At 39.0% G+C, this 72,089-nt stretch overlaps 1 protein-coding gene and 1 pseudogene across 4 annotated transcripts; both read right to left on the bottom strand.

The window, feature by feature from the left end:
• Positions 1-19,294: 19,294 nt before the first annotated feature.
• On the bottom strand, positions 19,295-19,851 carry LOC136311680 (developmental pluripotency-associated protein 3-like; annotated as a pseudogene).
• Positions 19,852-45,316: 25,465 nt separating this feature from the next.
• Positions 45,317-71,846, bottom strand: CD200 (CD200 molecule). Of its 4 annotated transcripts, none has more exons than XM_066241260.1 (6): positions 71,693-71,845; positions 60,360-60,441; positions 56,408-56,743; positions 53,399-53,671; positions 51,803-51,910; positions 45,317-45,441 (listed from the first exon to the last, which is right to left on the bottom strand). In XM_066241260.1, exons 1-6 carry the CDS (start codon positions 71,702-71,704, stop codon positions 45,434-45,436), a joined length of 819 nt encoding a protein of 272 aa, XP_066097357.1. In that variant the 5' UTR covers positions 71,705-71,845; the 3' UTR covers positions 45,317-45,433. The 4 variants fall into 4 exon arrangements, with proteins under 4 accessions (XP_066097357.1, XP_066097356.1, XP_066097358.1 ...); XM_066241259.1 differs by lacking the exon at positions 45,317-45,441 and adding an exon at positions 47,411-47,504; XM_066241261.1 differs by lacking the exons at positions 45,317-45,441; positions 60,360-60,441 and adding an exon at positions 47,411-47,504 and having other exon boundaries at positions 71,693-71,846.
• Positions 71,847-72,089: the final 243 nt, after the last annotated feature.

The raw sequence follows: 72,089 nt of genomic DNA, 5'->3' as shown, positions 1-72,089 counted from the left end.
CCCCTATTCCAATGACTGAGAACTCCCTATCCTGGGGCTGACCAGTAAGCGAAGACCACAACCCTGAAAGGCCACGCCTGGAAAAGCTGATGAATATTCTATTGAAATTCTCCCCTAAACTCGAGGTCTGTAAAAAAACTCAAAACAAAGGGCCTCCTAGGAGCACACCTGTGCCTTTCTTTGCTCCCTCCTCCTCTTCTTTCCCTACAGACATGCATTTCCTAAACTTCAAGGAACCCCACAAGACTTGGAACCCGGGGAGCAATGGGCAGTAACAGCTCAATTTGGGGCCAACCCCTGAAATTGTCTCCAAGGCTCCTTTTCTCAGACTTCTCAGTGGAGGCTCATTCCTTCCCAAAAGTTTTCTAGAGAGTCAAGGAAGCCCCACTTAGGTTCTCTTGTTGCTACTTCTATCCTAAACCTTTCCTTGTTTCACTCTCCCCAGCTTTAATAAACATACTTTCAAAATTTGCTGGACTCATGATGTGAAATATTTCCTGCATGAAGTCAAGAACTCATATTGCCAGCTGGCCCTAAGCAAACCCAAAGGGCCAGGTTCCCTTTCTGGCAACAACCACTCACCTGGTGTGTGTGCACATATAAATACATATATATTACTTATTTATACATGTTACATTTTCTTATTTTCATAACAAAACCAAACTAGTGTAGCTTAGCATTGTATTATTTCAGATTTATAAAGTTTAATTTGGTTTGAGTGATTTGTTAATTTAACCAAGTCAAGAAGATTTGTAAGAATGTAGATTAGAACTTATTCTGCCAGGCCCTGGCTGGTTGGCTCAGCAGTAGAGCATCGGCCTGGCGTGCGGGGGACCAGGGTTCCTTTCCCGGCCATTGGAGCAAAGATGGCCCGGGCGCTGGGGATGGCTCCTTGGCCTCTGCCCCAGGCGCTAGAGTGGCTCTGGTCGAGGCAGAGCGACGCCCCAGAGGGGCAGAGCATCGCCCCCTGGTGGGCAGAGCATCGCCCCTGGTGGGCGTGCCAGGTGGATCCGGGTTGGGCGCATGCGGGAGTCTGTCTGACTGTCTCTCCCCATTTCCAGCTTCAGAAAAATACAAAAAAAAAAAAGAAAAAAAAAAAGAACTTATTTCTGCCAATGTAAGGAACTTCCAAACCTGTAATAATTTTTATGAGTTTATTTGAGCCCAAACTGTCAACAATTTCCAGGAAGCAAAGTCTCAACAAATTAAGAAAATGCTCCAGAAAAAACGGCAGTTTCACCACTTATTTTATACATTAGCATCAGAGGGGAAGACAAAGAGGTTGCATGGAATTGATTGATGACAGATTAGGGAGGCGGAAGAAAGCAAAACTGGGTGGGAGGTATCCCTGGGATTGGATAAAAAGTAAAAATGTGTATACTGAAACTTCTTTTACATAGGCAGAAATAAGACAGTTAACAGTTAATGATTCACATAACAACGACAATGAGGGGGTTTGTTGGTTCTTGCTCTAGTAGGACACTTTCCCTGATGAGGGGCAGGAAAAGATCACCCCTACATTTCAAAGGTATGTTATTGGGTACATTATTGTAGATGCAGAAGACAACAGACAGGCTCCATGAAGGTAAGCATTAACCTTTGTTAGAGAAAAGTACCTTCCTAGGACAAGACTACCCATCATGAACTGCTTTTAGTTAGAAAGTTTTAGTTCTAGACCTTCCTGTCTGGTTACTTTAGGTCTCTGAGTTTACAAGTCCACCATGTAGGCCGCCCATGAGCTCGTCAGGTTCACCATGTGCCCTTTTTATTGTCCACATTTATAATACCTTATATATTATAAATCTGTTTTTACTATGATTTCATTAAAGACATTCAGGCCTTGTAGATTTGTGCAGCAGTTCAAAAGACTGTATCTATATCTTGTGTCCCATGAAAAAGAAAAAAAATTATTCATCAAAATTTAAGAATATCAAGTCAACTCAAAATAGGAAGTTTTAAATTTTTTCTTTCTTTTTTTTTCATTAATTCATTTATTCATTCTTCTCTTTGTTTGTTCATCCAATAAATATTAATTGAAAACCACTATATGCAAATAACTGGGCTGTAGCAGTTCAAAATAGGAAGAACACCCCAGGAAGAAAAGGCAAAGCCTTTTGGATTTGATGAAATATGTACAACGTCTAATGATATAAAAGAAAATAGAAATTAATTCAATAGAACTTTGTGCCAAGAAATTTGTGCTTGCCGCTTCTCTCGCAATAGAAATTAGAAATTGTTCTCTAGATAAACTTTAAAAATTACTTTCTAGAGTATTGGGGTTTTTTTTGTTTGTTTGTTTTTTGCATTTTTCTGAAGCTGGAAACAGGGAGAGACAGTCAGACAGACTCCCGCATGCACCCGACCGGGATCCACCCCGCACGCCCACCAGGGGCGATGCTCTGCCCATCCTGGGCGTCGCCATGTTGCGACCAGAGCCACTCTAGTGCCTGAGGCAGAGGCCACAGAGCCATCCCCAGCGCCCGGGCCATCTTTGCTCCAATGGAGCCTTGGCTGCGGGAGGGGAAGAGAGAAACAGAGAGGAAGGCGCTGCAGAGTGGTGGAGAAGCAAATGGGCGCTTCTCCTGTGTGCCCTGGCCAGGAATCGAACCCAGGTCCTCCGCACACTAGGCCAACGCTCTACCGCTGAGCCAACCGGCCAGGGCCATTGGTTTTTGAGTCATTAGGGTCCTATCAGGAAGTGTAATCTTTCCCCTTCTTTCTCAATAGAGATGCAACATTTCATTTGCAAAATTTCACTCTTCATGATTCATTATTCCTGCCCTACACCTTGAGTGACTTGTATTGCTTTATCAAGGACTTCTGCAAGAATATTACTAATTAAACTGTTGAGAACCAAGACTCATGAATGAATGTTCTATATCTTTGCCAAAACACTGCAGGCCCCATTTTTTAAAAAAATATTAAAACATACTTGAAACTACCCTAGCTGCTGAATTAATAACATTAATTTTTCTACTTTTTTGTTTTTGTACCTTTCATAATACTTGTTTTTCTTGGTAGGTTTTGCAATTTCCCTACCATGTAATACTAATGAAATCAAACAACATTTCTAATTGTTGAAATAATAGCTTGAATCAGCATCATAATTAATAAAAATTACTTGCCTTGCTTGTATCCAACCTTAAATATTGTCATTAAAACCTAATTTTAGAGTGACAAGAATACCTGTAACTTAGCATATGTGAGGCATTTTTATTTTTTAGTTGAAATGTAATCATATTTTCTTAGAGTTCAAGAAGACCCAAGTTCAACCTTCACTCCAAAAGAGGAATTATTTTTATGTGAAATATAGTAATTTTTTTAAATTTGGAAGCAGGGAAGAAAAGTGAACAAGTTGATTTCTGAATAAAGTAAATGTGATATTTTTTTGCAAATCTGAGCTATTAATTCTTATTGCATTTTTAAAATCATATCTATGAGGGTAAATAATTGAACATACTTCAGATAAGTGAACAAGTCAGGTCGTGTTGTAATATTTCAAAAGAAAACCATATTAAGCCTTTTTATTGAATTGTCTTTTATACTACTAAGATTTCTTTCTCCCTTTAGTCACTTTCTTCATAGGAATCCCAACTGCCTAGACAGTTTTACATATTCATCACATTCACTGTAAGGGAGCATCTCACATTGAAACCGTGTTATTAAACAGAAAGTTCATCTATCCCACATGAACAGAGCCAAACACTCAACACTGAGAATTACAGTGGAGAAATATTGATTATTTTATCATGAATGGCACCATCCAGGAGAATGGGCAACTAATATCCATAAGCCTGAACCCTCAATGGTATGTAAAATACAGATTGATTATATAAGGCAAAATCATAAGACACTGTGGGCTACGAGTTCAGACTCATGCTGAGAGCTGATTGGTTGGAGGTGGAATAAGGGTAATGAATCATTTCTTCAGGTCTTGGGAACAGATCTGAGGTCTATTTCTGTGTCCCTCTGGTTTTATGGGAAAGTAGGCAAGAGTGGTTCCACCTTAGGGCCCAGGAACTGAAGCATAACTTAAGTCAAGATGTTACCTTTAACCTACCAGAGGTCTGGACCATGCGACTATTAGTCAGGTCCAGGCTACTGTCCTTTGTTGTCTCGGGGGTTGCTAATTATCTGGGAGAAAGGCTAGGTCTCTGAGGTGTACAAACAGAGAGAGCGATGATTTCTAGAACTAAGATTTAAAGCTACATTTAATAAAAATGTAACTAGGTAAAACAACCTTCATTTTCTGTTGGCTGCCATGACATGAAAAGCCAATATTTGTGACACAGATGTTGGTAAAAAAGAAAAAAGTTTATTCAAGTACCAGCCATCTAAGAAAATGGGGGAATTCCTGTCCTCAAAAACTCATCTTAATAGCTCAGATGTCTTGGTTAGATTATATAGGAGATTGGGGGAATTCAGAGGGGAAGAATTCCTAGGGGGAAGGTGATATGAAGTTTCTTTTTGAGGTAGAAGAGTTCGTATCTTTATGGCTGGCTGGACTTCTGCAATTCTTTTGGCCTTATCAAAGAATTGAAACTATAAACCTCAACATGGTAGGAGAGCAAGAACGGGGCCCCAGGGTCCATTCTTCTCGCTCTGATGTTAACTCTTGATGTTCATCAGCCGGAGGTCTGGGATTCATCACCATTATTAATTATATTTCTTATTCTGGAAGGGGCACAAGTTGTTGAACTGTAATGAAAACTCAGCCAGAGGTAAAAGCATAGGATTGATTTTATACTAAGATTAAAATGGGTGGCTTTATATAAATTACTTTATAGACTTACTTTATTAGTATATTCTTATTTTAATTCTATTCTATGGATAGTAAAACTAATATCAGTAATATAGCATGTTCATTTCTTGTTACAAGTGTTAGGGAGTTAGGGGCTCTTGGTTTCAATTGGAGTATGTGAAGCTGCTTATAGAAACCCACTATGCAAGACCATGTGTTATAGCCTAAAGTGAAAGCCATTTTCCAACATATTCTCCTCTTATTAATGCTCTCCAGCTGCTATGCAGAGACTCTGCCATGTGCAGGAGATTGTGCCTCTCTGAAAAATCTTGAGACAAAGCTTCTCTGATTCCGAAGAGCACTGGGCTGTTGCTATCACTGTTACCCTTCAAGCTGTTTGAATTCATTTATTTCCAAATATCAGCCCTGATACCAAAACCTTCCCAAGGGAGAGGTGGGGATCCTTAGCTTACTGCTCTTCCAAAGCCAGACACTTGCATTAATTGCTTCTTGCCAACTTGTTTGTCCTGTAGTGGTTTCTCAAGCTTTGCGGTGGAAGTAAAAAGAAAATAATAACAACACACCCTGCCTCCCTGGGAGAGTTGCAGCAAGTGATGACTTGCAGAACAAAGTAGACTTGGGACCTAAGGAGCTTGTCTTATTCAAAACAACTGTGTGAACTGAAAACATATTAGGTTCTGCCTTCCCAGTCATTCTTCCAGTACATTGTATGTGAAAAAAGTTTATATACATTTTTATTTGTTGATTAAATGTATCATTTTCTGAGTCTCTCAGCTTATTATATCATTGATGGAAGCTTGACTATTCATACCACAGACTCATAAATAAGACACTGTAACCATAAATAAGCATAAATAAAACAACTAGTAGACTTGATAATGAATTCCTCAAACTATAGGCTATTAATTCAGGAGGCACATCTCTGTGAGTATCAGCTCAGGAAAAAACAAATCTATGTGGTTAGACTGACAGCCATTGACACATCATTTTCTAGGGTAGCCCTTTATCTCTCTTCATGATGATGACTGTGTACACTTAAGTCATATTTGCATCACCTGAAATTCTTTAAATCTAGCATTTGTTGTAAAGTACCCAACTCACAATTCCACGGGTTTTTGTAGAGCCACGTAGTCCAAATAAGTTTTGAAAAGTTTTATTAGAGGAGGAACTTTATTAAATATGCCGGCTGCATATGGCTGACACAGGGCAACAGACACAAATTGTGCATAAGCTCCCAGAATAGTTCAGGGGCTGCTTATATATCCTTGATGACACACGGGCGGGGGAGAGCATGGCATCATGGCATGGGCTGACAACATTCGTTTAGGGGATACACAGAAACATTAAGACTTTTTTTTTTTTTTTTGTATTTTTCTTTTTTTTTTTTTTTTCCCTTTATAATTTTATTTTAATGGGGTGACATCAATAAATCAGGATACATATATTCAAAGATGACAAGTCCAGGTTATCTTGTCATTCAATTATGTTGCATACCCACCACCCAAAGTCAGATTGTCCTCTGTCACCCTCTATCTTGTTTTCTTTGTGCCCCTCCCACCCCCTATCCCTCTCCCATTCCCCCCTCCCCCCCGTAACCACCACACTCTTATCAATGTCTCTTAGCTTCACTATTATGTCCCACCTACGTATGGAATAATACAGTTCCTGTTTTTTTCTGATTTACTTATTTCGCTTCGTATCATGTTATCAAGATCCCACCATTTTGCTGTAAATGTTCCGATGTCATCATTTCTTATGGCTGAGTAGTATTCCATAGTGTATATGTGCCACATCTTCTTTATCCAGTCATCTATTGATGGGCTTTTTGGTTGTTTCCATGTCCTGGCCACTGTGAACAATGCTGCAATAAACATGGGGCTGCATGTGTCTTTACGTATCAATGTTTCTGAGTTTTGGGGATATATACCCAGTAGAGGGATTGCTGGGTCATAAGGTAGTTCTATTTTCAGTTTTTTGAGGAACCACCATACTTTCTTCCATAATGGTTGTACTACTTTACATTCCCACCAACAGTGTATGAGGGTTCCTTTTTCTCCACAGCCTCTCCAACATTTGCTATTACCTGACTTGCTAATAACAGCTAATCGAACAGGTGTGAGGTGGTATCTCATTGCCGTTTTGATTTGCATTTCTCTAATAGCTAAAGAAGATGAGCATCTTTTCATATATCTGTTGGCCATTTGTATTTCTTCCTGGGAGAAGTGTCTATTCATATCCTCTTCCCATTTTTTTATTGGATTGTTTGTTTGTTTGTTGTTGAGTTTTATGAGTTCTTTGTATATTTTGGATATTAGGCCCTTATCTGAGCTGTTGTTTGAAAATATCATTTCCCATTTAGTTGGCTTTCTGTTTATTTTGTTATCAGTTTCCCTTGCTGAGCAAAAACTTCTTAGTCTGATGTAGTCCCATTCATTAATTTTTGCCTTCACTTCTCTTGCCATTGGAGTCAAATTCATAAAATGCTCTTTAAAACCCAGGTCCATGAGTTGAGTACCTATGTCTTCTTCTATGTACTTAATTGTTTCAGGTCTTATGTTTAGATCTTTGATCCATTTTGAGTTAATTTTTGTACAGGGGGAGAGACTGTAGTCCAGTTTCATTCTTTTGCATGTGGCTTTCCAGTTTTCCCAGCACCATTTATTGAAGAGGCTTTCTTTTCTCCATTGTGTGTTGTTGGCCCCTTTATCAAAAATTATTTGACTATATATATGTGGTTTTATTTCTGGACTTTCTATTCTGTTCCATTGGTCTGAGTGTCTATTTTTCTGCCAATACCATGCTGTTTTGATTGTCGTGGCCCTATAATAGAGTTTGAAGTCAGGTATTGTTATGCCCCCAGCTTCATTCTTTTTCTTTAGGATTGCTTTGGCTATTTGGGGTTTTTTATAGTTCCATATAAATCTGATGATTTTTTGCTCTATTTCTTTAAAAAATGTCATTGGAATTTTGATGGGAATTGCATTAAATTTGTATATTGCTTTGGGTAATATAGCCATCTTGATTATATTTATTCTTCCTAGCCAAGAACAAGGTATATTCTTCCATCTCATTATATCTTTTTCGATTTCCCTTAACAATGGTTTATAGTTTTCATTATATAAGTCCTTTACATTCTTTGTTATGTTTATTCCTAAGTATTTTATTTTTTTGTTGCAATCGTGAAGGGGATTATTCTTTTGAGTTCCTTCTCAGTTGTTTCATTGTTGGCATATAGAAAGGCTATTGACTTCTGTATGTTAATTTTGTATCCTGCGACCTTACTGTATTGGCTTATTGTTTCTAGTAGTCTTTTTGTGGATTCTTTGGGGTTTTCGATGTATAGGATCATATCATCTGCAAAAAGTGATACCTTTACTTCTTCTTTTCCGATATGGATGCCTTTTATTTCTTTGTCTTGTCTGATTGCTCTGGCTAGAACCTCTAGTACCACATTAAATAAGAGTGGAGAGAGTGGACAACCCTGTCTTGTTCCTGATTTAAGGGGGAAAGCCTTCAGTTTAGTGCCATTTAATATGATGTTAGCTGATGGTTTATCATATATGGCCTTTATCATGTTGAGATATTTTCCTTCTATACCCATTTTGTTGAGAGTCTTAAACATAAAATTGTGTTGTATTTTATCGAAAGCCTTTTCTGCGTCTATTGATAAGATCATGTGGTTTTTGTTCTTTGTTTTGTTGATATGGTGTATTACATTAACCGTTTTACGTATGTTGAACCATCCTTGAGATTCTGGGATGAATCCTACTTGATCATGATGTATTATTTTTTTAATATGTTGTTGTATTCGATTTGCTAGTATTTTGTTTAGTATTTTAGCATCTGTATTCATTAGAGATATTGGTCTGTAGTTTTCTTTTTTTGTGCCATCCTTGCCTGGTTTTGGGATGAGGGTTATGTTGGCCTCATAAAATGTGTTTGGAAGTATTGCTTCTTCTTCAATTTTTTGGAAGACTTTTAGTAGAATAGGAACCAAGTCTTCTTTGAATGTTTGATAAAATTTGCTGGTATAGCCGTCAGGGCCTGGACTTTTATTTTTGGGGAGGTTTTTAATGGTTTTTTCTATTTCTTCTCTACTGATAGGTCTGTTTAGGCTTTCTGCTTCTTCTTGACTCAGTCTAGGAAGGTTGTATTGTTCTAGGAATTTATCCATTTCTTCTAGGTTGTTGAATTTAGTGGCATAAAGTTTTTCATAGTATTCTACAATAATTCTTTGTATATCTACAGTGTCCGTGGTGATTTCTCCTCTTTCATTTTGGATTTTGTTTATATGAGTTCTTTCTTTTTTCCTTGGTAAGTCTTGCCAAGGGTTTGTCAATTTTGTTGATCTTTTCAAAGAACCAGCTCCTTGTTCTATTAATTTTTTCTATAGTTTTTCTGTTCTCTAATTCATTTATTTCTGCTCTGATTTTTATTATCTCCTTTCTTCGGCTGGTTTTGGGTTGTCTTTGTTCTTCTTTTTCTAGTTCCTTAAGGTGGGAAGTTAAGTGGTTCACTTGGGCTCTCTCTTGTTTGTTCATATATGCCTGAAGCGATATGAACTTCCCTCTTATCACTGCTTTTGCTGCATCCCATAGATTCTGATATGTCGTATTGTTATTTTCATTAGTCTGTATATATCTTTTGATCTCTGCACTTATTTCTTCTTTGACCCATTCATTTTTTAAAAGTATGTTGTTTAGTTTCCACATTTTTGTGGGATTTTTTTCCTCTTTTTTGCAGTTGAATTCTAGTTTCAAGGCTTTATGATCAGAAAATATGCTTGGTACAACTTCAATTTTTCTGAATTTGCTGATGTTGTTTTTGTGGCCCAACATATGGTCAATTCTTGAGAATGATCCATGTACACTGGAGAAAAATGTATACTCAGTCACTTTGGGATGAAATGTCCTGTAGATGTCTATCATATCCAGGTGCTCTAGTGTTTTGTTTAAGGCCACTATGTCTTTGTTGATTCTCTGTTTGGATGACCGATCTAGAGCCGTCAGCGGTGTATTGAGGTCTCCAAGTATGATTGTATTTTTGTCAGTTTTTGTTTTAAGATCAATAAGTAGCTGTCTTATATATTTTGGTGCTCCTTGGTTTGGTGCATATATATTAAGAATTGTTATGTCTTCTTGATTCAGTGTCCCCTTAGCCATTATGAAATGGCCATTTTTGTCTCTAAGTACTTTTCCTGTCTTATAGTCAGCATTATCCGATATGAGTATTGCTACACCTGCTTTTTTTTGGATGTTATTTGCTTGGAGTATTGTTTTCCAGCCTTTCACTTTGAATTTGTTTTTATCCTTGTTACTTAGATGAGTTTCCTGTAGGCAGCATACAGTTGGATTTTCTTTTTTAATCCATTCTGCTACTCTGTGCCTTTTTATTGGTGAGTTTAATCCATTTACATTTAGTGTAATTATTGATACTTGTGAGTTCCCTATTGCCATTTTATATCTTGCTTTCTGTTAGTTTTGTGTCTTGTTTGATCCTTCTCTTTCGTTTTTCTATCTTTTGTTTTTATTTGGTTGTATTCCATACATCTTTCCTCTGTTGCTGTCTTTTTTATCTCATGTGCTTCTGTGGTGGTTTTTTCAATGGTGGTTACCTTTGAGTAATGAAAAGGGTCCCTACCCTGTTCATTGTAGCGAACTATTTTGTGAGTACTTTTGCACTCCATCGTCCTTTGCTACTGTTAATCTCCGTCTTCTCCCCCTCTTTCTTTTTGTTGTTGTCACAGTTTAAATTTGGTTTTATTGTGTTCTTCTTGGAGCTTTTACTTGTGGCTCTGTTTTTTTTTGTTCTTTGTATCTGATTGGAGAACCCCCTTTAGTAATTCCTGGAGTGGGGGTTTTCTGATGATAAATTCCCTCATCTTTTCTGTATCTGTGAATGTTTTTATTTCTCCTTCGTATTTGAAGGATAGCTTTGATGGGTATAGTATTCGTGGCTGAAAGTTCCTCTCTTTCAGGACTTTAAATATTGGGGTCCACTCTCTTCTAGCTTGTAGAGTTTCTGCTGAGAAATCTGATGATAATCTAATGGGCCTTCCTTTATATGTTGTATTCTTCTTTTCCCTGGCTGCCTTGAGAATTTTTTCTTTGCTGTTGGTTTGTGTCAATTTCATTATGATATGCCTTGGAGTAGGTTTGTTGGGGTTAAGAAAACTTGGAGTTCTGTTTGCTTCTTGAACTTGAGGCTTTAGTTCTTTCCACAGGCTTGGGAAGTTCTCATCAATTATTTGTTTAAGTATGTTCTCCATTCCATTTTGTCTCTCTTCTCCCTCTGATATACCTATTATTCTTATGTTATTCTTTTTGATGGAGTCAGATAATTCTTGTAGGGCTATCTCATTTTTTTTAATTTTTGAGTCTCTTTCTTCTTCTCTCTGTTGTGCCTCAAGTTGCTTGTCTTCTATTTCACTAATCCTCTCTTCTATCTGACCTGTTCTATTAGCTAAGCTTGTTACTTCGTTTTTCAGCTCGTGAATTGAGTTTTTCATCTCTGTTTGATTTGTTTTTATAGTTTCAATTTCCTTGGACATATATTCTTTGTGTTCATGGAGTTGTTTTCTGAGCTCCCTATATTGCCTTTCTGTGTTTTCTTGTATATCTCGGAGGATTTTTAGGATTTCTCTCTTGAATTCTCTGTCACTTAGCTCCAAGGTTTCCAATATATTAAATTTTTTCTCCATAGATTTTTCCTCATCTAGCTGTGTTACCTCTCTTTCTTTTGTATCCATGATATTCGATTTTCTCTTCCTTAATGGCATCTGAGGGTGGTTTTTTTGATAGTATTAATGAGATTTAATAAAGAATAAAAAGTTAAAAAAAATAAAAAAATAACAAATCGAAAAGAGTTGTTTTTTTTAAAAAAAATTAATAATGAAATAAAGAAAAATAAAATAAAATAAAAATTTTTTAAAAAAGGAAATTATTCCCCCCCTCTTTTTTTCCTCTCCTCTCCTCTCCCCTCTTTCTTGAGAAAATCTTGTGGTGGACAGTGAGTTATAACAAACAATGCCTGTGATGGAGGGCCTGAATTGGGGAAAAGTAATAAAGGGGCAAAAAAGAGAGAAAGAAAAAAAAAAAAAAAGGAAAAAAAAAAAAAAAGGAAAAAAGAAAAAAAAAAAGAGCGTATGGACCCACAAAAAGCAAATAAGGAAAAAATTTGGGTCAAGAATAAAATGATTTGCTTTTAGGTGTTGGTTTTCTAAGAGTTATGATGAGAGGAATAAGAGGAAAATGGAAAAATGGGGGGACAAATTAAAAACTTACTATTGTATTTAGTGGAACAAGAACTAGATAATATGGAGAGCCAGGGATGGGAGCACTGCTAGTGAGTTAAAAAGGTGAAGTAAAAACCCCCCAAAATGCCACAAACATAGGTTTGAGTCCCAGATAAGATAATTTGTTTGTTATTGAGGTTTGAATGAGAGGAGATGTAAAGGAGAAAGGAAGAAGCTAATATAGAGGGAGAAAAGAAAGAGAGAGAGAGAAAAAAAGAGGGAACCACTAAAAGAAGAAAAAAGAAAGGAGAGAGAGAGAGAGAGTTAAGGGTTTTGGAGTGCAACCCTCATAGAGAGAAAGGAAGAGAAGAGAAATGATAATGGGAGATGTAACACTTATGGGTAGTGTAGTTCAGGGAGAGGAGAGAGTAAGACCGGTAGAGAGTTAATCGGCCAAATTGGAGGAGGAAAAAAAAGTCTCAAGAATGAAGATAAGAGAAACAAACGAACAAATATAATAAAATGGGATAGGTTATAAAGTCTGCAGATTATTCTTGATTTTGAGAGGTTATCTTCTTGCTTTTTCTTTTCTCTCCCTCTTCCTGGTCGGTGACTCTGTACCCCCGGTTCTGCCCCTTTGGCACGCTCAGGTAGAGGTTTGCAGTTGATAAGTCTCTATGGCAATGTCATGTATTGTGCTTTATTCTCGTTGGGAGTCGAGGCTCATTAGCATTTATAGGCTCCGACAGTGAGAGAGTCCGTGTTCCTGGAGCCTTTCTCCTAGTCTTTCCTTCCTCAATTAGTAGCCTGATAGCCCAGGTAGGGGTTGCTGCTGCCTCTGCCTGGATAGTAAGAAGCTCAAATTGCTGGCAACTCCCCACTCTATTTCCACTCAGCACAGGGCTCTGGGTAAGGCTCAGTCAGTCAGAGCTGCTAGCATAATCAGGCGGGCTTTCCGCCCACTCGAACACCTCTGGCTCTGCCACTCTATCCGGTAACACAAGCGGGCGCCCACTTCCGGGGCGCTTGGAGGAAACTCTCACTCACTGTCTGCAACCAGGATATCCGGCCAGCGGTCTCACGCTCTGAGTGAAACCCCCAACCGCAGGGAAAAGTTGCAGCGTTGGAATTGAGTCTCGCTCCGTCCCCGTGCGCGGCTTTTGCAAGGCGCTGGGGTGGCTCGAGATTCCGCCTTGGCCCACACAAAGGCCCCTGACTCTGCCCCTCTGTGCGATAACACGGGCGTGCACTGCCGAGGCACTCGGAGGAATTGCTCACTCCTTATCTGCGCGCGCAAACCAGGATATGAGGCTGGCTGCGGTTCCCTCTGAGTGAAACAGCCTCCAGCACGGAAAATCTCCACCGTTGGGATTAGTTCTCACTCCCTCCCGTGCGTGGCTTTCCCAGGGCGCTGGGGCTGCCCAGAGACTCTGCCCTCAGCCCACAGAAAGGCCTCTGACCCTGCCTCTCCGTGGGGCAACACGGGCACCCACTTCCGCGGCTTAGGAAGAAATCTCTCTTCCACTAACTGCGCACCGACCAGGAGACCGGGTAAAATGGCCTCTCCGCTTGTCTTTCTTTGTTTGGGTTTGGCGCGAGTGTTAGCTTGTATTGCCCGGGTTGCCACAGGATCAGATTTTCCTCGGCTTGGATCTCTGAGCCACAGCCTGGTTCGGCCGTTTTTGCTGCGGCGGCCTGGATCTATTCACCCCCTTTGCCCGCCTCAGTTTCTATATTCACAGTTACCAGAAAAAGCCGCCCTGTTTAGGTTAGTGAGGAAGGCGGAGCATTTCTTACTCCCTATTTCCTTCGGGGTTTGGTTATATATTTAGCCAATTTTTCACTCAATCATACCTTTGGGTGTATTGCGAAGAATCTGGAAGCTCCAAGTATAGGTTTTTCTGTTTCTGGTTGAAGATCTTGTTGAGTTTTGGGGGAGATTTATCGGTATCGCTTCCTACTCCGCCATTACTCTCTTTTTTTTGTATTTTTCTGAAGCTGGAAATGGGGAGAGACAGTCAGACAGACTCCCGCATGCGCCCGACCGGGATCCACCCGGCACGCCCACCAGGGGCGATACTCTGCCCACCAGGGGGCGATGCTCTGCCCCTCCGGGGTGTCGCTCTGCCAAGACCAGAGCCACTCCAGAGCCTGGGGCAGAGGCCAAGGAGCCATCCCCAGCGCCCGGGCCATCTCTGCTCCAATGGAGCCTCGGCTGTGGGAGGGGAAGAGAGAGACAGAGAGGAAGGAGGGGGATGTGGAGAAGCAAATGGGTGCCTCTCCTATGTGCCCTGGCCAGGAATCGAACCCCGGTCCCCCGCACACCAGGCCGATGCTCTACCGCTGAGCCAACCGGCCAGGGCCAGAAACATTAAGACTTTTAAGGTAACACAATCAAAGATGTTTACAAATCTTTCAGGGTTCCTCTTCCCTCACTAGCTTAGAGGTATTTTACCCTCAAGATTCCAGGGAGGAGGAGGAACTACAGCCAATGCAAGGTGGTATGTAAATTCTGCTTCCTATTGAAAGAGAAGAAGTTTCTGGTTAACCTTTACTTTAGATATAAAACTGAATGACCCATTGTTCTTGCAAACCAGAAACTTCTACATTCTTCTCTCTCCTCTCCCTAAAGGAGTGATAGGACAGGAAAGCCTAATAGGAAAGCCTGACCTTTCCTCCCAGAATATCAATATCAATTTTCAGCTTTTTGCTACCTTACAACACATTATGGGTTTTTGAGAGTACAAGTGATACCAGACTACAGATGCAAAATCTAAATAAAGAGTGTTGGTCAAATAAGTTTTTAAAATATGATTTTTATGTTTGCTCTCTTATATGTAGTTTGCATTGGGGGCTGGGCAGTGCCAGGTATATGCTGTATGTGAAATTGCAAATTACCTTCCTGCTTGTAAAGGGCTATTGTTTTGCTAATGTTTGCTGAAGGAGAGAAGGCAAAAAGAAGCCATGTTTGCAGAGAAGAACAGAAGGAGTAGAGCAAATGCAGAGTGCTGAAGGAGAAGCCAGTTTGTGTAGAGTGCAGAAGGAGAAGGAGAGAGAAGCCATGTTTGCAGAGGAGCAGAAAGTGTGCAGAAGGGGAACCAGAGCTGAGGGGCTTTTGCGAGCTCTGCTGAGACTGGTGGGGCCTTTGATTCTAGGAGGAACCAGAGAAGATTCTCCTGGTTGTGGAACCAGAGAATGTGTCAGGGCTTTGAGAGCTATGAATAAAAAGGAAGTGTTTTCCCTGTGTGTTTGCTCATTAGCCAGTGCGAGACTTTAACAAAAGAATGGCTCACCATTTTTTGGCTCCATTGTTTCTTTACCATCGTCCAAATTCATTGAGAACCTACATGTGAATGGCCACGATGGTGGTGGCCCCTGGCCTTACAAAGAATCTATTGTGAACAATAAAAGGGGTAAATACTAAACCTGATAAGTTCAGAGGAGGCCTGCATGGTGACCTTACAAACTCAGAGACCTAAAGTAACCACATAGGATTGTCTGAAATTAAAGCTTTTTAACTAAAAGCAGTTCATAGGTGGGGAGTCATGTCTTAGGGTGCCATTTTTCGTTAACAGTCGATCTTAACTGAGCCTCTCTGTCGTCTTTTTGCATTTACAATAACATATATCATAACACAGCTTTGAAACATCAAATTTCCTTTTTCTGCACCTCTCAAAGCACAACTACTACACCAAAGCAGAGACCACAAATCCTTTCATTGTTATTATTATCATGTTAACTGTTAACTGTTATCCTATATGTACTTGTCTTTGTAAGTATGTGTCTTCCTTTTACGTTTTAACCAAAGATTTCTCTGCTTCACTTTATTCCACCTTCCTAATTTATCACCAGTGGATTTCATGTATCCCCTATACATCTTCCCTTTTGTTTCTGATGTAAAAAATAAATAGTAAAACTGCCATTTTCTGGAGCATTTTCTCAAGTTCTTGAGATTTTGCTTCCTAACAATTGTCAGTCTGGCTCAAAAAAACTCATGAAAAATTCTTACAGGTTTGGATGTTTCTTTATTTTTTTTTAATTTTAAAAGACTTTATTCATTTTAGAGAGAAGAGAGAGAGAGAGAGAGAGAGAGAGAGAGAGAGAGAGAGAAAGAGGGGTGGGGAAGAGCAGGGAGCATCAATTCCCATATATGCCCTGACCAGGCAAGCCCAGGGGTTCGAATTGGCGACCTCAGCATTCCAGGCCAAGGCTCCATCTACTGTGCCACCACAGGTGCCCTGGATGTTTCTTAGGTTGACACTGTCTAGCCTTGTCTGCCATGAAAGAATTTATTCTCCACTAGTCTCCAGGATATTCCCATGCTTGTATCCACTAATGTAAATTTCCTTTCTCAGGTTTTAATGAGCTTGGGAGACTGAGAAGGACATCAAGAAACAGAAGGAAGTAAAGAAAGAAAAACTAACATTACGTCCTGCAATACTTTCTTATTCAACTCTGAAGACAATGCAAATAATTATTAATAAAAAGAGACTTGTAAAGAGATTATTTGTAATAATATAGCTAGTATGTTGCAGATCTTCTACTTCCACTGAGGTCTAACTCCAAAATCTTATTTATGTCCTACTGGAAGTCTCTTTTTTTTTTTTTGTATTTTTCTGAAGCTGGAAACCGGGAGAGACAGTCAGACTCCCGCAAGCGCCGGACCGGGATCCACCCGGCACGCCCACCAGGGGTGAAGCTCTGCCCACCAGGGGGCGATGCTCTGCCCCTCCGGGGCGTCACTCTGCCGCCACCAGAGCCACTCTAGCGCCTGGGGCAGAGGCCAAGGAGCCATCCCCAGCGCCCAGGCCATCTTTGCTCCAAAGGAGCCTTGGCTGCGGGAGGGGAAGAGAGAGACAGAGAGGAAGGAGGGGGGGGTGGAGAAGCAAATGGGCACTTTTCCTATGTGCCCTGGCCGGGAATCGAACCCGGGTCCCCTGCACGCCAGGCCGATGCTTTACCGCTGAGCCAGCCAGCCAGGGCCTAGAAGTCTCTTTTAATACTCAAACTTTTTTGGACAAAAATTTTATATTTTCTTTCTAACTTGTATCATTTAAATACTTAGTATGAACATCATCAACACTAAAACACTAAAAAGTTATAATGTCGCTTCAAATAAGGGATTTTAGTATTTGAAAGATTTTTTTTTTTTGCATACAGTACCTCTTGCATATGTCTCAACAACAATGTGAGATAAATATTCTTATATCACTTTTTTTTTTTAAATGGGAAAGATAAGGTTAAGAGAGGTAACTGACTTGTGGGAGATGACACAGTGATGGTTGAGCCACAATGTAAACCAGGGTCTTCTAGCTCCAAGTCCAGAATGGTTGTGTGGGCAGTGGCAAGATCAAAAGCAACTGATGTTAGTTAGACCAGTGGGGTCAAACTTGGTTCAGCAACCTTGGTATTCAAGTTCTGGCTTAGAAAGGAATTCAAAGCGAAGACTCAAAATATAAGAGAAAGTTTATTTATAAGTTCACAGAGGTAGGAGAAATGGGCTTTAGGAGACAGGAAAGCGTGGCAGAGCTGTCCTCAGTCTTAACGGTGTTTAAGGGAGGGTATTTTAGAGGAGGTCGCAGGGGACGATCTCAATAACACATCCATCACCTCTCTAGGTATGTCCTGTTTGGCCAGCGCTAGGGCAGGGGGTTCTTAGTCAATGCAGATGGTCCTGAGGTCAGCCATGACATTACTCATCTGGTTTTGCTTCTTTTCTGGGCCTGGATCTGGCCTATCATCTTTGCTCTGGTGACCTTCCGTACCTGGCCCATCAATCATCCTCACTCTGCTCTTGTCTGGCTGCCCAGCACACTTGTACTACTCTGTTATGTTCAGTGTTTGATTGTGGAAACATCTGTAGCTTTTCTTCCTGGTGGCAGAGCATCAGAGGAAGGACAACAAAGAGTGCAAATGTTTTCTTAGTAATGTTTGACTGTGGTTTCCTTTCATTAACGGTGTAAGTGCTGTTCCTCCTCCATTTCCTTTCTGGTCTCCATGAGGATCTAGAGTAGTTTAGATTCACTGCAACAAGTGTTTGAGCTTTTTTGTCCTGGAGCTTTGCAGCTCCTCTCCCCTGCTTAGGCCTCATTCAATGAGAAGTTCAAACACAAACTGTCTGCACTGTGGATGCGGAAACCCTGCTGCTTTCTGGAGAGCCTGTGTTGCAAAACCCAGTCCCGCTGGCTCCCATCGTTGGAAATTTAAAAGGGCTCTCTCTCAACTCACACACTTATATAAATATGAGTTCTTGCTCTATTAACCTTTTCCCTCAATTTTCTTGCAAAATTATCTATGTTCAAATTATTGTCCTTAACAAGTATAGACCTGAGTGAAGGCTTTGCTTTTGGCTGGGGTTCTGAAAACTGGTTCTGCGTTTGATAACGTGAAGCTTCATAAAAGAACAGATTGTAGGGAAAAGGGAAAACTGAAAGCAAAATTTTGGGGGAAAGTGAAGTTGAAAATGAAATAGTCCAAATAAGAAATTTATTCATTAAATTCAACAGAGTGCATTGATCAACAAGTGTACATAGACTTTAGGCCAGGGGTCCCCAAACTTTTTACACAGGGGGCCAGTTCACTGTCCCTCAGACCATTGGAGGGCCGGACTATAAAAAAAAACTATGAACAAATCCCTACGCACACTGTACATATCTTATTTTAAAGTAAAAAAACAAAATGAGAACAAATACAGTTTTTAAAATAAAGAGTAAGTAAATTTAAATCAACAAACTGACCAGTATTTCAATGGGAACTATGCTCCTCTCACTGACCACCAATGAAAGAGGTGCCCTTTCCAAAAGTGCGGCGGGGGCCGGATATATGGCCTCAGGGGGCCACATGCGGCCCGCAGGCCGTAGTTTGGGGACCCTGCTTTAGGCAAATATCACTATATGATTTGAATAGTCAATTATGTTGTATATCCATCACCCAAAGTCAAATCATTTTCTGTCACCTTATATGTGATTAATACCAATAAGACCCAATGTTTTCTTGTTTACATTCCTTCCACACAAGTTACTTGTCTCTAATTCTTGATATTGGGTTTCATTTTACTGACTTCAGGCTTCTAAAATACAACAGCACTCAAGATCTACTAGTGCTTCTTTGGGTCAAAAAAAAAAGGAAACAAAAGTAACTCAAATACATAAATTCTATATAAGTTACTGGCATCAAGGCAGACAAGGAAAAGATGCAAGAAAAAGCCATCACAGGGCTTCTATTATAGATTATCAAAATATTGCTCTACACTTTATCTTAGCATAAAGTAGTTTTCTCAAGCTGTTGCATAATGACCTTAAAATTACTAGCAAGAAAAAATAGTACAAGAATAAGGTTTATGGCTAAGTTGACTCCATGTCATAATTATTCTCCATGCTAATATTATCAGTAAGATCTCCATAATATAGACAATTGTACAGCTACATTTAAATCTCCCGAATCTTGATTCAGTCCAATATTCTTCTCCTGTGGGTCTTTTTGAAGCAGAAACAGAGCAATATCTAATAACTTGTCACATCCTTTGCTTCCTTTCTTACCGAGCAGTTGCCAATGTTCTCACTCCATGTCTTCTCCCATAAAGCATGCCTTGACCCAGCTCCGGTCCAAGCCTCTGTGAGGTTTTTTCTCTGTTCTGCCTTTGGGGTGAACATTCTGGTAGAGGGAAGGGAACTTAATACTAAGGTTGAGAGTCAAGGTACCAAGGTTCTTTGCTAGTACTCCTGAGACAGTTTGAGTGCCAGCTGAATCTTCTTTATGAGGTATATGAGAAGACTCCAGGGATTGAGGTTGGGCTAAGTTTCTTTGGTGAGTCTACTGGAAGTCTAGTCACAGCCTGAAGCTCCTCCCAAAGCATTTGAGCAAAAGGTGATGCTCAAATCTCTCAAATTATTGCAGAGTAGTCCAGAAAAAAAACTATATAGCCCAGAAAAGGCAAGACAATACCACATTCACAAACCCAAGGTTTATAGCAACCATGCATCAAGCAAACCTATCAATCCTATTTGTTCCACAGAATTTGCTCAGTTGGTGTCTCTGTGGCACATATTGGTAATTTTTACAATATTTAAAATTTTATTATTATTATTATATTTGTTATGGTGACCTGTGATCAATTATCTTGAATGTTACTATTGTAATTGTTTGGGGATATTATTATTCATTATTATTATTATTATTATTATTATTATAAAAGTGAACCTAAAAGTGTGATGGAATTAGTGCAATCTCATGATAAAACTTTAAAGGATGAGAAGATGCTATTTATGGCTGAGCAAAAAAAGTGGTTTCTTGACATGGAATCTACTCTTGGTGATAATGTTGTGAAGATTGTTGAAATGACAACAAAGCATTTAGAATATTACATGAACTTAGTTGATAAAGCAGTGGCAAGGTTTGGCAAGGTTTGAGGATTGACTCCAATTTTAAAAGAAACTATTATGGGTAAAATGTTGTTAAACAGCATCTCATGCTGCAGAGAAATTGTTCATGAAAGCAAGAATCAATTGATGCGGCCCTGGTCGGTTGGCTCAGTGGTAGAGCATCGGCCTGGCGTGCAGGAGTCTTGGGTTCGATTCCCGGCCAGGACACACAGGAGAAGCGTCCATCTGCTTCTCCACCCTTCCCCCTCCCCTTCCTCTCCGTCTCTCTCTTCCCCTCCCGCAGCCTAGGCTCCATTGGAGCAAAGTTGGCCGGGGCGCTGGGGATGGCTCTATGGCCTCTGCCTCAGGTGCTGGAATGGCTCTGGTCACAACAGAGCATCGCCCCCTGGTGGGCAGAGCATCGCCCCCTGGTGGGCATGCCGGGTGGATCCCAGTTGGGCACATGCGGGAGTCTGTCTGACTGCCTCCCCGTTTCCAACTTCAGAAAAATACCAAAAAAAAAAAAAAAAAGAAAGAAAAAAGAATCAGTTGATGCAACAAACTTCATTATTGTCTTATTTTAAGAAATTTCCAAACCACCCCAACAAAAGCACTCAGCACCCTGTTAAGTTGGCAGCCATCAACATCGAGGCAACGACTTCCCTCCGGCAGCAGCTCAACATCAAGCGAAGACTTGATTACAACTGGCTGAATGTCATCAGAAGATGGTTAGCATTTTTGAACAACAAAGCATATTTTAAAATTGTATTTATTGATTGATTTTATATAGAGAGAAAAACATTGTTATTCTACTAACTTATGCATTTATTGGTTGATCTTATATGTGCCCTGAACAGGGATAAAACACAAAACCTTGGCGTATCAGGACAACACTGTAACCAACTGAGCTACCTAGCAGGGCTCAAAGCATTTTTTTATTAATATGTGAACATTTTATTTTTAGAACTAATGCTCTTTTACACTAAATAGACTATAATATAGTATAAACACAGCTTTTATATGTGCTGAGAAACCAAAAAATATGTGTGACTGTATTGTAGTGTTCTGGAACCGAACCTGCAATATCTCTGACGTATGCCTGTACATTTGTGGAGAGCTGTAGAATGTACACCACCAAAAGTGAACCCTGATCGTACAATATGACTTTTGGGTTATAATGACGTGTCAGTGTAGGTTGCTTGATTGTAACAATTGTACCACTGTGGAAGAGTGTTGATAGTAGGGAAAGCTGTACAAGAGGAAGTGGGCAAGGTGCATGTGGGAAACCTCTACCTTCCGCTCAGTTTTTCTGTGAACTTAAAACTAGTCTTTTAAAAAAGAAAACACCAACCAACACATCTAATTTTTTTTTTAAAAAAAGAAGTAAACATTTACAGAACTTAATGTGCCTCTAGGAAACTTTCAGTCATCTGAAATACAGTTTGAAACCCACCAAGTGAAATGTTCTTTTATTTCATAACTAATATAACACTATCGGAAACCACAGTAAATATAGTTTGAGCACACACCTTGGAAGGAACTGTAGTAAATTTTGGCAAACATTTTCTTTGTTACTCGCTTCCCCTTATGAACCAAAATGTAGTCTAAATTTTAAATATTTTTACATTTAAGGAAAGAGATGTAGAGAGATCAGCAGGTTGTTCCAGGTCACAGAGAAAATAGAAAAGTTAGTAAAGAGGAAATAGAAAAGACAGCCTCAATCCAAGGCTCTTGTATGCCAACTTGGCACTCCTTTATTCTGGTCTTTTATTCCATGGAGCTGGGTAGGACATAGAGATACCCACCATGCGAAAAACACTGAGTACACAGAGTCCATCTGTGCATTTATTATGTTATTCTTTATCAATTTGAGAGACAGAGAGAAACACTGCTTTGTTCTTCCACTTATTTATGCATTTATTGGTTGATTATTGTATGTGACCAGGCAACCTTGGCAGATAGGGAGGATGCTCTAACCAACTGAACTAACTGGCCAGGGCTCATCTGTGCTTTTAACAGACTGTTTTTTGTTCTTCCCAGAAAGCTGCCTGAAGGACGGTGGCAGAACCTCTCTTGTGCAGAAGGCAGAAGGCAAGTCTGGTGCTGACCGGGAGGGTCTTCTCTGCCCCTTGGGTGAACTAACATGGAAAATGCTGAAGAGACCAGTTGAAAGAGGTTCTCATCTTTCCTGTTCTTCATTCAGCATCCACTTATATTCTGAGTGGCTATTATATGAAGATACTGTTCTGGACACTGGGAGTATAGGAGTGGACAAGACAGAGAAGGTTTTGAGTCAGAGGAAATAGCAAAGGCCCAGATGCGTGGGAGGACTGGAGGATCCTGTGGTTGAATGGTGGTGAGAACGGAAGGGAAAAGGCCCTGGAGGAGAAGTGGGCAGGTGATGGAGGAGGATGTGAAGTGTCTGGGAAGACCAGCAACGAGGCAGCGGTCTCACTAGTCTGTGGTTTATACCATTCAATCATGTTTCTCATAATCTGCTTAAAGTTTCCTCCCATTCCATGCCCATGTGCTGACCTCAATGTAGGTGGAGACGCTCTAGCTGAAACGGGAGGAGGCCTGGTGTGGTACCACCTCCTGTCAGGAAATTTAGTAGATTAAAAAGAGAGGGAAGAGAGAGAGAGACAACTGAGCTCTGTGTTTTGAACCACAGAGCTGGAACCAAGCCCTGCTGAAGGAAGCACAAACCAGAGCCTTGTTTTCCAAATGGCACTGCCCACCAGGAATTCTTTTTTTAATTGATTTAAATTTATTGTGTTTACATGGATTCAAGTGTCCCACTGAATACATTTCCCCCACCCCCATGTTCCCTCAACATCCCCCTCGCACCCCTCCCCCAATGCCCTCCCCTCTTCCCTCCAGGATTTGCTTTTCTACTGTCTATAATGCTGTGCTATGTATATATAATTTCACCAATCTCTTTTCCTTCTCTGATCCCATCCTCTCATCCTCAGTCAGAATGGCACTCATCAAGAAAACAACACAGAATAAGTGCTGGCGAGGATGTGGAGAAAGGGGAACCCTCCTGCACTGCTGGTGGGAATGCAGACTGGTGCAGCCACTGTGGAGAACAGTATGGAGATTCCTCAAAAAATTAAAAATGGAACTGCCTTTTGACTCAGCCATCCCATTTTTAGGAATATATCCTAAGAACCCCATATCACTGATTCAAAAGAAGAAATGCACCCCCATGTTTATGGCAGCATTGTTTACAATAGCCAAAATCTGGAAACAACCCAAGTGTCCGACAGTGGACAAGTGGGTTCAAAAGCAGTGGTATATATACACAATGGAATACTATGGGGCCATGAAAAAGAAGGAAATCTTACCTTTTGCGACAACATGGATGGACCTGGAAACTATTATGTTAAGTGAAATAAGTCAGGCAGAGAAAGAAAAATATCATATGACCTCACTCATTTGAGGAATCCAATGAACAATGTGAACTGAGCAACAGAACAGAGGGAGAGGCGGGATCAAAGGGACCGCCAAGGCCTCTTCATGGGAACCAGTACTGGGAAAAGCCAGTTAGGTTCATTCTTATGATGCTTAGTATGTGTGTGTGCTTTAAAAGTGGGAGACAGTTTAGGGAGCGTTTCTTCAGCTGCCTGTTGCACAGTTTTCCAGTTAAGGGGGTTAGCATCTAACCATTCTTTACGATCCAGTAAAACTGAAGTTCCGTGGTCCTCTGCAAACTGTCATTTCTCACTCCTTCTCAGGCCCTTTCTAGTCTAGCTAACTCAGATTCCTTCTTCGCACCCTCAGTCTCTTTCATCAGAAAACATTTTTGGCTTCTTCTCAGGCTGACATCAGCTGAATATATATTTTTTAATCTCATAGAGGCTTTTGTGTGAAGAAAGCAATGCAGTAGCTTGTGTTATCATAGTTTTAAATTAAAAAACCTTGCTTTTTGTAAGCTTTTAAATACAATTGCAAAAATCTAGTAAATTAAGAATTTTTAGGCAGAAATTAAGGACAGTTTGTACTTGTTCATTGTTAGGTTAGCTTATATATTTCACAAACAAAATGTGCATAAAATTCTTTAGATACTATAATGTATGTAGCAGGAATCAAGGGGGACAGAGATGCCCAGGCAAGATGATGAAGGAAGTAGGATTTTAATAGCTGGTGGAGCAGCGTGACCCCAAAAGAGGCAGTAAACCACGAGCTCCCCGAAGTTAGATTCCTTACACCTTATTTACCTTTTACAGAATACTTGTGTTCATGCAAGGGCTCGTGATCCCTTTGTCTAGAGGTGTACGTCACTCTTAGACTCCAGGAGGGGAGGGGAGGTTCTCATGGGGGAAGGGGTTTCCAGATCACCGGTCTCAGCTATGTACAAGTCCTGTTCTTCTTGCTTTGTTTTACACCCAGCTCCAGGCAACCTTTCAAAAACCTGTAGTTATAACTGGCTGACTCAGTTACCCCTCCAGGCTCCTTTCCTTTGCCTTCTTTTCTTTTCTTTTTTTCCTTCTCAAAGAAGGGGGGGCTGCCCCTCCTTCCTCATACAAACTTAATTACTTTATATTTTAAATGGATATACTTCAACAAACAAATGCATAAATTCAGTCATTTGGACATTTCTATGTATGGAAATACATTTTACAGACCTGGTAAGTTACATTCCTGTCAATATTTCCACGTTCAGTTAACATTTCATATAATGAATTTCCTCAAGAACCTTAAACACCTGAGAAAGTTGACATACAAACCTTATAAACCAAATCATCTTAGACACATACACAATGATAATAATGAAACTTAGATAGCACACTCTTCTTCTTCTTTTTTATTTTATTTTATTTTTTATATTTTTCCGAAGCTGGAAACGGGGAGAGACAGTCAGACAGACTCCCGTATGCGCCCGACCAGGATCCACCCGGCACACCCACCAGGGGGCGACACTCTGCCCACCAGGGGGCGATGCTTTGCCCCTCTGGGGCGTCGCTCCATTGTGACCAGAGCCACTCCAGTGCCTGGGGCAGAGGCCAAGGAGCCATCCCCAGCGCCCGGGCCATCTTTGCTCCAATGGAGCCTCACTGCGGGAGGGGAAGAGAGAGACAGAAAGGAAGGAGAGGGGGAGGGGTGGAGAAGCAGATGGGCGCTTCTCCTGTGTGCCCTGGCCAGGAATCAAACCCGGGACCCCTTGCACGCCAGCCCGACGCTCTACCACTGAGCCAACCAGCCAGGGCCGCACACTCTTCTTCTTGAGAGCACCCCCATGCCTTTCTTCCCTCTCAGGCACACATCTTTCTCTTTCCTCCTAAATTTAAAGGGTCCTTAAGAGACTTGCAACCAAAGGAGCAGCAGACAGCAGCAGCCTGTCTCAGGCCAACCCCCTAACTGCTCCAAGGCCCTCTCTTTCTGACTTTTCAGTGAGCTGCAAGCAGCCCCTCCTGGGCTCACGTCTTTCCTGTGGCGTTTACAGAGAGCCAAAGCTGCCCTGCCGAGACTCTCCTGTTGCCTCTTCTATCCCACGCCCTTCCTTGTTCCACTTTCCCCAGCTTTGATAAACATACTCTCAAAATTAAAAACACACACACACATAAATTCACATGATTCTCTTAAGCATTTTAACAACTTAAAGTCATTAATTTTAGTCTTAAAGTTATAAATTCATAAATTTAGTAAATCGGATTATCTTAACTATTGAAAACCAACTGCAAACATGAATGGGTAAAACGCTCTTTGTCTACTATATATGTTAGTTGCTTTTAAATATCTTTAATACAAAGCATACATAAAGCAGTTAAATATTTTGTTATATTTTCATAAAATAAATGTGTGCAAAAAAATCCAATAACATTATATCTATTTTTTGTCACCTATATGTTTATTTTTGTGTACAGTCTCGGGTTTGCAAGGCCTTTACTTAACTAAGGCAGACAGAATCATCATTTCAGGACCTCACAGTAGCTGAGGTTATATACTCATTGTCCTCGGTCATTGATTTGATACCAGTGCTGTGGACTGGGGTTACTGGTCATTGATCAAGGAATTAACACTTATAAGATGTGAACCAATACACAGCATATTTCAGGAAGATTTAGCTCAGGTGTACAGGGTAATCCCCTTTTCGGTGGTTCTGCTATGTCAATGGAGAACCCATTGGTATATCAATTTAGCATATTACGTAAGTCCTGGTCCTTTTCCCAGTTTCATCTTACTCAAACTTTATTATATACACTAACAATATTATATCACTTGATTTGGATAGATGAAACTGTAACACACACCCAGATTTCAATCTCTTTGCTTTCCTATTGGAATAACTAGGTGTTGCGCAAGTTTGCTGATTCCATTGCATTGGCAACCACCATTATTTAAGCTTGACAAGGCAGTAAAGGAGGACAGAAGCGGAGTAAGTCCAGTGAAACCATAGGCATTAGCTTGCTAGAACCACTATAACAAAGTACCACAAGATGGGGTGCTTATTGTCTCATAGTTTTGGAGGCTAGAAGTCTGAAATTAAGGTATTTTGGAGGGCCATTCTCTCTCTGACACCTGTAGGGAACAATCCTTCCTTGCCTCATCTTAGCTTCTGGTGGTCTGCAGTAATCTTTGGCATCCCATGACTTGTAGATAAATCACTTCAATCTTCATTGTTCACATGGGAGTTCTCCCTGTGTCTCAGTCTTCACAGGGTATTTTTTATATGAGGACACCAGTCATATTGGATTAGAGGTTCAGCCTATGCTAGCATGACCCCATCTTAGATTAACTAATTATGTCTACACTGACTCTCTCTCCAAATAAAATTTAATTTCAAAGAACTAAGGGTAAGGTCTTCAACACCTCTTTTTGAGGAGGACAAAGCTCAATCCCTAACACCAAAGTAGAATCAACGGACTGTAGATCCTGGCCATATAAAGTAGATTTCCTCAACCTGGCACTACTGACAGTTTGAATTGAATAACTCTTCTTTATAGAGGGCTGTCTCATGCATTGTAGGTAGTTTAGCAACATCCCTGGCCTCTACTTACTAGATTCCAGTAGCATTATCTTAGTTAGCATCCATTCTTGGCAACCATAAGTGTATACAGACATTTCCAAACTTCTCTTGAGGGGTTGGGGTGTGTTTGTGTTAAGATTTCCCTCAATTGAGAACCACAGAAAAAATAAAGAAAACCATCCATAGCCCTGGACAGTTGGCTCAGTGGTAGAGCACTGGCCAGGCTTGTGGATGGCCTGGGTTCAATTTCCAGTTAGGGCAGACAGGAGAAGTGACCATCTGCTTTTCCACTCCCTTCCCCTCTTTCTTTCTCTCCCTCCCACAGCCATGGTTTAATTGATTCTAGTGAGTTGGCCCCAGAACTGAGGATGGCTCCATAGCCTCTGCTTCAAGTGTTAAAAATAGCTGGATTGCTGAGCAACCAAGCAATGAAGCAATGCTTCAGATGGGCAGAGCATCACCCCAGCTTGTGAGTGTATCCTGATAGGGGCACATGCAGGAGTCTATTTCTCTGCCTCCTCTGCTCTCACTTAATTAAAAAATAAAACAAAACAATACAAAAAATTATCAATAAAGGATACTTGGAGTTGGAGGAAGTAAATAAGAGGTTGTTTTTATGGCAGTGGGAAATGTAAAAATGAGGTCATGAGGAGAAACTATTTCTATAATAATAAAGATTAGAATTATGATCATAGAAGTGAGTGCCTGAGGAAGGTGAAGACTAGGTTTCTGGAGGGGAAGAAGCCAGGGAATTGAAAGAATCATCGATTGTACATACTGATATAACTAATAATTAGTTTAGAAGACAATGACAGTTAGCTAAGAACTAAAATCTTTGAGGAATAAAAGAAAAAGACCTGAGGGAAGTAGATGACTAGAAGAAAAAGAAGGGAGTAAATTGATGGTTTGAGATTCAAACAAGGGGCTTTCCATGGAATCATAAAGGAAAATAGTGACAACGAGTGACAAAAAGGACACCTTCCAATGCCTTACTGCAGGTCAGTGGTCCAAGAAAAGCAAAACCATTGCAAGGGGTTGTTTGTAGGGGACACTGTCTTCAAGAGGTGTAGAGATGAAAGGAAACCTTCAGAATAAAAGGTTGAAGACACAGAAGTGTCTGTTGATCACTGATCATGAGTTCTAAGGATCAGCATTGAGAATTTCAGGCATTGGGGGTTAGTGAGAAGTGGAGTGGGGGAAGGGATTCACAGTGCCTTATAAAGATTAGTTTCTGGAGGAATAAGTGTTTTCCTAGGAGTCAGCTCTGGGCTTCTTTCAGGGAATGACATAAACAGGGATAAAGACATGTCAGGTAATGCTGACAAAGATGGGGCAGATGTGGGGGGAGGAGTCTTGCTAACAGCATGCAAAGTTTTAGTACTCCTATGATGGTTATTCAGGGTCATTTTTCATGACACCTTAAATGGCAGCTCTGAGAGAAGAGGCCTCTGCTTCTGAGGGCAATCGTTTCTACCAGGAAGATGGGAAAAAAAAGGGATTTGGGCTTTGGAAATTGCCTCGCCTGAGTCTGTACCCCAGCTGTGCTACTGAGGAAGAGGGGTCACTTTGCCTTTTTTGACACAAGCCACCTTGCACTTGTCTGTCAACCTCAGAAAATGATTGTGTCTACCTAATCATATGGCTCTAGGAGTATCTCAGCATATGAGCTGAAATTTTCCTAGGGGAAAAGATAGTTGAGTTGGTCAAAAAATGACATGCACTTTTAAGTTTTTCACCAAAAATTACCAAAAATATGCTAAAGTATCTGCTGAGTTGTGCAGATATAAATAACTCAGTTATGCTGTATTTTTTTCATATTTTTGGCACTTTCATATAACCTATGGGAAGAAATACATATTATTTATGATTCATAGTACATACTCTTGAGCATGTCATCAATCAACAGTTGCCCTTATCACTTGTTACGCACTCTAGTAATTTCTTTTTTCTCATTGTTTCATAGAGTAACAATTTTAAGTTCATTTAATGAGCCCAAATTTGAAGGAATCTTAATCTATTCCACAAATAGTTATTGAGCACCTTTTATGTACCTGGTTTCAATGGCCACTGGGATTACCAAGGTGATTAAGATGTAGAGTCTGTTGCATAGACCACTAAAGAAAATAAATCAAGTGCTATATTAAGCAACAAACTATATATTTTGGTCCAAGTATTATAGAATCTTAGCCTGGAAAAATGGAATACAGTCTTCAAGAGGAGAGAACACTTAGACCGTGCCTTGAAGGGAGAGCAGGACTTGTTAAGACAAAGAAGATGTATCATGAAGATGTGTATTCTGCTCCAAATGGTTGCTTCTTAAGTGGAGCTTTATTACAGAGTTTTGAGTTATATAAGTAGCACTTTACCACTTTTCCAAGTAGCTGTTTATGTAGAATTCTCTCTCTGTTGGCTGCCCTAACTATAGCCTCAAAAGAAATCTTCCAAAGAAAATCAGAGAACAGGATAGACTTGGATAAAGAAATGATAAGTTAGAAAACCTTTAGAGGTACAGTAATTTCCTCTGTATCTGTTTGGGACATGTTCCAAGACCCCCAATGGATGCCTGAAATTGTGGACAGTACCAAACCATATATAAATACATATCAATAATAAAGTTTAATTTATAAATCAGCCTCAGTAAGAGATTAAAACAATAACTACTAATAAAATAGTCCAAATGTAAAAGTATACTGTAATAAAAGTTACATTATGTTATTAAGTAAAATAAGGGTTACTGGAACACACATACCACAACAGTCAGCCTGATAACTGGTCAGCTGCTAAGTGATTAATGGGCAGGCAATGTACACTGCGGAACGCCGGACAAAGGGATGGTTCACATCCTGGGCGAAATGGAGCTGGATGGTGAGAGATTTCATGACGCCACTCAGAACAGCGTGCAATTTAAAACTTAGGAATTATTTCTGGATTTTTCACTTATTATTTTTGGACCATGGTTTGACTGCAGGTAACTGAAACTGCCAAAAGAGAAACCACGGATAAGAGGAGACTGCTGAATCTCAATAGGATAAGCTAGGAGAAGCACATACTGAGCTGGGGAGACCTAATCTCCGTGCCAGGCATTATTTATCATTTTGACAGTGCTAGAGTGACAGAGAACATTAAAACTCTCCCCATCCAAGATACTTTCAATTTGCTGGGGAGGGGGACAGAGAAATTTATAAAAGGAAGACAGGCACTAGTGAGGGAAGCCATGAGATTAGGACATCTAGCCTTAGGGGAAGGGTGGGTTAGGAATCAGGGGGAACTTCCTGGAGGAGGGGGCACACAAAATTTAGAGTTACGTTATTTCTTTTGGTCAGAAGTTGCAAATTCAAGCTCTGTGAGGAGTCAAGCAGGTAACCAATATGAATGAAGTAGACGGAGTATAAAACAAGTTGTGGTGGTGTCTGTGGCAAATCAAGAGCCACGGCTCGTCTAAAGAAAGTAGTGGATCTGCCTCTAGAAGATTTAACAGGTTTTTAAAAACTGAGTCAGATTCTTCACTTTTATAGTATTGCAGGAATCAAAGGAGGACAAAAACGCCCAGACAGTCTGATGAAGGAAGTAGGATTTATTTAGCCAGTGGAGCAGCGTGATCCCAAAAGTGGCAACCAAACATGTACTGCCTGAAGCTGATTTTCTTACAGGTTATATACCCTTTACAGAACACAGGTTTTCATGCAAGGGGCTCGTGATCCCTTCGTCTAGAGGTGTACGTCACTCTCATGACTTCAGGATGGAAGGGTGAGTTTAGGTGGGTTCAGAGGATAAATGTTAGAATTTTTAAACATTATTTCTTAAAAGCTTTTAAGAAAAGACAAGGGGAAGGAGTTTTCAGATAAGTTCTATCTTCCTTTCTTTGTTTAGCAAGTGGCCCCAGTCACCCTTTCAGAGAACTATAGGAAGTACTTAATCTATAACTGGCTGACTCAATTGCCCCTGCGGCTCCCTTCCCTTGCATTCTTCTTGTTTCTTCCTCCTCAGGGATGAGGGGTAGAGGGCCTTACTTGTCCTTCCTTAATAAAAAGATTTTCTGATTTTGTTGAAATACTTTGTAGGCCAAACTGAGATCATTATTGGAAGTAACTATAACACCACATTGTGAATTAGTCCATTAGGTCACTTTATTCTTAACTAATGGGGACTAGTGTTTTCTAAGACTCTCTTATGGGCTAGGTACCAGAAAATAACTTTCGTCATGTTAGAAACAAACAATGCTTTCAGAATGAAATAATAATCTGTGGAACCTTTGAGTAAACATAGAATGAAACACTAAAAATGGAAGGGAAGAAACAGAGTAAGAAGGCTCTGGGAGAGGTATTCTTCTTTTCTTGTGCTTTTACTTTCTTGGCAGATTTGGGGAAAGGGAGATTCTCTAGCAAGGGTCTGCCTTGACTATTATCTTGGGTCAGTAGTAAATTAGTTTCCTTTCTTTCTTTTTAAATTTAAGAACTATTGTTATCTCACAAACAGAGTTTGTGGTCATGAGTTTCCAGAATTTCTACCTCTCACTGAATCTGATTTAGTTTCTGTATAGAGGATTATAGAAGAGAGGATGTAATGGGAACAGAAAGGTAAGTGAAAGAATGAGAACAAGGAAAGTTTGGGAAGGCAATGCGGATCACGTGGGCAGGCTTTCCCTACGTAGAAGCAGCCGCACCCCCAGTGGAAACCCAAGGGAGGGTGAACTATAGCACCTACTTTTCTCTCTCCCTTTTCCCATTCCTACCTGCCTTTTTTTCTCTCTCCTCTCTCTCTCTCTCTCTCTTTCTCTCTCTCTTTCTTTCTCTCCTTCCTTCCTTCCTTCCTTCCTTCCTTCCTTCCTTCCTTCCTTCCTTCCTTCCTTCCTTCCTTCCTTCTTTCCTTCTTTCTTTCTTTTTTCATTTCTTAAATGGGACTTCCAACTGGATGCACCAGGATTTGGAAAGATTAGAGGCAGTAACAGGTTAATACTGCTGCTTACTAGTCTTCCAGGAACCTCTGAAACACAAACAGAAATGTGGTCATTTCATTAGAACCAAGGCACCAAACAAAGCTTTGTCAAAAAATGAAAGAGCCAAAGAACACCCTGTGCCCAAGGTTGCTGCCTATTTTGTTGACAGATCTTTTAAAATATTCTGCCTATAGTCCCTGTAAGTATTACTCAAACCATAAATTCTGACTTTAATTGTAATAAAAACCCTGAAGGGTTTTCCTAGGGAGCAAAATGAGTGTTCAAAAGTTAAAAAGGGGAGGGGAGGTCTTTACTATGAATAACTTGTAAGTAAACATTGTCATTTCCAGGTCTGTCTTGGGTCACTTGAGACAATCAGATGAATCTGTTGGAAGAGAGAAGCAGTAGCTCTTCATGGAAAGTGAGTACTCTCACTAGTTATGCCATGATAACTAACAGATTTTCTTCTCCCAATACTATCTCAGGTTTTACTAGTTACCAAGTTCCTGCAGCCTCTGTCATGAGGGAGCTCCAAAGCATAGATATCAGCAATTTATTCCTAGCTCTAGGGGTCTAATATTTAGAAGTGAAACATAAAACCATCATTAAGGGGGGACATACAGTATGAGAGAGAACAAACATTCATTCAGCACCAATGCCAAGCACAAGGCTGGTCACTGAAATGGGCATGGCAGAGTATGTCCATTACCTGCTCGTTCAAAAGGAGCCCGATCATCTTTTCAACATAACAATCAAATGTGTTTTCATATGTCTTATGATTTCTCTTGCAATGCAATTTCCTCAGAAACTTACAAAGCTTTGGTAGTTCTCTTCTACCAGTGATTCCTGTGTCCAGGAAACATTCAATACTCTTTTCTAGATATAGTTGTTCAGCCTGACCTTCTTCTTTGCTTATCCACCTTCTTACCTCCCCATTTCTTTCTCAACTTAATGGCAACTAATTTGAAGGTTATTAGACTAGAGCAAGATGCAGTCGATTACATTGTTTTTCCCCCAAGTAACTAAAGACTGAAAAAAGCTAAGAAATATATCTGATAAAGGACTATTATCCAAAATTTACAAGCAACTCTTATAATTCAACAATAAGAAAACAGACAACATGATTAAGAAATGGGCCAAAGACCTCAACAGACCCCTCATTAGAGAAGATATGCAGATGGCAATTAGGTATCTGAAAAGACGTTCCACATCAAAGAAATGCTACTGAGCACCTCTGTGAATCATGACAGGAACTCTCATTTATTTTGGGGGGATGTAAAATGGGTGGGAAGGCAGCCACTTTGGCAGTTTTTTAAACAAATTAAACATACTCTAATCATATGATCCAGTAATCACAGTCCTTGATATTTACCCAAATGTGTCAAAAAAACTGTCTATTTAAAAATGTGCACAAGAATGTTTATAGCAGCTTTATTCATAATTGCGGAAACTTGGAAGCAACCATGATGTCCTTGGTAAATGGATAATTAATCAGACAATAAAATACCATGTAGTGCTGGGGGACGGGGAGGAAAAAGAAAACCTATTAAGCCATGACAAAACACAGAGGAACCTTACATACATGATGTCCCTAAGTGAAAGAAGACAATTTGAAAATACTATGTACTATATGATTGATCTCAATTATATGACATTTTTTAAAAGACAAAACAGTGGAGATAGTAAAAAAAAAAAAAAATCAGGGGCTGAGGGAGATGGTGGGGGTGTTAAATAGAAAGAGATGAGATCACACAGGGAAAGACTACAAAGTGAGAAATGAAAGGTTTTATATCCAAGCTTTTAAGAGCTGCAGAATTTAAAGGTCAGGCACAGGAAGATAAGAAAAAAATCAAGAGCACATAAGGTTGTAGAGATGATAGTGCAGAGAGTTTCAATTCAACTTAACAACCCTTACCTGTGGCTTCCTAAAAGCCATCTAATCAGATAACCTAATTGGATTCAAAATATTAATTCTTTACCATCTCTAAGGCAAGGGAAATTATATAACTGACTGTAAGGCACCTGCAATTATGAGAGTTTTGAGTCCCTGGGCAGGCTAGTGGCACAAAAAAAAGAGGTTATAATATTAAGAAGGCAACTTCTTTGTTTGCCTGTAGAAAAATGTTTCCTTTTTAAGTGGAGAAAGCATCATATGAATCAACTTCAGGGAGATTGCTGAAGAGATAGGAAACTCTGCCAGGTATTCCCAATCTATATTTTCCAGGCAAGATCAACATTGGCTTTTTCCTACCTTGGAAATTAATCTTCCTGTTTGGACCTAACCATATTATTCTAAACCCAACCAGAAATAAGGAACAATACTGTGAGTAAAATCTGGGGATTCCCAAGAAGTGATTCCAGAAAAATATAGTCAGAAATATGTTAATCTGAGGAAATAAAAACATAATAGTCTTAAAAGACACTCAAGTTCATGCAATGAACTTTCCCTCCTGACCATTCAGCACTGAACCACTACTCCAGTTACAAAGGCTAATGACTTCATAACTCAACTCTTCACACTCTTGAGCTTTTTCTAATGATTACAGAGTTTATCCTTTTACATTATTCCAGTTGGTTCTAGTTCTCTTTTCTGGATCTCTGTTTTATTTTCCTAGGGCTACCACTTCAAACTAAGAGTAAGGACACTCTAGTCACAAAGACAGTGATACTCCCAAAGGGTGTGAAGTAAAAATTCCTCCCACTATTTGACAAAGCATTGAAAGAGAGTCATCCCAACTGATTAAGAAAGCTCTCTGCCACGTATCCTTATGGTGATTTTCTTGAATTTCAAAGCAAATCCTGTGTGACTACTTCCCACTATGACCTTTGTCAAGAGAGTGATTGTATATACTGGGAAACAAAATTTTTGTTGCATCCACAAAAACACTTGTTCTTACCAAATTCAAGTGTGCTGATCTCAAATCTGACATTAGTTTTTCTCTGTAAGCTACAGGGTTTTTTTTGCAATTGAAGATTTTAGATTTTTGTCTTATTGTAAAATTTTCAACATTTAGTTTAACATAATGAAATAGAATGTCTTCTTGGGCATCATCTTTGTGAAAATATAATAATTTAGATAATGCAGTAAATACGCTAATACACTAAAAGATATGATTGCACCAGAATTTGTCTACTATTTCAAAATAGAACATATTAAAACACTTATTTTAATCATAAAATTTGCGCAAAGCTTATTTAAGTTCTTTTCAGGCAAAAATTTGTGTTTATAGCTCTTGCATTTGTGTACTTGTTGAGGACAATCTTGCTTAATGCTCCAGCAGTAGTCTGCTCATCACTATCAGCTCCAAGATTTTTGGGAAACTTATCAAGGTGACTGTTCAGGAAGTAAATCTTAACACTCATGTTATATCCAATGTTGCGGAAAGCCAACAGCATCCTTTGAACCAGAAGTTCATAGTTTTCTACTTTTTTGTTGCCAAGGAAGTTCTTTGTAGCTGCCACAAAAAACTGTCATGCTGCTTTCTCCTTATTCATCTTCCTGGCAAATTCTTCGTCCCGTATGAGGGTTCAAATTTGAAGATCATCAAATATACCTGCTTTTATCTTCTTGAAAGACAAGGCAGGAAAAGCAGAAATAATATGTTGAAAACATTCACTTTCTCTATTCAAAGCCTGAACAAGCTGCTTCATTAAGCCGAATTTGATGTAAAGTGGGGGGAAAATGATCCTGCCTCAATTAACTACAGTTTCAGTCATACAATATTTTGCATCCCTACCTCCAGAGCTTCACATTTCAGCCACTCCTGTGTCCAATGTTTCTCTCGAGCTCAGCTGTCACACAAACACAGAAAGCAAGGATACTTCGTGAAACCTCTCTGTTGTCCTAGCAGAAAATTTACCATTTTAATCGTGAAGGGGATTATTCTTTTGAGTTCCTTCTCAGTTGTTTCATTGTTGGCATATAGAAAGGCTATTGACTTCTGTATGTTAATTTTGTATCCTGCGACCTTACTGTATTGGCTTATTGTTTCTAGTAGTCTTTTTGTGGATTCTTTGGGGTTTTCGATGTATAGGATCATATCATCTGCAAAAAGTGATACCTTTACTTCTTCTTTTCCGATATGGATGCCTTTTATTTCTTTGTCTTGTCTGATTGCTCTGGCTAGAACCTCTAGTACCACATTAAATAAGAGTGGAGAGAGTGGACAACCCTGTCTTGTTCCTGATTTAAGGGGGAAAGCCTTCAGTTTAGTGCCATTTAATATGATGTTAGCTGATGGTTTATCATATATGGCCTTTATCATGTTGAGATATTTTCCTTCTATACCCATTTTGTTGAGAGTCTTAAACATAAAATTGTGTTGTATTTTATCGAAAGCCTTTTCTGCGTCTATTGATAAGATCATGTGGTTTTTGTTCTTTGTTTTGTTGATATGGTGTATTACATTAACCGTTTTACGTATGTTGAACCATCCTTGAGATTCTGGGATGAATCCTACTTGATCATGATGTATTATTTTTTTAATATGTTGTTGTATTCGATTTGCTAGTATTTTGTTTAGTATTTTAGCATCTGTATTCATTAGCAAGTCAGGTAATAGCAAATGTTGGAGAGGCTGTGGAGAAAAAGGAACCCTCATACACTGTTGGTGGGAATGTAAAGTAGTACAACCATTATGGAAGAAAGTATGGTGGTTCCTCAAAAAACTGAAAATAGAACTACCTTATGACCCAGCAATCCCTCTACTGGGTATATATCCCCAAAACTCAGAAACATTGATACGTAAAGACACATGCAGCCCCATGTTTATTGCAGCATTGTTCACAGTGGCCAGGACATGGAAACAACCAAAAAGCCCATCAATAGATGACTGGATAAAGAAGATGTGGCACATATACACTATGGAATACTACTCAGCCATAAGAAATGATGACATCGGAATATTTACAGCAAAATGGTGGGATCTTGATAACATGATACGAAGCGAAATAAGTAAATCAGAAAAAAACAGGAACTGTATTATTCCATATGTAGGTGGGACATAATAGTGAAACTAAGAGACATTGATAAGAGTGTGGTGGTTACGGGGGGGAGGGGGGAATGGGAGAGGGATAGGGGGTGGGAGGGGCACAAAGAAAACAAGATAGAAGGTGACAGAGGACAATCTGACTTTGGGTGGTGGGTATGCAACATAATTGAACGACAAGATAACCTGGACTTGTTATCTTTGAATATATGTATCCTGATTTATTGATGTCACCCCATTAAAAAAATAAAATTATAAAAAAAAAAGAAAAATAAACCTCATGAAAAAAAAAAAAAAAAAAAGAAAATTTACCATTTTAAGATCCACACAAATGATCCAGTTTTGCTCCTCATACTTCAGAAAGTCAAGGACAATTTCTATATCATTATAATCTTCTCACAGATGAGTTGAATAACCAATTGGAACCCTGCATAAACATTACCATTGTGTAGGAGAACACATTTCAGACTCCATTTAGAGCTGTCAAGAAATAGCCGCCATTCTATTGGACTATAAGTGATTAACACCTAGCTGGCTGAGAAGACTACTGATGTCATGAGAGTAAACAAAGTATTTGTCTTTGGGGAAAACAAGTCCACAACTATTTGTTCACGCTTCTTGAAATGGAATACTTTAGCTGACAGGTGAAGTACATTCTTTTCTTGAAGCCTGGAGGCTAATAACTCAGCTGCTTTCTTTGATAGGCCCAACTCTCTTACTAAGTCATTCAATTCGGGTTGGCTAAACTGCTAAGGTGTTAATGACTGCTTGGCATCAGAAGAGGACCCTTCAGATTCTACAACCATTTCCTCATGCATCTTATCAAAATACACTTGATCACCATGTTCACTTTTATTTCTTAGAAGAAATAAAACCATTGAAAACTGGAACCGGGAGTGTCTCAGAGTGTGGGATAGGTCATATTGCTGAAGGAATATTAGGATATGCGATCATATGCCATTTTTTCTTGCTGATGCCCTTGGTATGGATCAGACAGAAATAACAGTCACTGCTGTGATTCTTAGGTTCACGTCAAACCACAGGACTACCAAAAGGCATTCCTTTGCATTTTCCTTTTTGTCCAGTCACGAAGCATTTCCTCATAATCATGACACACAATATGAGGAGCCCAATTCTTGTCTTGCTCGCCAAGGGGAACTTGAAAATAGGCAATATATGCACGTGTCACAAATGATGAAATATTGCGCCTTGGACGTTTAAGTGTGTAACAGCCACATATATAACAGAAGGTGTCAGGACTATTCTTACATTTACGCCTACTCGAAGAAGCCATGCTTCAATCTTAAAACATAATAAGAGGATGTTTTTATCAGATAATTTTTTACATTTAAAAACAACTACAATTATGTAAAAGTGATGTTTGTAAAACATTAATTGCCTCGTGGTTATGTTCAATGCAAGAGTTGTTGCGCATGCACGTGCAAAAACAGCTTTGCTGAAAACAATCAAAATTATTCTAGCCAAAGGAGAATTTCCCAGAATTTAAGCATAAAACTGTAACTACATATTGTTTACCAAATCAGAGGTTTACCTGCTCACTGCCAAAGAAGCTAGAGTTATATCAACAGCAATGATGGAAATAACATTAAACCTCATACAGAGAGAAGCAGGCCAGGAAAGTTTTTGATTGCAGTAAGTGCTGAAGTCCTGAAACTAAATTTAAATGTAGAAAATGGTTTTCCTCTGCTGAGTCAGTACCCCTTACCAGAGCCTGTCAGACCACACAGCTATAGTGGGAGTTTCTGTTGCCTGCCTTTCTTATCTATCCTGGCAAAGGAGTGAGGTTTGTGGGATTTCACTGAGTCACTTGACATTTCTAGGCCTCAGTTTCCTCATCTCTGAAGTTCTCTCTAACTCTGACTCTCTGTGATTCGTACATGGTATCTTCCAGGGAGACTCACATGATGCTCTGCCTGCTGGCATGCGTCAGCAAATTTCAGCTTACCTAGGGGCATTCACACCCATCAACTCTTGAGATTCTATGTCTCAAAGGGTAGCTAACCTTTGTTTATACAAGATAGTGGCTTTTGAAGATACCTTGGGGGTAAAACCCAGTCAAATCAAACACAAGTTAATAGGCCTGAAGATCCCTCAAGGAATACATTCTCTTTTGCAAAGGCATTTTTAAAGTAAAGAGTTGTAAGACAAAGCACAGAGAAGCAGTTCCTTGGCTTCCAATCATGTCTGGGCAGCTGTAGATGAACTTGGCCTCTTATAAACCCACTGGAACAAGTGAAAAGGGGAGGGGGGGGATAATTCTAGGCTATTTTTAGGCTGTTTCACAACACTGGTCTAGTTCAGCCTTACCCATACATTAGAATGTGTTTTCATCAGACTGCTCATTGTCACTGAAATTTCAGCGCTTCCTGGTATTTCTAAGTTAAGAGCCATCTGGCTTACTAATTATTACATTACTTAAAAACAAGTAAAACCATATCCTGCCTTATTTTTACAAAATATATTTAGAATATGTCTTTTACTTATAAGGGAAACCAACAGGCATACAAGTTTAGGAAATTACTGATGCAGACTAAACATCAGATAGAATCACGTGGTGTTTGAAGTGCCTCATCTGGGCAGCTGGGCTTCAGTGTCTTTCTTCGGTTGGACTAAAAAGAGAAGGCTACTTCCAGAAAAACATAACTCCTTTTTTGAGTTACAACCCTTTGAGTTGAATTTTCCATTATCCAGATTACTATGATTTTGGTTAAAAGTATCAAAGTATCTGTTGAGTGCTCTGGAGCCTTTCAAGTTCTGACAAGATTTTTCCATCAGGTCTGAGAAAGCAACATAACTCTAAGGAGAAAATTCAAGGACAGCAATTTTGGCATTCCCTTTAAGTGTTATGGGAGGCTCTTTGCCATCTCTGATGGCAGGTTGTGGCTGTTAATACTCCGGAGTAAGATGGCAAAACTATATTCAGAAAGCCAAATGCTAAACAGCAAGAACTTTAACTTTTGTGTGTTTTACTCCTTTTGCCTTATCCTCAGTGCAAGGAAAGGCCAGTGGTTCTGGATGGTGTGCCGGAGTGTCCGCTTCTGTTGAAGCAACGTCCTGCAGGTTTTCTCTCTGCTCAGCCAAAAGAAAACTCCCCCTGCCAGCCCTCCTATTTCCTCTTCAACCCCACATCCCACATCGACTTCTGGACAAGGAGGGGCTGACTGTAGGGGTGAGAAGGAAAGCAACTAAGGACATGAGACCATGTGCTATTTCAGTGGGAGTTCAGGGATTACAGGGCAAATATGCCTCCGCACATAAACTTGCACTTGAGCCTTCTAGTCACTAAGACAGATGGTACATACATAGTACATAATTGAGGAAATGTAAACTCAGAATAAGTGATTGGAATTTAAACCCCATTCTTTTGGCTCTTAATTCATTATGCTTGTTCTAGACCCCATGACCACCAATTACTAAAAGTCTGTTTCCTCTTCTCCTATAAGCAGAAAGAATGTTTCCATGTAAAGATGTCTGAACTACTCGTTCCTCCCACTGGAAAGACATATTTCTGCATGAGCTCTGAACAGAATCCACCTGGTCGCCCCTGCCTGGGCTGATGGTCCACCCATCTGGAGCCACTGCTCCATTGCTCAGCAACTGAACTATTTTACTTAGTGCCTGAGGTGAGGCCACCCTCAGCGACCAGGGCCAACTTGCTCATTCAAGCCATGGCTGCAAGAGAGGGAGCAAGAGAAAGAGAAAAAAACAAAGAGAAGGGGGAGGGGTGGAGAAGCAGATGGTCGCTTCTCCTGTGTGCCCTGACCAGGAATCAAATCCAGGACTTCCACATGCCGGGCCAATGCTCTGCTGCTGAGCCAACCAGCCAGGGCCCACATAAAATTAATTTTTTTAAACAAATATACATTGATTGCTTGTACTAGTTGCTCAGAAAAAGTAAGCAAACAAGCAAACAGATGAAAAAAAAACTTGACCTTCATAAAGTTTACAATCTAACAAAAGAAGACAGATAATGAACAAAAAAAATGAGTAAAGTATATTGCATACTAGATGGTGATGAGCACAGTGGAGAAAATAAAGCAAGAGAAGTAGAAAGCGTTTGCTGGGACAGGGCTTATATGGTTATCTGGGGGGGGGGGATCAGTATTCTGGCAGAGAGAAGAGTTAGTGCTAAAGCCCTGAAATGGAAGCATGACTGAGTGTCAGTGAAATAGCAAGGAAGCTAGTGTGGTTGGAAGAACAAAATCAGGAGAAAGAATAGTAAAAGATGATTTCAGAGAGTGTCAGGGAGCCCAGTCATGTACAGCAAGGGAGCTCATGTAAAAACTTTGGCTCCTACTCTAAATAAGATGGGAAGTACTCGGAAATTTTGTGTAGAAGAATGACATGATTTGCCTTTTTTGACATACTTTAGGAGCAGAAACAAGGAGATTAACTTAAAAATTATGGGAACAATCTAGGAGAGAAACAATGATGGCGTAGGCCAGGTGAGAGAGTTGGGATAGGAGCTGGATTCCAAGCACACTGACAGAACACACAGGACATACTGACAGGTAGGATGTGGGACGAATCACAGGATGAACAGAGGGGACAGGGAGGGCACTAAGCAGGAAACCTGGGATTTTAAATTGGATTTTCAACCCCCTCTCACATTCACAGACTTACCTGAGGAAAGTCATTGAAAAGCCTCATTTTCCACACCTACAAGTATGTACTTAAATACCTTCCAGGCCTCATAAAGCTCAAATGCATATGATGTCAATACAAAAGGTAGCTTGCTTTGAATTAGGTAACAGATCTGTGTGACCTTGTGCAAGTTCACTAATTAGCCTGAGCAACTGTGATAGGGATATGGAAGTCAAATCTGGAATGCTTTGAGAAACAACATTACAGTTTTGAAAAATTAATATGGGAAGTTTCATTTTTAAAAAGTAGGCCTTGGCTGGTGGTTCAGTAGATAGAGCATTGGCTGGCATATAGATGTCCAGAGTTTAATTCCTGGTCAGGCACACAAGGGAATTGACTATCTGCTTCTCCACCCTTCCCTCTTCTCTTTCTCTCCCTTTTCCTCTCCTGCAGCCATGGCTCAATTGATTCTAGTGTGGCCCTGAGCACTGAAGATAGGTCCATAGGAGTGCAACAGCCTCAGGTGCTAAAAATAGCTCAGTACTGAAGCATCAGCCCAAGATGGGGTTGCAGGGTTCATTCCAGTTGGGGCACACGCAGAAGTCTGCCTCACTATCTCCCTTCCTCTCACTTAAAAAAAAAAAAGTAAAATCTCTTTCTTGATGATCTAAGAATAACAATAGAAGAAAATTGGTCCAAAGAAACTATTTTAACCAAAGCTTTATGAACCCTAGTCATAAAGTGGATTGTGTGTTCTTCAGACCTGAATTTATGAAATGTTACCTAGTTGGTGATTCATAAATTCCTACTCCCTCCCCTTCAAAATTCGCACCTTCTAGTTTTAGTTTTAGTATTATTTGAGCACAAAAGGCTTCTTTTCTTTCTTTCCCCTGTCTCTGAGCAGGTTTACCACCACTCTGGAATTTTTCTAAATTTTTACTAACAAAGGAAATTAGGTGATCAAGTTATTTTAAGTAACTTGAATGTTTACAATTTTCCTAATCTGGCTTAAACATGCAAAGCTCAAACTGCTTCTTTCCCATTCACAAATTCAGAAAAGCACTACTGGATGAGTAAGTAGGAGCTGGCAAGCCCATTCCAGCGGTGGGAACGCAGGAGTCACAGGCAAGTCTGGTGTTCCACAGGCCTCAGATCCGCCCTCTCAGAGATGCCAGCTCTGTTATGTCCTCCTCCTCCTCTCCTCATTCTCTATAACCTTCCTAAATCGTGTCCATCAAAACATACCTACCTAAGTCCAAATTTCTCAATATCCTGCAAAGTAACTGATAACCCATTGAATAAGCCAACTTAAGTCAAATTATTAGACATTGAAGAAGAATTAGTTCAGTGAATTCATTCAATTAATTCATTGAAGAAGAATTAGTAAAGGACTCTCAGTACTTTAAAAGGAACTCCCAGAAAGGTAGTGATTAGAATGTTTAGGCACTGTAAAGATAGCTGTTTAGTATGGAGATCTTCCTCTGAGAAAGACTCGTGAAATTTTCTCATAAGGTGGTCTCATTCTTTGCCTATACTTTAAGTGAGCAATCTTCAGTGTTGTCTCTGAGACCACTTCAGAGATCCATAAAATCAAGAGTACTGTCACGATCACATTAACACATTATTTGCCTTTCTCATTCTCATTGTATCACAAGTGAGGTGTGGAATTTTCCAGAAGCTACATGATATAGGGTGTTGACATCACTCTGCAGGCTAATAGAATGTGGGCTTGTACATTTTTGTTTTTAAAATTTATCAGTTTAATTTCAGATAATGTAAAAATCAACAAATATAATAATGCATTTTACAAAGAAACCCTTTGGGTTCTTCAGTAATGTTTTTAAGTGTGTAAAGTGGTCTCAAGACCTACATATTTGAGAACTGCTGCTTTCAGCTATCCTGCCTGATCTGGCAGCTGACATACCAGAAATATTGCAAAACCAGGAGCAGGGTAGTAATTCCTACTAAATTTAAAACCATGTGAGTTAATCAGTTTGCAAAAGATGGCCAGTCTATCCCAGAGGTAAGAAAAAAAGAGTCATAAGGCAAGTCTAAAAGCAAAACCAAGAGTACACCTAAGAATGTGCTCCAGAATTGGCAGGGTCACGCCAAAAGGGTGCAGGCAACAACTTGAAGGATCTCCAGATCAGGGACATCTGATGTGTGACCTTGTGATTAATCAAAAATGTCAATGGCATGTTTGGCGAATGAGAGATAGAGAAGAAAGTAGGGTTTCACACACAGAGGGAAAAGATAAGAATTATCATTAATGTACACGTTCCACATTTCCCAAGAGAATATCATAAACCAAATATTTAGAGTTGACACTTTTAATTCTTCATTATCTTATACAAATGTAAGAAATAATACAGAGTTAAATAATATCTGAAAAAGCTTACTAAATATATAAATACCCAATTCAACAGTGAAGACAACTTAAGTTTTAGTTCCTAGGTCACTGGATAGGACAAGAAAGCAAAAATTACTAAAAAAGTCACTAGTTTTAAGATTATTAAAGAGTTCAAAAATTGTTCCACTAGCTAAAACAACATATTTAGAACACAAGGAATTGTATACCCATACATGCTTCCTCTGCTACTATAAAAAGTGAACTCACGGGAAAAGAATTCTGGAGAAACAAAGCATTTGAACTGATTGCCATTTAGGAAACCTCTTAAACGTCTGTTTTTATAATATAGCTTCATTATACTAGTCTGAATTCAGAATGATTAAACAAGGGCCAGGTCATATTATGAGACAAATGGACAAGGAATGCATGCTTTTTTTAAACATGTGAGCTGCTGTCTAAGACTAACAGTATTTATTCTGCTTTAAAAATAAGTAAGTAAAGTTAAGGTTGCCAATGTTATTTCACAATAAATTCAGTCTCATTTTCACTGCAGTAAATGTCACAGAAATACATAAAGAACAGCAGTAAAACCAAGGGTTCTAGAGAGGCAAGCTATTAACAAAGCAGTAAGCAGGCAGTTGAGTAGATACCAAGTGACAAGAAAACAGACTCATAGACCGAAGAACAATAAGGGAAGAACATCTGGAATAGCCACAGAAAAGCAAAAGGTAATCTCAAAAGTTCTTTGGTCCTTAACCTTTCCAAGTTCTTTTTTCTCTCTTTTTCATGTGTTTTCCTTTTGTTCATTCCCTTTTTCTTGGTATTACATCAGCATATAGAGCAGAATGGCAAATTATCTGGTCCAATTCCTTGATTTCTGAATACTGTCATGGAAGTTTATTAAATAGACTAACACAAGGTCTCAGCCAAAGTCAACCATAAGTGTGGCTCCTGACTCTAAATCCAGTATCCATTCAACAGCAAAACATTTGCATTGCTTTACAAAATCAATTCCTACAACAGACCTGAGAGGTAAAAATTACTTCATCTTGGAACTCACACAATCACTGGGTAGCTTAGATGGCAGTAGAAAGTCTTGAAATACTTAGGCCTTTTACTTCCACTTTTGCTCTCATAGGTCCCTGCAGAATGACCCTTTTCCTCCTGCTCTCCTCCTGCATCAGATTCAAGTAGACCAGAGAATAATTGTCAGGGTTCTGTGACTCTTCTAGGGCTCTGGATAAAAGAAAGATCAAGACATTACCTTTGGACATTTATACTTTCTATCCTAATAGATTTTAGAAAGATAAATAACAGAAGGATCAATAAACATAGACTTCTCCTTGTGGAGATTTCGTCAGCAAAGATAAGGAGTTAGACATTCTTGACTCTACGTGATGTGAGGAGAATGAGACTCTTCTTTGAAAGGGTATATAGGTAATTCTAGGAAATCAAGGTTGACAGAATCACTTAAGACTTCAAGTAAAAAAAAACAAGTTCAAGAATTCCAAATGATCCATGTGTATTTTATTTATAACACCTTGTTTCCTATGGATACTAACTTGCTGGGCATTGGGCTGGGTAAGAATGGTCACAAAGTTGACAGATGGAGATATGGAGATCCTTTGGAGGGATATAGGCTTGTTGGCCCAGAAACTGGGATGAAGAGGGCCTCCCTACAAAGCATGTAGACAGTGAGGTAAAAGGCCTAGAGTTTTGTCTTGGAGCTATCTCTTAGTCTGTGTTATCCTAAATATTTCTTATCAAAACTCTGCAAAGTTCTGCATGTTTGAACCTTGCCAGTACTGTATTTCCAACATGAGCTGTCTATGGCAAAAGACACAGAACAGATCAGGCAAAAAGAATACCCAGGCTTAAGGGTCTGTTAGACAGTAAGTTTGTGATCAAATTATACCATGAAATTTTTATATGGTGGGGCTGCATTTGCACCCATTCAAGGCTAAAATTTTGTAAAAAAGATAGCCTTGGAATACAAGATTTATCTCAGTGATTCTGATCTAGGAATTTAATGTAGGTTGCTTAACAATTTTCTCATATAAAACATTATATTTCTCCTTGGAACTATGAGGAAACTGAGGTAGGGATGAGAATTAGCACTTGTCCAATCTTAGAAAGCATAAGTATAATTATTTAGCAAAACAAAGATTTTTTTTTTGGAAACAAGTATTCTTTGTATTGTCCCTCTAACTACTTATGAATTTCACCATTACAAATTGTTTATTGATCACCTCTGTTATCTGACATAATACTAAGCTTAAAATAGGAGAAGGTAACATGATCTCACCCAGGATACAGTGTTTTATGAACACTGCCAGTTATCATAGCAAAGAGCCCACTAATTGGCTATTGTGAGATGAAATATATCAAGGTTATTATACAGATAATGTAGGTTAAAAAAAATCACTTCTACATGAAATAGGTATATTCTTCAAGAAAAAGTGAAGTTTGAAACATGTACTTCACATGATTGTATCAATTTTCTATTGTTTTCCAGTTTGGCTTTGACTCAATGAAACAAAAGAAAACTGCTAACAAAATAAAAGCTTTTTAAAAAATTAGGTCATTGTCTATGATGATCTGGCCCAAAGTAAAGTTTTTATTTCTGAGAAGCATGTAATCATTTTGGGTTGACTAATAAGAAATAAAAAATTATTCTCAACCCCAGATTTAACTTGATTGTAGTATATGTGGAAGTGACAAAATTTATGACATCAACTGGGTTTTTAATAGAAATAACTAACTATAATAGAATGGTGGAAAATTTCTCTGGGAAAATTTAATATTTCTCACTTTCTATTTCAGTAACAAAGCACCTGATTCATAAAAGAAAAAGGAGTTATTTGGAAACATCTTCACCTACTGTACTATCTTTTTGTTGCAGTCTCATGGGCAGTAACTGTAATGATCTCATCAGAAAGATGCCAAGAAAAATTGCCCCTAACTCATCACACCTTCCTTCATAATGCAGCTTTACTGTTGAAGAAAGTTAAAATCATACTCTCTGGTATTATGCATAACCAAAGGAAGTCTAACTTTCTATAAGAATAATAGCCCCTCTCATCAAAAACTATAAATTTGCTTATTCTTTTGTGAGTAATCAATGATTTACATCTAAAATAAAGTGGGTTTTGGTAATTTATCTAACAGTTGAACCTTACTTCAGACTTTCTTCACTTACCAGATTTATCTTCTTGACGAGTAACTCCATAGAAATTATTCTGTCTACTCACATTGAGTAAGTTCAAGAACTAATTCATCCCTCGTCCTCTCCCTACAAACTGAACACAGATACGCATACATGTACACTTACTCCCACACCCACACTAATTAAGAGACAGAAGAAAAAAAGAAAAAAGAGAAAGATAGAAAGCAAAGATTATAAGACTATTTACTTTTCTCATAAATTGATAATCAGAATTTGTTACTTGAAGAAATAAAAAATGATTTTCTTTTTTTTTTCTAATTTTGTGAACTTAAATTTTGTTCTTAAACCAGTATTTTCTTAGTCTTGTGTGTGTGTGTGACACAGAGAGGGACAGACAGGGACTGACAGACAGGAAGGGAGAGAGATGAAAAGCATCAATTCTTCATTGAGGCACCTTAGTTGTTCATTGATTGCTTTCTCGTATGTGCCTTGACTGGGGCACTACAACAAAAGGTTGAGTGACCCCGTGCTCAAGCCAGTGACCTCAAGATTTCGAACCTGGGTCCTCCATGTCCCATTCTGACGCTCTATCCACTGCGCCACCACCTGGTATTTTCATAGTCTTGAGCAATTAAGTCGCCAGCACAAGCAACACATGGTTTCACTAGCTATTTAAATATATAGGATCAAGTAATCTGGCTGTTAAAATTTTTGAAACCAGCCAAAAAATCCAGACACTCAAAATATGCCACTGAACATTCAATGTAATTAACTGAATTGGCCTTATGTCATGAAGACATCAGTAAATGGCAATCTTAGTGCTAATAAGATTCAATACAAGTTCAGTTCTTTACAGTATACCCCTTATTCATAGCTTTGCTTTCCACAGTTTGTTACCTGCAGTCAACTGTGGTTTAAAATATAACATAGAAAATTGCAGAAATAAACAACTTATAAGTTTTTAAATTAAATTTATTGGGATGACATTGGTTAATAAAGTAAATTTCAAGCGTACAATTCTATAATATATCATCTGTGAATTTTGTTGTGTGCTCATTACCCAAAGTCAAATCTCCTTCTGTCACCATATATTTGACCTACTTTACCCTTTAGTACCTAAATTTTGCAGTGTTCTGAGTAGCGTGATGAAATCTTGTACCATACTCCATCATAACTGGATGTGAGTCATCCCTTTGGCCAGAATATCCACATCCTATATACTTCCTGCCCATTAGTTACTTAGTAGCCATCTAGGTTAGTGATGGGCAATCTTTAGAGCAGGGGTCCCCAAACTACACCCGCAGGCCACATGTGGCCCCCTAAAACCATTTTTCCGGCCCCAGCCGCACTTCCAGTAGGGGCACCTCTTTCATTGGTGGTCAGTGAGAGGAACACTGTATGTGGCGGCGCTGCAAAGCGCGGCATCACTCACGTACAGTACTACTTCCAGTGACGCGGGACGCACACGTCAAGGCTCCGGAAGCGTGTCATATCACTTGTTATGGCTAGCAGTGACAAATATGGAACCAGACATTGACCATCTCATTAGCCAAAAGCAGGCCCATAGTTCCCATTGAAACACCAGTCAGTTTGTTGATTTCAATTTACTTGTTCTTTATTTTAAATATTGTATTTGTTCCTGTTTTGTTTTTTTACTTTAAAATATGTACCGTGTGCATAGGGATTTGTTCATAGTTTTTTTTATAGTCTGGGCCTCCAACGGTCTGAGGGACAGTGAACTGGCCCCGTGTAAAAAGTTTGGGGACCCCTGCTTTAGAGCTTGGTATGTCAAAATTCACCAAAAAACTGAGCATAACTCTGGTAGTGTGTCACTTCGAGAAAAACGGCCTAACAGGAAGTCCCAGAACTAGACGCTCTGTGCTGGAGTTCTGTTGTTTTGGCCTACAGACCTCCAGCATGGAGTGTCTACACTACAGCAAATGTTTTATCCTCAGCTATTGCACCTGGCCATGCAGGAGCAGAGGATGAAATGTCCTTCTCCGCATGCGGCCCCATACTTCTTTGGTATGCGGCCGCATGTCATTGAAAATGGCTATGCGTGTCAGTGCTGACATGCATGTCATATGTTCGCTATCATGGATCTAGGTTATCAGATCAACTGCAGCAGTAGGTATCTGTTGTGCTTGTGCTCAAGGAACCTTTAATTTACTTAATAATGCCCAATCACATAACTTTATTACAGTATATTATCATTGTTCTATTTTATTATTAGATATTATTGTTACTCTCTTACCATGCTTAATTTATAAGGTAAACTTTATCCTAAGTATGTATGTATAGGAAAAAACAGAACTCATCTGGTATTACATGAGGTTTCTGGCATCCATTGGAGGTCTTAGAAAGTATTCCCTTTAGATAAAGGGGAACTACTAGATTTCACAAATAAAAAAATGCCAGGGTACAGAGATAAGCTGACTCTTTGTTTCAGGAACTAGACAAGGCATTAAATAATTATATTTCCCCAAAAATCCAAGACTTACTTAATAAACAGAGGACAATCCTCTTGCAAATGCCCCTTTCTAGTGGAATTCACCTTGAGTTTGAATATTGTACCGTGATTCTTACCCAAAAGGGACTTTTAAAAATGAATTTGAACACTGGATATTTTTCTACTTTAGCTTTCCAAAGAAATACAGCCATAACAGCAAGCACAGAGTGAAATAAGGGCAACTGAGAACAATAGTGCCTTTCAAGTCAGGACTCCAGGGCGTCATGACTGGAAAACATGATGGCAGAGGTCAGGAGACCAGGAAGTCTTCAGTCTGCTGTTAACTAGCTGTATAATCTTAGGGAAAGAGTTTTCCTCTCTGAGATTCAGTTCCTATTTGGAAAAGTAAAATGTTTAGATAAAGCAGAAACAGCCTTCTGCTTTTGACATTCTGCAAGTTGCTAGTGGGGATTATGGGCATACCTTTATGTGCAACAAGATCAGCTGATCTGCAACCTTCTCTCCCTGACGGAAAAAATACCTTTATCTACTTCGATGAAGGGGCAACTGACACAAGATTTATTGTTTTCCTTATAAAACCACAAGAATTAATCTGGTATTTATAAAAGTCTTATGCAAAATTAATTGTTCAAAAAAACATGGAACATGAAAGATATTAGTCTATGAGACATAAATGAAAAAAAGGTTGCATATGATGGAGATTTTAAAAAATATTTTTAATTGAATTTATTAGGGAAATACTGGTTAACATAAACATACAGGTTTCAGGTGCCCCATTCTACAACACATCTCTGTACACCATCCAGTGTGTTCACCCTCCTAAGTCAAGTCTTTGTGCATCACCGTTTAGACCCCTATACTTTCCTCCAACCTTCCCCCACCTGCAATCAACCCACTGTTGTCCGTGCCCATGAGTTTTTTCCTTTTTCTCTTTTTGAGTGAGATTTTTAAACAAATATCTATAATAACACTCAAAAGCCAACATTTTTTTTCCTTCCCTATCTTTCAGTCATCTGAGATGGAGAAACTCCCAGAACACCTACCTCTTCATCCTAAGAAATTCCCATCACACAACATAGATAACAGCTTTGCATTAGCTTTAATAAATTAGTCTTATCTCCAGAAACCAAAACTATTTCATTCATTTTTTCTATCTGACTCCTCTTGTTCTATAGCGTCTCTAGTGTTATCATGTCTCACAGTGTTTTAGACTCAGCATGTATGAGGTACTGAATTTATAAGAAAAAGGAAATTTTAAAAAATCAGTTTCAAAATTTATCCTTCTGTCCATTTATTCATTCATTCACTATTTTAATGAACATTTATTAAGCACTTGGTATATACATAAGACACTGTGACAGATGTTGGAGGGAATGGAGAAAAATTCACAGCCTCTAAGGACAGAATGGCACGACACAGTCATTATAAGTATGGATCGCCTGCAAGTTGCTTATCATGCTGGAGGCACAGTGAGAGTATAACACATAAAGTGTTAGCTAATTAATTATTAATCATATCAGACAAGTTCACAGTTTCTTAAATGGAATAGCTGGCCCATGGAATGCTATAAAATGAGAAGAGATTGTTTCTCTCATTAATGGGTAGAAAGAACACAGCATGGGTGCTGAACTTCTTTCTCTGGTTTTGTCATCAGATGATTTCAATTATCAGACAAACATTTTCACATTTTTCACATTTCCTATCATAGCCTTTACTCTCAATTTACAAAACAGTCTTTAAACAATCTCAGTGCATCAAATGCAGAAACGTCCAGTTTAATGTCCAACTGCAAGAAAATAATGTTGATGTGTTGTTTTAAAACACCACTAACATTTATGTTATTTTAGAAACAACACACAAAACACACTGTTGTCATCCTTTTATTAACATTTTCATGTGACCCCTAAATTGTCATTAAATAATAATTTGTTTCCTTCTTCGTACTTCCTGTGATGACTCACCTCTGTCTTGGGTCCGGCGATGTTTCCAGTACAGTAAGATTGAGATTAAGATCAGGAGAATTACCAGGGAAACAATACTTAACAACAGTGGAACTGAAAACCAAAAGCCTATATATATTGAAGGGAAAAAGAGAAAAAACAAAGTCAAAAAAAGAAGCTTTTTTGAGGAAAAAAGAATAAAGCAAATAGTTGTGACAAGTTTTTACTAGTGTTAAGCTTTCAATAAAAATTATTCTTAAATATATACATATTGATGTCTATATTCATGGTATTATTTTTAAAATGCTTAGATAATAACAGTAACATGTTTTATGTGGTTAATATGTAATAAGAGCTTTGAATGTGTTATTTACTCCTGAAAACAACCCAGGAGGTAAGTAACATTATTATTATTTAATATTAAAAAACCTTGAGGCTCATAGAAGTTAACTAAATCTAGACCACCCCATACTAAGCGGTAAAATCAAGGCTTATTCAGAGGTCAGTTTGCCTCTAAAGAACATATTATTTGCCATACTTTCCATTAAAGTAATATGTTCACTGGGGAAGTTTTGGAAAATACAGAGAAATATAATGGGGGAAAATCATTATAAATGAGATGTTACTTTTGACATTCTTGGAAACGGAGACACATTCCTTTACAGGTTCTTGTTTTTCAGGAAAGTGTATCCTTTGCCATGGTTGAATCTGAGTTTATTTAAAAAATGTCCAAACCTAACACCAGAATCCTTTTGACAAAATTTACCTAAACGTTGACGTTTTGATTAGTGTGTTTTTTCAAGGACTCCAGAAATGACTACAGGAGATATTCCTCAGAGGCCACTGCACCGATGAGCCATCCATGGGAAAGGTTTTTCAGATTTTATTGTTCAAATTGCCAGTGAAAGAAAACAGCTGTGGCTGTTATGACTTTTCCCTTTCTTTTCTCTCTCGTACCCTTACCTCCTGTATCCATGAGGCCTGGAGGTAGAGTTTAGATAGAAACACAAGCGAGCAAAGGGAATCTTGAACAAGAAGCAGTGTGTTTTAAAAGGGGTGAGGAAAACACCTCAGATTGGTCCCTTTCCTAAAAATGCTACTGCCCTTTTCCGCAGTGTAATTTATGCAAAGGTTGCATCATAAATGTCTCATTCCAGGAAATCTTTCTGATCTCCCCAGATTGAGCTGATTCCCCCCTCCTTCCCACCTGCGATCCTCCTATGGTGCAATCCTCCCATGGTGCACAGGTAGCTTCCTTATGCAAGCTTTTAACATGCAGTTTTACAACTACTCAGCCACTGCAGTAGTTCCTAGTAGACTAGACGCTCTCTGAGTCTTGCTCACTGTCACAGCAACTGGCACATCACAAACACTCAGTAAATGTTAGCAAGGAAGGAAAAATGAATGAACGGATCTCAGCATTTGGTATATGGATACCATGCCACATTTACCCAAGTAACATTGGCTTCCTCAGCTGTTTTTCCTTCCCAACTTAATCCATTCTCTCCTCTATTAGCTCCTCTGCTAAGAGGCCAACAGGTTCTTCAGAGCATTCACCACCTTCCAGGTGTGTATACACAGGTGTGACCACAGCCATCTTTGGCCACCTTCTCTTACCATTATTCACAGTTTGCCTGAATTCGGTCACAGTCCCCAGGTGCAGCACCTGGCATATCACATCTTTCCCCATCTGACTCTTGGGGTCTTTAATCTGGAGGACGCTGGTGACAGACGTGGTCCCGTTGGCATGTGAGACAATCTCAGTATTGTTCTCCATTCCTGACCCAGAGACCTTCCAGGAGATCACAGGGGCTGGGCGGGCATTGGCAGAGCAAGTGATATTTAGGTGGTCTTCAAAGAGTTTGTAGTGAAGGAATACTGTGGGCTGTACTGGGACAAAAAAAATAATAATGGTCTGCCATCAGTTAAACATGTGGTCTGAGTTTCACTTCTCCTCAGAGTGATGACAATGATATTTACAGTAAGACAGTGGGGGGCTAGAAAGACAAACTAATACATCCAATCCCAGTTGGGGCCTTCTAAGTTCTTCCTGTGTCTAATTCTCTGACCTGCAGGATGGGGACTAGCCTCATACAACCCTGTGACAAGAAATATCCTTTCTGTATTTTGTTTCTAGGTGAATTAGCTGGGTGGACAAAGACTATCTTCTCTCTCAAATAGTCCAGAGCCTAATTATTCTGTTCTCTTTCTTTATAGGCAATGCAGCATCTTTTGCTTTTTCTGGTTGCCACTCACAAATAGTTCGACAATGACCACCAATGAGCACTTCCATACAAGTAGCCTACATGTCTCAGAAGCACCAAAGCAGCTTCAGAGCAGAGACTCTGTTCAGGGACTGCTCCTTTGTGAGAGCAGTTTTTTGTTTGGAACTGAACCAGTAAATGAGTTGCATGGAAGAAACTTGGAAATTCCCTGTTTGGAATAGCTATACAAGATGTAAGTTATGATGTCATAACCAAATCACAGAATGACAGTTGAAGAACCTTGGAGATCACCTTATAGAATTAAAAAAAAATAACCACCTTATGGGAAAAGGGCATTAATTTTAGGCCAGCTTTACCTTGTTCCCTTTTTAAAAGTCCCTTGACTAGTGAGTTCATTTTTATTGGAATACAGTTTATCTCTTCTGAACAAAATGTAGACCTGTCTTTCTGTGGTTGGTTGTGTAGCCCACAAGATAATTAGAGGACAGTGCTAAATTAAAACTTGGTCTGTCTGTACTTAGAGGTTCAAGAGGTGGGTGGGTGACAGTGGGCTGTAGGCAATAGAATTGTGTTTCTGTCCAAAGAGTGTCTAGGTTACTAACATCAATGAGCACTGAGAAACAGAGATAAAAGTGAAGGAAGATGATTATGGTTGATGTGGCCAGACTGGATGGATGGCAGAGCTCTCTGGTATATCAGAGAATGACAGATAAAAGCTATGAATGGCTAGAAAAAGTCAGTGTAGAAAAGAACAACAATATTACTAACCTAAAGACTCCTTTGATTCTAGTTTTAGGCAAAAAAATAATACAAAAAATTATGAGTAAAAGAGGGGAGGATAGCAGAAAAAGAGAAAGATGAGCAAAGGAGGAAAAAAAGGAACAGAAATGAGAAACATATAACACAAGAAGGAAAAAGAAGAAAAATGAGATAGGAGGGAGAGAGGGAGGGAGAGAGGGAGGGAGGGAGGAAGGAAAGAAGGAAGGAAGGAGAAAGGGGGTAAAGAAAAAAGAAGAAAATGTTGAGGGAGAGAGGATTGGAAAGAGAAGGAAGAAAAAGAGAGACTGAGGGAGACAGAGAGAATGGAACAAGTAGAAATGAAGAAAATATGGCATAAGATCCTGCAGAGAGGATTCATTATAACCAAATAAGTGAAAAAATGTTGTATTTGTTGTCATACCTCCCTTGCATTCTTATCTACTTAGTCTCCTTTTTTCCTACGTCCAATATTTTTGGTGTGCTCAAACTCAAATTAACATTCTTAGTAACTCTAAGTTTGTTTCTTCACTCTTAAAACCATTACCAACTGCATCATGCTCCAAAGTTACCCCTCATTCCTACTTCTCAATTCTTGATCTCAGCTATGTGTTAGTTAAGAGAAAAGAAATCTTATCGAACTAAGCTTCTTGATTTAAAAAAAGCTTTTTTTTTTTTTTTTTTTGTACATTTTTCTGAAGCTGGAAACGGGGCAAGACAGTCAAACAGACTCCCACATGCGCCCGACCGGGATCCACCCGGCACGCCCACCAGGGGCGACGCTCTGCCCACCAGGGGGCGATGCTCTGCCCCTCCGGGGCGTCGCTCTGCTGCGACCAGAGCCACTCTAGCGCCTGGGGCAGAGGCCAAGGAGCCATACCCAGCGCCCGGGCCATCTTTGCTCCAATGGAGCCTTGGCTGCGGGAGGGGAAGAGAGAGACAGAGAGGAAGGAGGGGGGGGGTGGAGAAGCAAATGGGTGCTTCTCCTATGTGCCCTGGCCAGGAATTGAACCCGGGTCCCCTGCATGCCAGGCCGATGCTCTACCACTGAGCCAACCGACCAGGGCCAAAAAAAGCTTTTCTAATCCAGTTAAATTTCTGGTTGACATCAACTATAAAGAGCCTCTGTTGCATGTCCCCTATCAATCCTGAGAGAGCTACATAGAAAAGAAATGAGAGGGGTCACCAGGTTAGCCCAATCTGGCTCTGATCTTACATCCAAAAATATTAAACCTATTAGAGACACTACAGATAATCAATGTCACATTACTGCACAGATAAATTAACACTGGGTGAAGAGAGTGGACAGGACTCTTCTATGGTCACATGATTGTTAATTTCAAAGCCAAGTCTGAATTATATCATTGCTTATGGAGAACGTGTTGTCTTTACCATGGTCCCTAACTTACTCCTGCTGGCAACAGGATTCCTCGGAGCAAAGACAACTCCAGGCACAGATTTGATCTAGCCCCATGGACTCTTTAATAACCCTAGCCACAGTTATAGTAGACATGAAAGGCTAAGTGTCTTCTAACAAACTTTTCTGGAGTTAGGACCATGAAAAACTAGGTAATATTATCATGTTCCAAATGTTCTTAAAAATAACGTTTCTGGTCAGAGACAATGTATTCTCAGAGATTCTCACCAAAAAGGGTGAGACAAGATATTCCTGTGATCTTCCCGGAACCGAAGGTATTGAAGAGACACTTGTAACATCCTTCATCATCCAGAGTGGTATTCCAGAAGGTAATAGTTGAGTTTTGAAGTCCCAGCTCAGTTATGTTCATTTTATCTTTATAGGCAGCCTGGAGCACAACCCCATGGTCATTGCTGAAGGTGACCATGTTTTCAGGGCTTACAGCCTTTATTTTCTGCCATGTCACAACCAATACTTCCTGGGAAGATTCCAGAAAGCATCGTAATGAAGCAGGTGTGTTCAGCTGCTTTCTTTCATCTTGAGTCACCACTTTAATCAGAGGATCTTAAAAAAAAATTATATTTTAAAATTTAATATGTACATAAATACACGTTTTTCTAATTAAAAATTCATATTCAAAGTCAAATATAGAAAAGATAGAGAAAAATGCAAAGAAGAAAACATTTACCTACCTTTTCTGATGTTGCTAAGAAAATATAAGTTCAAATATGTTTTTTCCATCTTTAAAAATAGCAGAGTAGTAAAACAAGAAGGCAAATTCTCAGTGACAAGAAACTGTGAAGACTCCCTGTATGGTGGAAAGTGGTGAAATAAGGCTGAAGGTGGAAACTGTCATATAGGATAGAAGTGAGTTCCTATAAAAAAGTGAGTTCCTATTCAAAAATTCAAGTGAGTTTATGCCCTGAGAAGTAGAAGCTAAGAGCAGAAAAGAGTCAATGGACAACAGGCAGATGATTATATACAGAAGCCTGTACATCCCACACATACACACTACCAAATAAGGGGTAGCAGCAGTAGTGTCTGCCTGCAGGAAGCAGTAGTGAATATAGCAATATAATTTAGAGTGACATACAGGACAATGTTCCAGGAGGCTGATAGTAGCAGAGAGCTTTGTTAATCAAATGGCAATCAACTCATGCACCCAAGTTTACTGAGTGCAGTGCAGAATATAAGGCATGGCAAAAATATCTCCCTTCTCCAATGCTGGCTACTCTTACTGATGTGCTAGAGTATTCCATAGGAAACCTCAATATAATAATAAATGGCCAAACATTTGAGAAAGCTAACACATTGGAAGAGGGATAATAAACTTTAAAAATTCAAGAATTCATATCAAACAAAGAAAGCTCTCGTAAATCAACAAATATTTGGACAAAAATAAATATGATATCTTAAGGTAAAAAGAAGCCAGCACTGTCAACAGTACAACTTAGAGATGTAGAGAATGAGAAATATAAAATCTTAACAGATTGGCTGACTTGGAAGAATGGATATCACTGAAGAGTAAATGAGTATGTAGAAAAGACCAGGTCATGGAATTCTTCCAGAATATAGCACAAAGAAATAAAAATGCAGAATGAATTAAAGAAAAATTCAAAGACCTGAAATTTTTCAGCATCAATACAACATGACTTCTAAAAGAAGAGAAAAGGGAGACTGAAAGACAAAAAGATTATAAGGGACAAATATAATAATAATAATAAAAGAACAATCTAAAATAAGATATATTGATCACGAACCTCTATGCACTTAAAAAGAAAAACTCAAAAAAATATAAAAAGCTAACAGAATTACAAAAAATGTATAAATCCACAATCATTATGGGAGACTTTCCATAGTCATCTTTCTTTCTTCCTTTCTCTCTCTTTCTTTCTTAGAGAGAGAGAGGCAGACAGACAGGAAGGGCGAGAGATGACAAGCATCAACTCATAGCATAGTTGTGGAACCTTAGTTGTTCATTGATTGCTTTCATATGTGTCTTGGCCAGGGGGCTCCAGCCAAGCCTGTGACTCTTTACCCAAGCCAGCAACCTTTGGGCTCAAGCCAGTGGCCATGGAGTCATGTCTATGATCCCACATTCAAGCTGGTGGCAGTGGGATTTCCAGCGTGGGTCCTCAGCATCTCAGGCCAACACTCTATTCAATGAACCACCATGTGGTCAGGCCCATAGTTCTTTCAGAATTTTTATTTCCATATATTAAAAAACTAAGTTAAGCAAAAAAGTCAAAATAAGAATATTTGAAAACAAATATTTATGTAAATTTTTTACCCAGTAGAGAACATACAGTCTTTTCAAAAATATGTAAAACATTCATCAAAATTAAACTTAAAATAGGATAAAATGAGCTTGAAGACTGGGCACCACACAATAAATTAGAAATTCAGCCTCATTAATAGTGGCACAGTGGATTGAGTGGCGCCCTGGATGCTGAGGGGCCTGGTTCGAAACCCTGAAGTAAAAAATAAATAAATAAAATAAAATAAAACCCTGAAGTCAATGGCTAAAGCACTGGCTTGCCAGCTTGAGTGCAGGATCATTGACATGATTCCAAGGTTGCTGCCTAAAACCTAAAGATTACTGGCTAGAAACCCAAGGTTGCTGGCTTGGCAAAGAGTCACTTGCTCAGCTTGAGACACCCATGAGAAGCACTCAATAAATGACTAAAGTGAAAGCAACTAGTAGTTGATGCTCCTCATTTCTCTCTCCTCCTCCTCTCTGTCTTCCTGTCTCTCTGTAGGAAGGAAGGAAGGAAAGAAAGAAAGAAGGAAGGGAGGGAGGAAGGAAATTTATATGCTTCTTTTAACTAATTACACCAGCAAGAATTATAAATTACTATAAATGACATTGAGATATAATATTAAAATCTGTAGAAATTGATAAAACAGTTCTCAGAGAATAATATTCCATCTTAACTTCATTTATTAGGAAACAAGAAATAAGGAAATTAAAAAATAAATACACATACAAATCCAAACACCCTAACCAAAAAAAGTAAAAGTGAGTTAATAAAGATAAAAGTAAAAATTAATAAAATTATGCAAAAAAATTTAGGTTTAATAAAAAAACCACAATCTGCTATTTTAAGACTAATACTATAGACAAAATGTTGGCTAGTGTAATTAGAAAAAAAGAAGTCAGCACAAACAATATTGTCTCTCAACCCCTTAACATCAGGCCTATAAAGGTGGACATAGCAGCAAACACAGTGTGGAACCCCTGATGTGGCAGGAGTCCAGTTTTAGTGAGGTGTGCTCTTGGTAGATGTAAAAAGTTCTGCAGACAATACCTGTTGTTGGGATTGGGATTGCCTAAAAATTTGCTGAGATTCTGCAAGTCAGAAATGTGAAGAAGTTGCTGCTTTTAAATGGAATGTAGAAAGAGATCAAAGCTAGTTTTAACTTCTTGCGTGATTTTCCTCTTTAACTATGAAGAAACCATTCAGTAGGAAGTTTGCGATTCTTTACCATTCTCATAGAATTCCATTCATATCCCCCCAGCCAGTCGATAAATCCTGTGTTGCAGGTGCTGCAAAGTCTGCCCTTCCTTCATTTATGAAGGCTGATGAGCACAATGTCACACGGAGGTGATAAAAGGCCAGCAGCAAAGCGAGGTGGCCTCCAATGGAATAGAGAATAGAAGGTCTGGCATAAATAGGAACTACAGCAGATAAGTGAACAGCACAGGCATGTGTTTTATATAACAGACTACGTGAACTTGTGTAACCTTTATATCTCATTATTTCCTGTATTTTTCTGTAAAAGACGGGCATAGCCAGTCTTAAGGATCACTGCCAGATTACCTTCTCAAAAGGTTGTATTCTGTCATACTCCCCCAAGCATTCCCATATCTTTACAAACATAGGTCATTACTGCTTTGAAAGTTATTTGATTCGACATGTAGAAAATATCTTAACTTAGACTTCTTTCATGCCTGGTTTTATCTACAGAAACAGTGTCTAAATAGCAAAGCCATCTTCCACTTCGAAAACAAAAATATTTCTGAAAACAGAAAGAACACTCCCACTCCTTCAAGCAAATTATATGTTTAAATAATTCATGCAGACAGATGAACCAGCACAGCATAAACAACAGTGGCCAAACGTCTCCACTCCAGAAATCAGATTTCCCGACTCCATGCAGGGGAATTGAGTATCTTTACCTTGCGCCCTGCATAGCATCACTGCTGCCAAGAACCAAATCAGTCTGTAGGTAGACAGATGACAGAAGAACCTCCCGAACACCTGAAGACAGAAAGCAAAGTACAAAAATAGGCATTTGGATATGGACAAAGCAAAGGAAGCTTCAATCTCATCACTGTCTCAGAGAATGTTGTAGCTACGGTTTTAACCACCAGAGAACTTTGGTTTTGAGGAAGCAGGACCAGAGACTATAAATGAAAGGAATAGCAGAGTGTGCTCAGGAAATGGAAAGGGGAAAGCAGCAGTGTGGTTCGTTCATCATGGCAATCCCTAGCAATTTGAGGCCTTGCTCCTAAAACCACCAAGTTCAAGAGCAAAGTCCCAAAGGCATAGCATTTTTGGAAAAAACCCCAAACTGCCAGGAATACACAGAAAACACAGAGATTATAAATGTTGGAGTACCCACATCCAAAATAGCCCGTATCTGTTAACGTTACCAATATAACTCAGGGGAACAACATGTCAAAAACAAGTGACTCCCTTGCAGTTTGCTAAAGTAGATTTTCCTGCAAATTATGCAAAGTTTATATAAATTATACCTTTTAAAAACCAGTAATGGCTTTATTATTTTCTCCATTGTTTTATTGTCATGTCTCTGGGCATAAATTCTTGGACTTTTTGAAAATCATGTGCATATTTAAGAAGATATTATTCTGGGTATCATTTTGTTACAAAATGTGGGTAGAAGGTAAACAGATAAATTTCTATGCGCAGTAGCCCCTGAATCTGTTCATTTGGTGTACATGTGTATGTTCATTAAAAGGGATACAGGCAAGAAATATAATTTTCCCTTATATTTTTCTATAGTTCTAGATTTTTCTATAATAAAACTGTGTAAGAAATGTGCATTTTTCTATGTTTTTCTTTAACTGAACTTCATGTTGCCATTCCAATTAGAGGTAGAGACTTAGTTTTAGTCAATGTCATACTATTTCTGTCAATTCAGTTCCTGTAAACTCAACACTTCACGATTGTCCCAATCTCTGGCATTGCATCTGTATTCCTGAGAGTTTCCATAATGCCAAGCCTTAGGGAAGGGCTACCAATCCTTGGTAACAAACTTCTATCAATGCTGGCATTCTCTAAGGCTGCTGCTCCCGCCTCAAAGTATCAGGATTATTGATCTGTGCAATTAAGTCTTGTGGTTACAAGATGTTCTGTCATGTGTTGTTCCAATTCCGTGCTTCTGGATTCTTCCTGTGTTGGGCAAAAGGAAATTATACAAAATCTCTGCCTAGACTCCCATCTATCTCTCCACAACTGCTTTACTGTTTCCTTGCTATGATGAATAGGCATGTCTATCCCACAATTTCTCACCCCTGACCTCAGGAAAGCAAGGTACAGGTGCTTTCTGTTCTTAGATTTTAACATATATTTGTATGTTTCATTTATCATCTTCCTGAATTCCTCACTCCTATGGGATGGGTGCAGGGCCTCCTTTTCAGGATACAAACTGGTATGTGAGACTAAACATGTCAGTCCTCTTTGCTTTCCCAGACTAAAAAACACTGATTTCCTCTAGGGTCAGAAAAGCTAGTTCCTCCATCACCCTCCATTTTTCTCATTAAGTTTTTTGTGGAATAAACATATGTTCTTGGTCTTTTAGTATTTAAGTTTTTCAAAATTAAATGCTTAGACTCTTGCTATTTAAAAACTTTGGTTTCCAAAACTAAAATCTTTTTTTCACATTTTAATTCCACACTATTTTTCAAAAACATCATGACTCTTATAAACTTGGATGTGTAATTCCAAGTTTAGCAAAAGCTGTGATGAGAAATGCGGAAAGGATTGGCTCTCAGTGTGAAAAAACTGTGTTTTAGGACGAGAGAGAAAGTAGATACATACCAAAACACAAGATGTGTAAAGCAGAAGCCAGCAATATTTAAGAAACAAAGACACAGTGACTGAGACAAAGGAAATGAAAAGGAAAGCATTGTTATTATATATATTTACTCTGGCTAACTTGAGTTGGGGATAGTGGGATAGCAGAAATACTAGAAGTGTGAACTAGGACAAATATTTATAACTCTCTAAGATGCAGGAGAAATAACAGCAAAAAGATTAAGTGAGGTAGGCTACGTAAAGCTCCTAGAATAGAGACTGACACGATCACAAAATGAAAGTTGATGTTAGGGTTCTGGTCAAGATTCTGGAGTAGGGTGTTGCTGCACTTGCTTCCTTTCATGATCACACTAAAGTTACAACTAAATAATGAAACAATCAACCTGGAGAACCATCTGAAGACCAGTTGAACAGAAATGCTATAACTAAGGATATAAAGAAGAAGCCATGCCAGGACTAATAAGAAAGGCAGAAATGCAAAATGGGCTGGCCCTACATCTAGGTGAGTTTGTTTAGAATTCAGAGGGATTTCTCAGCCGCAACAGATTCTCCGAGGTGCAAGGGATCTCAGCCTCACACTTGGCTCCCCAGCCAAACACCAGTGTGAGGAAGAGAAGTCTACATAACATCTGGTTGTGGACATCAGCAGAAATTTGCTCCTTTGAGGTGAGACAGATGGTTGCTAGAAACACAGGTGTACTCTTATAGGAACTGCACACAAAATCTCACTCATAGGCACTCAACTTGGGCCCCACTTGAGGGGAAAATGCTAGGAGTTTTGGTGCCAAAGACATACAGAAAGAAACTGAGTTATGTGGCTTCAACATGAGGGCTGGAAGGACACCAACCACTTCTGTGCTGAGCACTTTTTGCACAGCCTATAGATCTCTCTGGGGTTGAGCCATTCTCCCACCCAGCCAGACCTGTTTCTACACTGGCCTGGTGAACTCCACTAGCTCCACCTGATGACTATCTGATCCTCCACCTCACCCAACTCACGCATCACTGGAGGCCCTTTGGCAGTAACCAGCCTGGGCCTGTATTTTAGTCTTTTTTTAAAAAAAGCTCTTCATGAATTCTGGTCAAGCTTGGAGAATTCCAGAGATATACAAAGAGAAACTGAGTTGTGCTGCTTCAGAATGACACCTGGAGGGATGACAGCCACTGTCCTTGTGTTGAGCCCTTCCCCCGTACAACCAAACCTGATTCTTTCTGTATGGCTTGGTGAACTCCACTTGCTCCACCCTGACAATGACCTTAGACTCCAGGCTACTGCAAAGGTGAGCAAGCCCCAGGTGGGTGGTGGCTTTTGCTGAGTAGCCTCAGGATCAGCACTGGCAACAAACCTAAATCTCTATTAACCAATGAACAAGACTCACCACCCTGGTGACTCTCTGGGACACTGCCTCATGCAATTTGCATACCGCTTGAGGCTCTTTCAGCAGCTGAGCCTTGGGGCAAATGGCAGGCGGTGGCAGGCCTTAGGCTAGGTAGGGCCTTTTGCTGACCTAACCCCAGGCTCTGTAGTGGTAGCCTCAGTTCACAGCATGGCCTCTTCTACATGACTCCAGGATTGGCATACAGAGCTACCAAGTAAGGATTGTTTCATAACTCCTCACCGGTACCTGTGATTGGTCAACGCAGAGTCTGACACTGACCTGCACTACAGCCCAAGCCCCCAAGAATCCCCTTAACCCACACACTCCCAGTAGCTGGTTTCAGACAATAAAGCACCACTCAATTAACTTCTCAAGTGGCACACCCAAAGGGTAGTCCCAGCAAGCACCAGACCCTACTGGGGCAAATCCTGCTTCATGGGGTCAGCCCCCGCACAGCAGCTGATATGTGGTGGTGGTGGCCAGTCCTCATAAACAGGCTTAAGGTAAATCACACCCACTATCATACCAGGAAAAAAAATCAAGGCTCAACTAAAACAGGGCACAAACACAGACGGGATACTCCTGAAGCATCAGGCTCAGGTGATAAGGAAGCTGCAACACTGGGTTTCATAGGACTTACTACATAAAGCCACCCTGCCAAGAATGGGAGATATAACAGATCTATCTACTACATAGCAACTAACACAGAGAAGCAGCCAAAATGACAAGGCCAAAAAAAAAATGCCACAAATGAAAGAACAGGAGAAATCTCCAGAAAAAGAACCAAATGAAATGGAGGCAAACTATACAGAATTCATAACACTGGTTGTAAATATGGTCAAGGAACTTAGTAAGAACTTAAAGATATATTAATCATAAAAAAAGATGAAAACCATAAAATAGAATCAGTCTGAAATGAATACACTAGAAAAATAATCAAATACAGATTAGATGAAGCAGAGGGCGGAATCACCGATTTTGAAGACAAGGTAGCAGAAAACAGGCATTCAAACCAGTAAAAAGAAAAACTAATTAAAAAAAAAATGAAGATAGTTTAAGGGGCCTCTGGGACAACATCAAACACAACAATATTTGCATCACAGGAGTACCAGAATAAGAAAAGAGAGCAAACAATCAAGAATCTATTTAAAGAAATAATGACTGGAAATATTCCTAACCTCATGAAGGAAATAGATATACAAGTCCAGGAAGCACAAGAAGTCCCAAACAAGATGACCCTAAGGAGGCCCATACCAGGACATATCATGAATAAAATGGTAAAGGTTAAAGACAAACAGATCCTTAAAAGCAGCAAGAGAAAGACAGTTCCTATAAGTAAGCTACCAAAAGACTGTCAACTGACTTCTCAACAGAAACTTTTCAAGCTAGAAGGAATGGCAAGAAGTATTCAAAGTGATAAAAAGCAAAGACCTACAATCAAGCCTTACTTTACTAAACAAGAATATCATTTAAAATTGAAGAAGAAATAGGGCTTCCCAGACAAGAAAAAGCTAAATGAGTTCATCACCAACAAACCAGTATTACAAGAAATGTTAAGGGGACTTTTTAAAAAGAAGAAAATAAAGGAACATAGTTATAAAGAATAAAATGGCAATAAACGTCACTATTTATATTACTTCACATGTAAATTAATTAAATGCTCCAATAAAAGACATAAGATACTGAACGGATGAGAAAATAAGGTTCATACATACAAGATAGTTATACAAGAGAACCATCTCAGCACAAAAGACATACACAGACTGAAAGTGTTAGAAAAATATATTTCATGAAAGTGAAAATCAAGGAAAAGCTGGGGTAACAATACTTATATTAGATGAAGTAGTATTTAAAACAAAAGCCCTAATAAGAGGCAAAGAAAATTACATAGTGATAAAAGGCGCAATACAACAAGAGCATATTATCTTTGTAAATATTTATGTACCCAACATAGGCATACCTAAATATATAAAACAAATACTGATAGAAATAAAGGGAGAGATCAAAGGTAATACTATTACAATAAAACTTAATATTCCATGGAAATCAATGAACAGACCTTCCAGACCGAAAATTAACAAGAAAGCAGTGGCCCTTGTAATTTTATTAACAAATATCACCCCCAATAAATTCAAGTAAAAATACATATTTATAAAAATAAACATATTTATTTAAAGAATCTATATAACTCAACACCAAACAAACAAACAATCTAGTTTAAAAATGGGCAGAAGACCTGAACAGCCACTTCCTCTAAGAAAACATACAAATGGCCAACAGATACATGAAAAGATGCTCAACTTCACTAGCAAATAGGGAAATGCATATCAAAACTACAATGAGATACAACCTCATACCTGTTAAAATTACCATTATTAACAAGCTAAGTAATAACATGAGTTGGAGACATTGTGGAGAAAAAAAAATCTCACTGTTGGTAAGAATGGAAACTAGTACAGCCACTATGGAAAACAGTATAATGGTTCCTCAAAAAATTAAGAATAGTTTCCTTTTCTGGGTTTGAAAACATTTATTCACAAGGATATATGCACACCAATGTTCACTGCACCATTATTCATGGTGGCCAAGACATGGAAACAACCAAAGTGACCTTCAATAGATGATTAAAGGAGATGTGGTACATATACACAATGGAATACTACTCAGTCATGAGTAAAGATGAAATATTGCCATTTGCAACAACATGGATGAACCTTAAGAATATTGTGCTAAGCAAAATGAGTCAGTCAGAAAAAGCTAAGAACCATATGATTTTACTCTGTTTGGATATAACTCATAGGCACAGACAACAGTATGTTACTTATTAGAGAAAAGTGGGTGGGAAAGTAGTAAAGGGGGATAAATATATGGTGACTGAAGATGATTTGACTTTGGGTAGTGGACACTACCCTATTCATTTAAAATAAAAAAAGAAACTCAGTGGCCTTAAATGACATGCTAGACTAGATAGATTTGATTTATATTTTAGAGCATTTTACTCCAAAGCAACAGAATATATATTCTTTTCAAGTCACATAAAACATCTTCCAGGATAGACCACATGTTAGGCCACAAAACAAGTCTCAATAAATTTAAAAAGTTTGAAATGGTATCAAACATCTTCTTTGACCACAATGGTCTAAAACTAGAAATCAATTCAAGAAGAAAACTGAAAAACACACAAACACATAGAGAATAAATAACATGCTACTAAACAATGAATGAGGTAACAATGAGATTAATGGAAGAAATCAAAAGATACCTCAAGACAAATGAAAATGATAACACAACAACCCAAAATCTATGGGACACAGGAAAGCAATCCTAAGAGGGAAATTCATAGCAATAAAGGCCTTCCTTAGGAAACAAGAAAAATCTCAGATAAACTCTTTAACTTTACACCTAAATAATCTAGAAGAAAACAACAACAAAGCCCAAAGTGAGTCGACGGAAGAAAATAATAAAAATTAAAGCAGAAATAAATGAAATAGTATCTAAAAAAATAGAAAAGATCAATGACAAAAAAAGATTAACAAGACTGATAAACATTTAATTAGACTCATAAAGGAAAAAAGAGAGAACTCAATTAAAATCAGAAATAAAAAAGAAGTGACAACTGACATTACAGAAATACAAAGGATTATAAGTAAATGCTACAAACAATTATATGTCAACAAATTGAACAATTAGGAAGACATGGATAAAATCCTTGAAACATATAATCTTCCAAGACTGACTCAAGAAAAAACAGAAAATCTGAACAGACCAATTACTACCAATGAAATTGAATCAGTAATCAAATAATTCCCAAAAAACAAAAGTCCTTGACTGCATTGTTTCACAGGTGAATTTTATCAAACATTCAAAGGAGAATTACCACCTATCCTTCTCAAACTATTCCAAAAACTTAGGAGGGAAGGCTCCTAAGTTCATTCTACAAGGCCAGCATTGACCTGATTCCAAACCAGACAAAGACATTACAACAAAAGAAAATTATAGGCCAACATTCTGAAGAACATAAATGCAACATCTTCAACAAAATTTAGCAAACCAATTTCAGTAATGCATTAAAAAGATCATATATCGCTATCAAGTGGAATTTATTCCTGGAATACAAGGTAGGCTCAATATTTGCAAGTCAATTGACATAAAACACCACATAAACAAAATGAAGAATAAAAATCTTATGATTATTTCAATAGATGCAGAAGAAGCATTTGACAAAATCTAGCATTCATTTATGATAAAAATAAAACTCTCAGCAAATGGGAATAAAGGGAACATATCTATATATCCTATATGACAACCCACAGCTAATGTTATACTCAATGGGTAAAAGCTAAAAGTATTTTCCTTAAAATAGGGATCTAACAATTTTGCCATTTCACCACTTTTATTCAATATAATACTGGAAGACCTAGCCACAGAAATCGGATAAGAAAAAGAAATAGAAAGCATCCAAATTGGAAAGAAAGAAGTAAAACTGTCATTATTTGTAGACAAATACTATATAAAGAGAACCCTAAAGCTTCCACCAAAAAGTGACTAGAACTGATAAATAAATTCAGTAAAGAATATAAAATTAATATTCAGAAATCAGTTGCATTTTTATATACCAATAATAAACTTTCAGAAGGAGAAATTAAGAAGGTAATCCCATTTAAAATTACATTTAAAAATACCTAGGAATAACTTAAGCAAGGAAGTAAAAGACTTATACTTGGAAAATTTTAAGACATTAAAGAAAGAAACTGAAGAAGAAATAAATAAATGGAAGCAAATACTGTGCTTATGTACAGGAAGAATCAGTATTGTTAAAATGTCCCTACTACCCAAAGGAATCTATAGATTCAATGCAATTCCTATCAAAATATCAATGGCATTTCACAGAACTAGAACAAATAATCCAAAAATTTATATGGAACCACAAATGACCCTGAATAGTCAACAGTGATCTTGTGAAAAAACATAGTCGGGGGTATCATGTTACCTTATATCAAACTATACTACAAGGCTATAGTAATCAAAAGAATATGGTAGTGGTTTAAAAACAAGTAGATGAATGAAAAAAAAAAAAAGAGATAGCCCAGAAATAAACCCACACTTACATGATCAATTAATATATGACAAAAAAGAGCAAGAATATACAATGGGTTAAAGACAGTCTAATCAATACGTGGTGTTGGGAAATTTAAACATAACATGCAAAAAAGTGAAATCAGACCACCTTTTTACATCATACATAAGAATAAACTCAAAATGGGTTAGAGACTTAAATGTAGGACTTGAAACTATAAAACTCCTAGAAGAAAACATAGGCAGTAAACAATCTGACATGGCTTTAGTAATATTTTTTCATATATATCTACTGCACCAAAGGAAACAAAATAAAAAAATAAAAAAATGGACTACATCTAACTAAAAAGTTTCTGCCAGGTTCGAGACTCCGAGGTCCCGCGCGGGCTCATCTGGCTTGAGCAAAGAGCTCGCCAGCTTGGACCCAAGGTCGCTGGCTCCAGCAAGGGGTTACTCGGTCTGCTGAAGGCCCACGGTCAAGGCACATGTGAGAAAGCAATCAATGAACAACTAAGAAGTCGCAACGCACAACGAGAAACTGATGATTGATGCTTCTCATCTCTCTCTGTTCCTGTCTGTCTGTCCCTGTCTATCTCTGCCTCTTTAAAAAAAAAAAAAAAAAAAAAAAAAAAGTTTCTGCAAAATAATCAACAAATGAGGAGACAACCTACTGAGTGGGTGAACACATTCGCCAATGATACATCCATATCCGGTTAATATCCAAAATTTATAAAGAACTCATACAATTTACATCAAAGAAACATAAATTAAAAAGCCCAAACAATCCAATTAAAAAGTGGGCAGAGGACCTGAATAGACTCTTCTTCAAAAAGGATTTACAGATGCCCAACTAACATATGGAAAGATGCTCACTGTCATTAATCATCAGAGAAATGCAAATTAAAACCACAATTATGTATCATCTCACACATGTCAGAATGGCGCTCATCAGTAAGTGTTGGTGAAGATGTGGAGAAAAGGGGACCCCTCCTGCACGGTTGGTGGGAATGCAGCTTGGTGAAGCTGCTGTGGAAAATGATATGGAGTTTCTGTTAAAAAAAAATTAAAATTGGAACAGGTTTATGACCCAATGATTCCACTTCTGGGCATATATCTGAAGAAATTCAAAATACTAATTCAAAACAATATATACACCCTTTGTTCACTGCAATATTACTTACAATAGCCAACATGTGGAAGCAACCAAAGCACCCATCAACAATTGAATGGATAAAAAAGCAGCCGAACGTACAAATTACTGGCCATAAAAAGAATGAAATCTGACCATTTGCAATTGCATGAATGGATCTAGAGGCTATTATGCTCAGTGAAATAAATCAGACAAAGAAAGACAAATACCATATGATTTCACTTATTAGTGGAATCTGAAGAACAAAATACGTGAACAAACAAAATAAAAACAGACTCAGATACAGAGAATTGATAGTAGAGGGTAAGAGGGTTGGGGGACTGAGCGGAAATGGTAAAGGGATTAAGAAGTAGAAATTGGTGGTTACAAAATAGTCAAGAGGATGTAAAGTACAGCATAGGAAACATAGTCAATAATACTGTAATAATTATGTAAGGTGCCAGGGGGGTACTAGACTTAATTAAGGACACCACTTTGTACATGATAATATTGTCTAAGCATTGTGCTGTACACCTGAAAAAAACATTCAATAATATTGAATATCAACGGTAACTGAAAAAAATACAATAGCTAATAATGAGGAAGGTAAAAAAAAAATGGTGCTATCTCATTGAGTTACTATGAAAATTGAACATGTAAGGCACTTAATACAGTGCTTAAGATACAGTAGATGCCAATATGTATTAGGTAGCTAAAAGTCTTCATTATTCATATCATAGGAAGCCCAGTAACGAAGAAGTCCGCTTCTACCCCTTGCCAGGAGGGCCAGGTTTCACAGAGGCGGGGTCTCACCTGACAGCTGCGCCGCTGTCAGCTACATCGCCCCTATTCATACCACTATTCCAGAAAATTCCTAGGTCCAAATCCTGATCCTACCACATACAGTCACACAGACTTGGAAAAATCAACCTCTCTGTCTGTTTCTTTATTTGTAAAATCAGGTAATTCCTTCTGTGACGGATAGCTGTAAAAATTAAGAGCATCTGGAACGCAGTAAACCTTAGCTCAATGGCCACCATTCTCCTTTGTTAGGAAAGGTATCGAAAGAAATAACCGGCTGTGTGGTTTTGTCAATAAATTATACATGGGAAAAAAATTTTACCTTGAGGCATTAGTTGTATTTGGATTTAAAATGATTTAGTGTCAATTTTTAAAATCAATTATACCAATGTAAATGAAAATCTTCCCCTTCATTTACTGTCATGTAAACAGATCTCGAATACACAAAATGTCTGTCTCTCCTAGATACCTGGGTTTTAACCCTGATTTATCCGACCCTTTATAGCTTCCCAAGCAAATACCCAAAAAAGGGGAGAAAGAGGCATCCAGAAGGGAGCGAGCTCTCCTGACGCCCCGAATTCCGCAGCCCCACCCCAACTGTTGGCGTCAACAGGGAGCAGAAGAGCATCCCCTCTCCCCTTTGGGAGGCGATTTAAAATAGAATGTGCTTTTCTTGCCTTTCAGCCAGAGACAATGGATCACCCCCCCCCCCCCCCGGGCTGTGGAGAGGACCCACGCCTCACCGCCCAGTTCCACTCCCCGAGGACAAGGATCTGGGGAGCAGCAGCATCTGCGGAGCCACCGCCTGGCAGCATCCTTTTTTTTTTTTTCAAGGCATTGAAACAGAGAACCAGAATGCCAGGAGGCTTGGAGGCCACCTTTTGGAAAGCAAAATCCGCTTCTTGGTAAGGTTAAGCGTTAAGGAAAAAAGCGCAGACAGAAAACCCTGCTTCAGACCATAATGGGGGCGAGCCGCAGCCTGGCGCACTCAACCCGCCGCCGCCCCGAGCCGCCGGTGCGACATCGCTCACCCGGCGCCCTCGTTCCCATGCCCGGCCTCTCTCACCCGCCTCGCCATCCTCGCTCCTGGACGAGCAGGCTGGTCGGCTTCAGCAGGAAAGCCCTGGGGATCTCAAGCGAGATGGTGCACCTCCAGCTCCGCTTCGCGAGGCTCTCCCGTCACGAGCTTTAGCCAGCAATGCCGCCCACCTCTGGTCTCCGCCTGCGCTTCACTCCTCCCCCTCCATCCTCCCCACCAGACACAGGCGCAGACGAGGCAGGGGCAGGTGGGATTTCCAGTGAAGCCATTAACGCCTCTATTAATCATTCTTTCTTATCTTAATAAAATTTGTTATTTTTCAGAGGTGGTAATTGGGGAAAGTGAGAAAGTGTTTGAAAAAACACACTTTTTTTTTTCCATTTTCAGTTTTAAATAACAAAGAGAAAGGGAATGGGGGTGGGGA

Source organism: Saccopteryx bilineata, chromosome 8 (genome assembly GCF_036850765.1).
Source record: "Saccopteryx bilineata isolate mSacBil1 chromosome 8, mSacBil1_pri_phased_curated, whole genome shotgun sequence".
In the NCBI taxonomy this organism is placed as follows: domain Eukaryota; kingdom Metazoa; phylum Chordata; class Mammalia; order Chiroptera; family Emballonuridae; genus Saccopteryx; species Saccopteryx bilineata.
The sequence above is the reverse complement of the archived record's forward strand: the minus strand, read 5'-3'. Positions and strand labels throughout refer to the sequence as shown.

Coding starts and splice junctions, on each gene's coding strand:
- CD200 (XM_066241259.1), bottom strand. Junction 53,672..56,407: donor ATCTTGTCTCACCCTTTTTG/GTGAGAATCTCT, acceptor TTTTTGTCCCAG/TACAGCCCACAGTATTCCTT. Junction 47,505..51,802: donor TCGCCGGACCCAAGACAGAG/GTGAGTCATCAC, acceptor ATCTGTGTTCAG/TTTGTAGGGAGAGGACGAGG.